Source organism: Nicotiana tabacum, chromosome 18 (genome assembly GCF_000715075.1).
Source record: "Nicotiana tabacum cultivar K326 chromosome 18, ASM71507v2, whole genome shotgun sequence".
Lineage (NCBI taxonomy): Eukaryota > Viridiplantae > Streptophyta > Magnoliopsida > Solanales > Solanaceae > Nicotiana > Nicotiana tabacum.
In genome coordinates, this window is record NC_134097.1 from 158,603,363 (window position 1) to 158,675,451 (window position 72,089).

General features: G+C 37.4%; 2 protein-coding genes and 1 long non-coding RNA gene across 5 annotated transcripts; 1 reads left to right on the forward strand and 2 right to left on the reverse strand.

Moving 5' to 3' along the window:
- The first annotated feature begins 10,849 nt into the window (after positions 1 to 10,849).
- On the forward strand, positions 10,850 to 21,653 carry LOC107809973 (uncharacterized). Of its 3 annotated transcripts, XR_001653532.2 has the most exons (9): positions 10,850 to 11,003; positions 12,139 to 12,318; positions 12,945 to 13,050; positions 14,971 to 15,150; positions 17,982 to 18,470; positions 18,618 to 18,686; positions 18,767 to 18,841; positions 21,199 to 21,251; positions 21,347 to 21,653. XR_001653532.2 is itself a non-coding variant. In XM_016634680.2 (8 exons), exons 2-7 carry the CDS (start codon positions 12,271 to 12,273, stop codon positions 18,829 to 18,831), a joined length of 957 nt encoding a protein of 318 aa, XP_016490166.2. In that variant the 5' UTR covers positions 10,850 to 11,003; positions 12,139 to 12,270; the 3' UTR covers positions 18,832 to 18,841; positions 21,347 to 21,653. The 3 variants fall into 3 exon arrangements, 2 of the variants coding, with proteins under 2 accessions (XP_016490166.2, XP_016490168.2); XM_016634680.2 differs by lacking the exon at positions 21,199 to 21,251; XM_016634682.2 differs by lacking the exon at positions 21,199 to 21,251 and having other exon boundaries at positions 10,887 to 10,999.
- Positions 21,654 to 27,661: 6,008 nt separating this feature from the next.
- LOC107809972 (uncharacterized) lies at positions 27,662 to 28,560 on the reverse strand. Its single transcript, XR_001653531.2, has 2 exons — positions 27,921 to 28,560; positions 27,662 to 27,840 (listed from the first exon to the last, which is right to left on the reverse strand). It is a non-coding gene; the product is annotated as an uncharacterized LOC107809972 (long non-coding RNA).
- A 12,866-nt stretch (positions 28,561 to 41,426) lies between these two features.
- On the reverse strand, positions 41,427 to 65,258 carry LOC107826958 (uncharacterized). The gene is made up of 15 exons (XM_075236476.1): positions 64,731 to 65,258; positions 64,448 to 64,651; positions 63,579 to 63,683; positions 63,408 to 63,473; positions 63,155 to 63,319; positions 62,732 to 62,788; positions 62,579 to 62,650; positions 62,368 to 62,498; positions 61,313 to 61,451; positions 61,146 to 61,215; positions 60,918 to 61,018; positions 60,751 to 60,807; positions 41,801 to 41,986; positions 41,598 to 41,690; positions 41,427 to 41,516 (listed from the first exon to the last, which is right to left on the reverse strand). The coding sequence occupies exons 1-15, from the start codon at positions 65,256 to 65,258 to the stop codon at positions 41,427 to 41,429; spliced, it is 2,064 nt and encodes a 687-aa protein (XP_075092577.1).
- Between the last annotated feature and the right edge of the window lie 6,831 nt (positions 65,259 to 72,089).

Consider the following 72,089-nt stretch of genomic DNA (forward strand, 5'->3'; position numbering starts at 1 on the left):
AGGAGAAAAGTGGCGAAGTCGACCCCATTGGTCTCTACAATGCCCATAGTCCGTAGAACCTCATGACAGTTGAATATGAAATCCTGAGCATCCTCTGAGGGGGTGCCACTATATGTGGTTGTGAAGAGCTTGGTGAAACGATCAAGCCTCCACAAAGCATCCGCGGACATAGCCGCACCATCACTGGACTGAGCCGCAATACCTGGCTGGGCTGTCACAACTGGCTGAACTGCCACGGCTGGCTGAACTGCTGGAACCTGAGCCTGAGGAGCTACCGGCTCTGGAGTACGAGTATCGGGAGTCTGAATTCCTCCCCCAGCCTTAGATGTGGCTGGAGCTACCGAAAGAAAACCCGCTCTAGAAATGCCCTCCATAAAGCCTACCAGTCGGACCAAAGCGTCCTGAAGCACTGGAGTGGCTATAAAACCCTCTGGGACCTGAGCTGGGCCCACTGGAACAGCTGGGGCCGGAACCTCCTCCTCAAAATCGACCTGAGGCTCTGTCGCTGGAAATGCTGCTCGGGGCTGAGCTCTGCCCCGGCCTCGGCCTCGCCCTCTGCCCCTAATAGGGGCTGCTGCTGGGGGCTCAGGCTGTTGCGCGGTAGAAGAGGAAGCACGTATCCTCGCCATTTGTGAAAGAACAGAGTGGAAAGACAATCAGTACTTGAGAAACAGAATCGCACGACAAGAATGAACAAGGTGAAGTTTTCCTAACTCAGTAGCCTCGGCGGGATAAATACAGACGTCTCCGTACCGATCCCTCAGACTCTACTGAGCTTGTCCGTAAGTTGTGAGACCTAAGTAACCTAGTGCTCTGATACCAATTTGTCACAACCCGGATTTCCCACCATCGGGTGTCGTGATGGCGCCTACTATCGGAGCTAGGCAAGCCAAATATTTAAAACACCTTTCCTGCTTTCTTTCAAACAATATAATAAATGAGACAAAATTTAAGCGGAATACTTTAAATCTAAAGCAACTGAAAACCAAAAGTGCGGAAGTTTAATACACATCACTACCCAAGGTCTGGTGTCACTAGTTCACGGACTACTACAGAATACTACAAACAATCTCTGAAAGGAAATACATCATGTTTGTCTGATACAAGATGAACAAACGAAAAACATGGAAAGGGACTTCGGCCTGCGAACGCCAGCTAGGCTACCTCAAGATTCCCTGGACTGAAGATAGCTCCCAGAAATCCTACTGCTGTGGTTCGTAAGCTGCTCCCTGATCTGTGCACAAAAATGCACAGAGTGTAGCATCAGCACAACCGACCCCATGTGCTGGTAAGTGTCTGGCCTAACCCTGGTGAAATAGTGACGAGGCTAAACAGGACCTACCATAATTAACCTGTACAGATATATATACAAGTGCAAGGAAAAAAAACAATAACAAGATAATACAAAGTAAAGCTAGGAGGGGACATGCTATCGGGGAGTAACAGGTAAAAATGAAATATCGGAAATAAGCAGGAGACTCCGGTTCCTATATATATATAGTGGACGACGTGCCACACGATCCCATAATATCATATATAAGTGGACGGCGTGCCACACGATCCCATAATATCATATATAAGTGGACGGCGTGCCACACGATCCCATAATATTATATATAAGTGGACGGCGTGCCACACGATCCCATAATATCATATATAAGTGGACGGCGTGCCACACGATCCCATAATATAGTTCATAATATCTGACTTCATATAGTAGACCCCTTTAGGGGAGAATAACAACTCAATACCTTTAACCCGGCAAGGGTACAACTGACAGCCCAAAATATCCCGACAAGGGAGAATATATATATCAGTCTATATATCCCGGGAAGGAGTATTCACAACACATTCTCCTTTTTAAATCCATTCTTCCTCAACTAACATATTCATGTTCGAGCTAACGCTCCAAAAGTACATCAATCACAATTTTACCTCAACCGTTCACATTATATGAAACTCATCAAATAAACAAGGAGTTTGTGTCACATTATTCGAATTAAAAACAATCAAGACTCACGGTCATGCTAGACTCCGGTGCATAGATAACCGTCACCATGCCTATACACCGTACTCCACATTAGCAAGTAGCAAATATCATCCTAATCCTATTCCCTTAAGCCAAAGTTAGAACAAACACTTACCTCGAATGCTCCAAACTCAACTCACGCTTCTAGTATAGCTTTACCGCTTGATTCCACCACCAATCCGCTCGAATCTAGTCATAAGTTACTTAATCACATTAATAATTACTAAATGAATCATCCCCAATGCATGAAAATAGATTTTTCAAGGTTTTTCCCAAAAAGGTCAAAAATGCCCCTGGACCCACGTGGTCAAAACTCGAGGTTCGGACCAAAACCCGGTTACTCATTCCCCCATGAATCCAAATATATGATTTGTTTTTAAATCGGACCCCAAATTGAGGTCCAACTTCTCAATTTGTAGAAAACCTAGGTTCTACCCAAAACACCCAATTTTCCCCATGAAAATCTTTGATTTGAAATTGAAATTATGTTAAAAGATGTTAAGGAATAAAGAAATTAAGTTAGAAATCACTTACCAATTGTTTTGGGGAAGAAAAGTTGTTGGAAAAATCGCCTCTTAGGTTTTGGGTTTTTGAAAAGTGAAAAATGACTGAGATTTTCCGAACTTGTATACCTTTCTGAGGACCTGGCGCGAACCGCATAAAAATGTGTTGCGGCCGTGCCGAGTGGGAGAAAAAATTGGGGCTTCTCTGAACCCTTCTAGCGCGGACCGCACTGTTTTGGTGCGCGGCCGCGCTGGTTAACCTGAAACCCTAGCCCTCAGACTCAGCCACGCGGACCGCACAAAAATGCATCGCGGCTCCAGCGCGGACCGCGCGGAAATGACCGCGGCCGCGCTGGTGTCTGCAACACCTGAACCTGCATTTTCTTAAGTCCAAGACCTCCCGGGCCCCATTCAAAACTCACCCGAGCCCTCGGGGCTCCAAACTAAACATGCACACAACCTTAAAAACATCTTACGGACTTACTCGTGCGATCAAATCGCCAAAATAACATCATATACATAGGATCAAGCCTCAAACACATGATTTTCTTTCTTCAACTTTCATAACTCAAATTCTCCATTTTAAGTCCGAAACACGTCATATGACGTCCGTTTTTAGCCAAACTTTACAGATAGTGCTTAACACATATTTAAGACTTGTACCGGGCGTCGGAACCAAAATACGAGCCCGATACCTATATTTTCTAACTCCTTTTCATTTCAAATTTTCATATCAAATTTCAGAAAATAATTTCTTTCAAAAATTTATTTCTCGGGCTTGGGACCTCGGAATTTGATTCCGGGCACACGCCCAAGTCTCATATTTTCCTGGGTCCGTTTACCTAAAATGTTGACCGAAGTCAACATTATGCATATTAATACCAAAATTCATCAACTTTTTCACAAAATCCACATATTCTAACATAAAAACTTTCCGGCTACGCGTCCGAACTGCGCATGCAAATCGAGGCGACTAAAAGCGAGGTTTTCAAGGTCTCGGGAGCACAGAACAAGGAAGAATTACGGTGATGACCCCTTGGGTCGTCACAACGGTGCCCAAATAACCCTAAATTAACACCATCGATTCTCCTTCATCTCCCCGTTCCGAATCCTTAACCTGTTACCTTCGAATCATCTCAGAACTTGTCGAATATCTGATAAAAATTCAGACCCTTGAACCCTAACCTACACAATCGACCCCAAATTAACACCACACAACCGCCTTGACCCCTTCATACCTAATCTATCACTAGTTTCCCTCGAATACCCTTGAAACCCCTCGAATCTGGATTTGAAAAAAAAAACGAACCCAAAAATCCAAATCGTTAGATGTTTGAAGGTTTGATGTCGAAATCGACCTTAGTTGTGTGTTCTCAGTCGAGAACACTCGATTAAGGTCTATTCCGGCCACAAATTCGAAGAAAATTAAAGGCCTAATTAGAGACAGTATTCAAATATTTGGAGGTAGATTTCCTGATTTTAATTTTTTCTATTTCCTTATATTATTATCTTCTTCTACTCCTTTCTGTTATTAGAATATTTATTTGGTCCTTTTTGTTCTATGTTTTAGTTAATAGATTGTTTGTTGATTTTGTTTGGTTTTTGTTTTGTTTCTCGGTAGTTTAAACTCACAGTAGTTCTTGAATTGATTCATGCTAATTTTATTGAAAAATTGAAATTGTTTCATTTTAAGAGCTATTAGGCAATCTGTTGGGAGAGTTTATTTGTATAAAGATTGAATAGCCTAAAATGATATGAATTGGGTTCAGCCTGGTCCATGAATTTCAAGTTTAAAAATAGAAACTTTAAGATAATAGTGGGAATTATTTAAGTGTTCACCTAATTAAGAAGCTTCTCAATAGTGGTAGGGTTAGAATTACACTAATTAGGTTAAGTGGACAATTAAGAAATGAAAAGATAAATTGGTAATAGAGAAAGCACTAAGCTGAATGCTTATTTAAAAGGGCTGAACAGACTGAAAAGAGGGGACAATCGAAGATATATAGAGCTTAAGAGTTAGAAAGGGGTACTAAAAAAACAAAAAGAAAAAAAAACATTCAGAAAAATACGGGGAAAATACAAAATATTACTGTTCCATTAAAATTTCTGAAATTCTTGAGGCTTTTCATTTCTGAAATAATTCGTGAATAATCAGAGGTTAAGAATGATTTGAACTTGTTGGTTTTCAAGTGTTTAGTTCAAGTGTTGGTTGCATTTTGATTACCGAGCATCATTTGATCCTTCTACTGGTTTGAATTTGGCTCAAAAATAGGTTTTCCTTGGTGTATTTCTACTGCTGAGTTTTGTTGTTGCTACTGCTGAATCTTACCCCTTTTTACTCTCATTTCCAGGCACATTTTTATTCTGCCCGCTGTAAAACCTTTTGTGATATGGAAATCAGGAAGATTTGAAGCATGTTGGCCATTTATTCTCATTAGAAGAGTTTAATTCTGTCTTTATTTCGAGTTTTAGTTTGAATATGTTTACGTTTGAATGTTGGTCAGTGATAGTGTTTTTAGGGGTTGAGTTTGGTTTAAAATGGATATGGGATTCGATTTTGGTCGAATATTCTGTAATCTAAAACCAGCACTGTGTAAATGGACCTGGTCATAATGTTTAAATCTGCTTAAAAGTTAGGACAACATGTTTGTTTAGTTAGGTCAGTAATGGAGTTCTGCATATAATTTTGAGTAGTCATTTGCTTAATTAGATATTGAATGATCAAATATCACTAGATATGGTAACTTCTGTGAAGGAGCAGTATGATTAGTTGCGTTGTTATAAAATTGAAATTGTTAAATTCCATTGCCTTTTGTTAATCGTTGAAATTGGAATTTAATATTGCTTTCATAATCAAACCATTATTAGGTTTGATTTGTTTGGCTTTTAAGTTTGAATGGAAATTTGAAGTATGTTGAATTACGATCCTTCATTTCTACTGCAATGAACTTGTCGTAATTTCGAAATCTGATTGGTTATGTGTTAACATTCAAGAAATCTCTTAATCATCTTCCATAAAATACATAGGTCCTTGGTTGAGTCTGTTAATTGGTCGAATCTGGATTAAATTGGGGTGGACTATAATTGAACTCGTTTATTATGGATTTTGAACTTGGATTCCTCTTAGATTTGGACTTTGTTATAATTTAAGGTGAATGAGCTCAGTTTCTTCCAGTTGAATGAAAAATAAATCTTGGAATTTGGTCATTAACTGTAGAGTGTTGGTATATGTTTGTTTAAGTTATTTCGATGGCTATTCTCTTTTAAGGGCTTTAGATATAAACTAGTAATCATTTAAAGCCAATAATAATCGGCGGACTTGTATTGTTCTCTTGGTGTGGAATTGAATAAATATAATTTGCCTCCTCTGTATTTATTTGGTCATTTGATAGTATTCATGATTTTGCTGTAAGATTCTGTAGCTTCTATTTTCGGTTGGAAAATAAGCTGTTTGAGAAAAATGTGAATTTCGTTAAATTGAATTCCACTTGCCTTATTAGTCGATAGGCTGCTTGGTTAGCATTTACATTGGTTGGGCCGTTTGTTAGTCTTAGGAAGATACAAAATTGGATTGGGATTAAAACAAATATGATATGTTGGTTCGAGCCATTTCATATATGAATTGGTAAAGCAATTAAGTCATGAAGCTAGCATATTTTTCATTTAGCAAAATAATCACTTATGAACATCCTTAGTTTGTTTTGGCTGAGTAAAGTAATTCGAGGTGCGCCATGTTGAATAAAATCCCAAAACCCATGGCCCTCATTTAATTAATTTTAACTCTTTAGAAATTGAGATTTGCCATTTTTATTAAATAAGTCATGCCCCGCAGATAATTAATACTAACTCTTTTATAATCGGGGTTTGCCATCAATTGAATTTTTCATGACCTCCGCAAATTTCTTTTGTTATTTTGAACGATCGTAGTTTGCTTTAGACCCAATTTAGATTAGTATTGTGATTATGTATACGCTCGCGTAACATAATTGTAAATTTAACTCTTTAAAAAAAGGGACTCGAGGAATGCGTTCGCGCAGCTTCAAACTAAAAGTTTCTTAAATAAAATACGTTATCAATTATGGATACGTACGCGTGACATAATTTTTGACGCTCTAAAACAAAAGAGTATACGTACGCGTAACTCAATTCTTTAATTACGAATAATCAAGTTTTTTTTAAAAAAAAAAAAAGCGGTAAAAGTAAAATGCATGTAGGATATTAAATAATTTAAGCCAAGTATAAACTGTTAAGCGACCGTGCTAAAACCATGGAATTCGGGAATGTCTAACACCTTCTCCCGGGTTAAGAGAATTCCTTACCCGGTCTTCTGGTTTCGTAGACTTAAAACTGAGTCAACCTTCCTCGATTTGGGATTTAAAACAAACCTGTGACTTGGGACACCATAAATTATCCCCAGTGGTGACTCTGAATAAAATAAATAATCCCGTTTCGATTGTCACTTAAACTGGAAAAAACTCTCTTATACCCCATCTCAGGTAAAAACGGATGTGTGACAGAGCCCCTAGTAGTTTACCGGATAAATTGATAAGTCGGGCATTCCCAGCCCACCGAGCGAAACCCCTTTAACTATTCATGTCAACTAAATGGGGGGATTGAAGGGAATTTTGTGAAGAGAAAATGGATTATGGGAGTGTGTGACTTGAACTATTAATTGGTCTGTGTAGATATATGCCTGCCACATGGGAATTCACAACCAAATGTGTCTTTGTTCCAATCGTCGTGTAAGCCCTATACAGAGGATAGGCTGGTTCGCTTAAAGAGAATCTTTTCTATGATCCAAATTGGAATCCGTAGACAATCAAGTGAAATCTAATCCACGAAATAATTTGATCTATGGACAACATTATTGTGGTAAAGGTCGTAATGCCAGAGGAATCATTACCGCAAGGCATAAAGGGGGAGGTCATAAACGTCTATACCGTAAAATCGATTTTCGACGGAATGAAAAAGACATATATGGTAGAATCGTAACCATAGAATACAACCCTAATCGAAATGCATACATTTATCTCATACACTATGGGGATGGTGAGAAGAGATAAGGATAATTTTGAATTTATATATATAAAGTTTTTAAATTTGAATTAAAATTAAAATTAAAAAAAATTATCTTTTGTTACCATGTTATCATACTTAATTCGGTTAGTGATCATATATAATTATATTAGGAACTTTTGTTAGCTTAATTCAAATTATGTAAATACTACTTCGCCTCTGGCCAAAAAAAAAAAACTCCATATAACTATAAACTCTTTTACATTTAAAATCCTATAATTATAGTCTATAGCTCGATTTGAATCTATATATATATTAAAGCCATAAAGTTACCATATATAATTGACTTTGTAGTTAAGCCAAATGACAAACTAATAAATGTCAATAGTATATGGTAATTTTATTCTATATTTGACTATGTTATATATATATATATATATATATATATATATATATATATATATATATATATATATATATATATATATATGTATGTATATATAGAAGAGATAAGGATAATTTTGAATTTATATATATAAAGTTTTTAAATTTGAATTAAAATTAAAATTAAAAAAAAATATCTTTTGTTACCATGTTATCATACTTAATTCGGTTAGTGATCACATGCAATTATATTAGGAACTTTTGTTATCTTAATTCAAATTATGTAAATACTACTTCGCCTCTGGCCAAAAACAAATACTCCATATAACTATAAACTCTTTTACATTTAAAATCCTATAATTATAGTCTATAGCTCGATTTGAATAAAGTGAATTTCTTTTAAAATAAATATAATATATAGGGTACACATCTATGTTTATCCAGATAACAAAAAAAAGTCTAAAAGTTGATAAAAAGTTACTTACATATATAATAAAGTAAACCTACATGTTGGGGAAAGAAACATTACAAAAATCAGTCAATATTCAACACCAGTTGTTTTTTTTTCTTTTTGAAAAAATGTTTGTTTGAAAAATCAATCTATATAAATGGACATCAAACATATAACAAAACTTTGGCTATATAATTTATTAATTTCTATTTAACACCTTCTAGGAATTGAAAGGTATAAGCCGAAACCTCTTCATTTAGCTGCAGTCAAACCAACATTACAAGGGTGTAGTATTTTTTTATTGAAAAATATTAGTTTTGAATCATTAGATTATGTGAAAGATTTTTTTCTTGATTTCAAAAGGAGGGATATTGGTTTCTAATTGATAGTTTCTATAGCGATTTTCAAGTATAACAAAAAAAATATTTTAAAAAAAATTGGTATGGCATGAAATAGTTATTTTTAAAATGTAAACAAATTATTTCGAAATGGGATTATTTTTTAAATTATAATGTAATTTTTAAAATAAAAGACAAGATATTTTTAAATTTTAGTAGAGAGTTTTTAAAATAATCATAATAGAAGTCATACCATGGATAAAATCAAGAAACCGAAATCTTGTGGATTATTACATAAATATCCGGACAGATTTATTGTTTACTTTTTATAGCTAATATACATAGATGATATACCTATTACAAACGATTATACACATGTTACATATGAATTATATATAAATTATACATCCTCAATTTATTAATTTAAGTGGTTGGGTGACCTCCTGTTTATGTTGATAAGATAAAGCCAAAAGAATAATATGACAGAATTTCAACCAAAGACTAAACATATAAATAAAGTTCTTATGTAGACAATTTCTATTAAATTAAAACTCATCCTTTTTTACGAAATAACTTAATTTTATGTAAGAAAAGAAAGAAAGAAAAAAGGATAAAAGAAAATAAATATAGAAAAAAATGTATGAAAAATCTAAAAACCAGAAATAAGAGACGACAACGAATTTTTTCTTCTGTTTCATCTTTGTTGAGTGTAAAAAATTTGGAAGACGATCTCATCGATTTCAAATATTTTTTTCAACTCAAATACATAGATTATAAGATAAGGATATCTTAGAATATTTTTTTTATTTAAATTGTGTGTCATTTTTAAAAAAATTTACTATTACTAACAAACTGATATGGTATTCGAATTTGAATTTTATTGTAACTTAGTAGTTTGCATTGAGGTTAAGCCAAGTATGGTGTCGAGAAAAAATTGCTTGGCAATTTTAAGACAATATATGCAATGCTATATAATAACAATCAATTAATCTAACATTTAATGATTCAAAGAATAAAAAATCTGTATATGTATAGGGTATTCAAAATTTAAAATCTGTGGCTAGAGATATCGATAAACTCAAGATGGAGTCATACTAGAATAAAATTTACGGCCAAAGAATCATTTAAATTTTTAGATAGCCGATTAAAGCGAATTTTAAATTAAAGATAATATCTTCACTTGCATCATTATAAAAATAATCATTATTGAAATATATATAATGTTGTAGAAATTGAAATTTCAAAATAGAAATATATTTTTTAAACATAATAGCATACCAAATAAGAATTCAAGTCGTAGTAAAAGAGTCACGTCGTAACCAAAGAATCGTTCATATTGTGCCAACCTTTGTGCTTTGCCAGAGCTCATAAATACGAGTTATTATTTTGCTTTGTGACTATTTTTAGGTTTCAATGACACCAATAAGAATGGTGCAAAAATAAAATTATCGCTATGTGATTTGAGAAAATGTTAGCCTTTTTTCATGTAGTGTTCCATAAACAATATCTAACAATTATCTATAGTTACCTAGAAGGTTTAAATTTTAAGGTTATTTACATATAATTCAAATAACTCACATATTTCACATGGTTAATATCAAATATCAAAATGGAGTCATGCTAGAAAGAAAATCACTCGCTAAAGAATTTTTTAAATTTTAGATAGCCGATTAAAATGAGTTTTGAATTAAGGATAATATTTTTACTTATATTGTTATAAAAATAATTATTATTTAAAAATAAAGTTTTAGAAACTGAAAATTTAAAATAGAAATAATTTTAGAATATATCAACACACCAAATAAGAGTTCAAGTAACAGTAAAAGAGTCAAGTCGTATCCAAAGAGTCCTTCATAGTCTCAACCTTTGATTGGTTTGCCATAAACCAAATAACATGGTTAGTATCCGCGCATCTGCGCGGGTGCTAATACTAGTTAAAACTAATATGAAAAGAAGTACTCCTATGTATTTTCCATTTTTAGCCCATCAAGAAATAAAAGCAGTCAAAAATTTCCAAAAAGCTCCAATAATAATAATAATTAAAGAAAAGGATAAAAAAATGAGAGTGGAATTACACGAGGGAAAAGCAGAAAGGAGGTCATGCAATGGCGAAATAGCCACGTCATCAGTCTCTTACCTTTCCCTTTCTTCAATAAAAAGACTCCTCTTTTGAATCAAATAACACTTAGCTCTTATTATATTATTATACTTACAACTCTTCATTCAGACTCCTTTGCTCAAACACTTTCTCTCAATTTCTGAATATTTACGCTCTCAAGTAGGTAAGTTCTATTTTTTTTTTTGTATTTATTTATATTGATGCATTTTCAAGTTGGTTCTTGAATCTTGATACTATTATGTATTCAATTGATCTCTGTTTCTTTTTGTCTTTAAGATTTCTGGGTTTTGTGTATTTTTGTGGAGTTATTGTGTTTTTAATTGTGATGATCGTGATATGGAGTTGGCGTATGACCATGGAGTGGTTTTATATTTAGTGTGTGCATATACAGAAAGACGACTAATTTATTCTTTTTGTGTTTTGATTTTTCAACCCCTCTGCGCTAAATTGTCCACTTGTGAAGTTATAGGAAGTTGGATATGACCATAATGTGGTTTTATACTACGTGTGTATGTTGTTGGTTGTATTATGTATGCAGAGATGTAGTTCTTTATGGTTAATTTTACTATCTGGGTCATTTCGCTTTGTAGCTCAAGAATTGTAAGGTTTCTTGGAAGTAGAAGAATAGTGGACTAAGTGGAATTTCAGGAGGAAAGAAGTTCGAGATAAAGTTCTTGATGCATTTTTGCAATGACCTTATTTTCGTGTAACTGTATGTTAGCTTTTGTTATATCGCGGAGACTATTTGGCTACAAATTGCATCACCGAAAACCTTAAGGTAGGATTGTGTCTGGAGGTTTACTTTGTTACTAGGGATGGGATGGATTGTATTCGTTTGCAGTTATATATATTCATCCTTTCCCAATAGGTCAATTTTCTACTGACTCGTAAGATATTAGTTATTGGAAATAGCCTCTCTATCTCCACGAGTAGGGGTAAGGGCTGCGTACACACTACCCTCCCCAAACTCCACTATGTGATATTACACTGTTTTTTTCTTGTTGTTGTTGTTGTTGTTGTAAGATATTAGTTGAGCTTCATCCTTGCTGGCAATAAGGACACCGAAGATCCTCTCATATCACTCCACATTCTTTTTGTTTGTTTTTTATTGTACTTGTCATCATTTAAGTCATCACGACTTATACATAGCCCTCTCTTCCCTTTTCCAATGACCTGTTGCTGCAGGGACATTAACTTGAATGCCTTGGTGAATCTTGTCGACCCCTGCATCCTCATATAAATTTCTCTTATTGAGCCTTGATATGTGATTTGCTAATAGTAAATATTTTTTAATGAAGCTGGACAGTAGGTGTAAGTGACCACCTTTTACAATATACTCATTGATGGTGCGCATAAGCTGGGTGTACACTTCTACTGAAATATTGGCATAGAACTTTATTGCAATAGTTCCAAGTGTTGGAGCCTCAAAAATGTCGAGCGGAGATGGAAGAAAAGTCTCTTGTGAAGATATACAAATGGTATGCTTTCAATCTTTCTGTAGATGAGTTGTGATCTCCTACTGTTACTTTGTCTCTTTGCTTAGTCTTATTCTCGGTTGTAATCATTCTTTAAGAAACACAATTGTCGAAAAGGTAAGAAACAATTGTGATGATTCTAATTACTTTATTATTACTTCTCTAAAACACAAGAACTTGTTCGTGGTTCCTCTTCCCCATTAACATGGAAGAATGTTTTGCTGGCTCGTTGATGATGTATATGAAGATAATTACAACTAATAAAATCCTTGAGCCTGTCTCCTTATCAATATTTAACAACTAATAGCATCTTTTTGGGGACAAAGAGCGATTTAGTTCATTGGTTGAAGGAGAAATAGTTTTATTTTTAATTATTATTTCAGTTGTCCCTTTATGGAATGTTATCATTAATGACGTATACTTCAACCAACACTGCATAATCTAGTGTTGCATTTTAATATTATTCTCTGAAGCTTAACCCCCTCACTCTCCAAATAAAACCAAACCAAAAAGAAAGCTTGGGTATCCTAGTTAGTTGAGTTTTCACAATCACCAGCTGTTCTAAATTGAATAATCATGCGATGTGCGCAATGACACGTGAAAAAGCTGATGGTTGTTTTGAGTTTCAGGTGCAAAATCGGATAGAGCAGTGTCTACGGCAATACATGAGTCGAAAAGAAGTTGTGAACACTCTCTTCATCCAGGACAACATAGAGCCTAGATTTACTGAACTCGGTATGTTATATATTTTTCAAGGCATAACTCACTTCCTCCATGTGTTGTCAAATGAGGATGAACCTAAGAATTCATACAACACAGATAGTCCGAAAGAGATTTGAATAAGGATCAGAAAGCTCCCTATGGTTAATAGTGGCTGCTAGTATTCCTCATACTTCTTGAAAATACTAGATACATTATCAAAAAATACAATATACATGGAAAGTGTCAATCATAACTTATAGAAAAAGAGTTTCTTCTGCCCATGTCTTTTTAGCTCTTTCACACATGCTGATGTTCTATGCATTTTTAACCAAAAATCACCTTTTCGTGCTGTGACAGTCGAGTTTATTACTGCTTGTTATAAGCTTTATATTTTACTAGTTGAATGACCACCTCTGTTTGAGTGCCTTTTTTTTAGCTGTCCTGTGTTGTTGTCTATTTTTTATCTCTAATTTTACAGCGGAATGCTTCCTTTGTGTTTAACAAGTGTCTGAGGAAAACAAGTGTATGAATGCATGAGTATGTAAATATCCTTGAGCAGGGCCAGCTAACCTCCAACACTAGTGTCATTGCTTCTTTTCCCCCTTAATTATGGATTCATTCTTTAAATTCTTAGAACTCAAATAAGTAATGACTTTTTGCTAAACACGGCTACAGAGGTAGTTGTTCTAAGGATTTAAAGGTAGAAGCAATCTGAGTCATACCTTAAACTCTCTCTGTATTAATTTTATTTTTTGGTGCTTGATTGGGCACATTTTAAGATATTAGTTTGACTTGTGTATTGAGAGTGGAAGAAAAATATTAAAGTATTGGTTGAGAAATTAGTTTGATAGATAAAATGTCACATCAAAGTTTAAAAGTTGAATAGTTTAATATGATTGAATTCTTGAAAGTTGTGAAAGCTGCATAAAAATGAAATGGTGTCAAATATTTTGGAACATCCAAAATTAAAAGAGTCAGAAAAGTGGAATAGAGTCAGGATTTAAATATCTTCATTAAACCTTGTGTTAACAATTGTTTAAGCGAGTGACTGGAATTGAGAGCTTCCTAGATCAAACTTCCTTGGCCTATAAGAAAGAGATAGCTTCCTAGATCAAACTTCTGCGGCTCATAAGGAATTGGTTCTTACCAATTGGCATCCATTTTGGGAAAAGATCAAGCAAAAGATTAGTATCTTGTGCAACTTAACAATAGATTGTTGCATTTTTATCCGTGGACGAATTTCTATGTTATCCAACCATATGTTATAGTTTCTCATTTCTATTTTTTCATTTGCGTTTGGTTAATAGGCAAGAGGAACTGCATAACAGCCAGTAGTGAAGTAACATAAGATTAACTATTTTTTCACAATTATATCTTCTAGAAAGCAATACAGGGGGGCATGGATGGATGTGTCACAGAGCTGAATTTCTTGTTTGGGGTAACCCTGAGTATTGACCTTTTGGTAACTGGAAAAGATTGGGAACCCTGCACAGTAGGGGTTAGCTTATCTGCATCATATTCGATAGCATATTGTGGAATTTTTACAGAATTCTCTGACACTTCTGTCAACTAGGCTACTTTTAATCATTTGAACTCATCAGTGGGTGTAAAGCTGCTACATGTACTATATACCTGTGTCATTCGAGAAGCAATCAGAGAGATTTTTGTGCTGTCCTCTATTTATGAATGTACTCATGAACACTTGCAGCTCTAGCAGGCATATTATCAAGAAGATGGTATGTGAAAAGATGATATTAATACTAATGTGAAGCTACTAATGCCTCTAATGAGCTGTTTTTTATAGCATACAAATATACTTACTAACTATTCTCTGTGCTGTTTATTTTTGTGTCTTTGTTTCAGTATTGCTTTTATGCATGTAGCAATTCAAATCTTTTATGTGATTCTAGTCTCTTAACTCTTTAGCATGATGATGTTCTCCCTGTTTTCCAGTTTGGCAGAAACTAGAAGAAGAAAATCAGGAGTTTTTTCAAGCATATTACCTGAAGCTGATGGTGAAAGAGCAAATAATTGAGTTCAATAGGTTGCTTGCAGAACAGGTGAAGATGACGCAGCAAGTTCCAAGTGCAATTGCTTCTCTACCTATGTCCAATGGGTGTAATATTTCCCCATGTAAGATAGATATTTAGTGAAGCTTTCTGCATTTTAGTTGTCATGCATCAATCAGTATCTTGTCACTGAGTAGCTCTAGAAGCAGTCTTCTAACTGGCTCAATTCATGCTCAGTTTGTGCATATACCAAAGTGGTGTATAACTTTTTAACCATATGACTTTACCTCAAAGCACATCATACACTATAGCTGCACTTAAATGTAATTGGTTGGCAGACTCTTCCATTAGGTCTGCAATCGAAGCCTGTGTTCGCTCATTATGATTGGATGCTGCTGATGAAGTTGCCCTCATTTACGCTCAATTTCTGCCAATGCCTGAACACATCTATAAGCCTCTAGTTTTATCCTTCTTTATAGGTATTTTGATAAATCCTTCTTTATATAGATATATACTTCATTTGTCTTACTACGAGGAGTTATACCGTAACCTTCTGCTCCTTTCTTTCTGATAGCCTCTTGCATTTGCCTCCTCCGAATTTAAAATTTCTTTCCAGCGTCTGATGCATCACCCGCTACATTAAGTGTTATTTGCAGATTTTTAAACTATGCACCGCCATTGTAGAACATTGGCTTTCAACATACGTGATTCATTATTGATATGTTGATGAGAGTATTTGATGCATCTCTTTCCTGACATTACTCCTATTATTTTTGCTTAAACATGTCTAATATCCTATATATCTGGCTTTATGATCTGCGATGTTACAAACAACACCCCCCCCCCCCTCACCCCCCCTAAAAAAAAGTATTTGCACTTCCTTAATTCCCAGTAAGACACTCTTAGAAGCTTCTGTCTGACCGACGCCTAAATTTTTTTTTCTTGGTTGATTATTTTCTAATCCCTGTTGTGGTTAATGTGTCCTCCGGGAGGGTTGTATTGGGGAAGGGGCAAGTATATTGATATTGGTAAAGCCAGCAAGAACCATTTTATCTTATGCTGTAAGAACTCATAAAAGTTAGCACTCTTTTTGTTTTAGACGGAGGATCCAAATATGAAATTGTCATTCTTTGTTTTTATTTTCGTTGTTGAAAAAGCTATGCATATAGTGGTTTCGTCTCTAATCTGTTCCCACATGTACAAGTGTTCATAAGTATGCCATATGTCAAGTGTAAGCATTAGAATAGCGTTGAAGAGAGAGATTATTAATTAGATATTGTCCCACATGGTACAAATATCAAGCAAGTCTTGTATTTGACACCAATTAATAGGTGTCTTATATTCCATTATCATTAAGTCTTCAATATCTATTTTTATTCTTTATTTTTTCACATGGTATCAAAGCCTCTATGATCTTGTAGAGATTCGAGTAGCTCGTCTAAGACTTCCCACCCAGAAATACTTTTCTTTCTTTTTGCAGCAATCGTCTCCAGCACCACTCTTCACTCCAGCAATCGCACAACTCATCTCTCCAGTGACCAGCATCCTTCTCTCCTTAACATCACTCCTCTCTGCTTCAACCGTTTCTTCCTGCAACGGCTCTGGCGGCATCTTGCCTATTTAGGCAGCAATGTGTTCCTTTCTGGCAACCATTTGAATCACTGCACCTTTTTCCAAGTGAATGTTCTGGCGATGCGGCACCTCTATATGGTGACTGTTCCGGTAGGCCATGTCATTTCAGCATAACCATTGCAAGGGCGCCGTGTTTCTATCTGCTGGACATTTCTTGCTTTTGCACCTTTCTAGCCATTGTTTCAGCAACAACTTTTGCAGCGAGATTACAGCGACCAGAGCTGTTTCATCCAGCTTTTTTAGTCGTTTCTGGCGTTATTTAGTTTGCATGTTTGCAAATAGACAAACTCAAGATGTTTTCCCCATTTTGAGTTTAGGGGGCATGTTAGAATGATAAGTATTAGTATTAGAATAGTGTTAGCAGAGTTATGCTATTAGTTGGATATTATGCCACGTGGAACAAATATCACGAGTCTTGGGTTTGGCACCTTAAGTAGGTGTATTTTGTATTCTATTATAATTAAGTCTTCAACATAGTTCTTTCCTCTTCTTTTTTCTTTAACAAGGTTAGGGTGAACTCAGGAATGTAGAGTTTCCTTTCTAAGGATAGATCTGAATGTTCCTAATCCCATTTAAAAAAAAAACAAGACAAGATTGCTCTGATTTTCTTGTCCTGCATTAGGTTTTTGATTTTCAGATGCTCTGAGCTCTTCTCAGCTTCCCAATCAAGAGATTCATTTGTGGCACTCTTTGTCAATGAGCTTTACAGTGTCTTAATCTTTAAGTATTGACTTCTTTAAGTGTTGTGAGCAGGTTTCCCCAAGATGTGAAGTAGATAGTATAGGGGTGAATGTTGCTGATTATGTCGAGGTTAAAGAATATGTAGTGTGCGTATATTGAGTTCATTTGTTGGAGGAGAAACTTATAATTTATACTTCCCAAACTTGGGAGAAATTGTTCCCAATCCTACTTCTTTATCTTTAAGCTTGTGTCTAGAGACGAGCTTTTTCCTGGTAAATAGTAGCCCTAATTCACCAAGCACGGATATTTGGCTTGGAAAAAATCGTTTAGCATGTAGCATCTGAATTTTTTTAGCTTATTAATTTCTTATTTTAATCCATTGAATCAACTAGTTTTCTATATTTTGAAATTAACGTGTAAAATTTGATGAGCCATTTGCTTTTAGTTTGTGTGATCTTATCTGCAACAAGCATGAAGAGTACTGTGTTCGGTTTGGAGTCAGCCACTAAATATCTTGTCCAGACTTATCTTAAGTCAATGCCCTCTATTTGCTTTATTTTATCTGTGTTCTTGCTAAAACCTGCATTTAGGAAGCTGTGTTGTTGTCTCTACTTAATGTTATGTTTGCTTGCCTTACTGCAGTGCATCAAAACTCAACTTGCCATCCTGCAGAAAATGTTGGAACTGCTGCAAAGCCTAATGGCATGCATGAGCCTATACATGCAGATAGACACAATGCATTCAGTAATTGCAGCTCGTCTGTTCTCTCTTGCATGCAAACAGCAACTGATATTCCTGCCCATAGCAGGAAAATTGATGTTCCTCCTGATGTGTTTTTGGGCCAGCACTCTAATATGGGGATGAGACAAACAATGGATGGGAGGATTATCAAGACAGAACCTGTTTATGGTGGCAATTCTCCGTTTGCCTTTGGTCCTCATAGCAGTTACTTGGAGTCACGTGCTGCAATGGGCGATGCATCTGTTTCGTCATTTAGTAGTGTGGAGTCGAACACGCAGCCCCTTACTGAACCTCTTCTGGATGCTGACACCACTTCATTTGGATTTTTAGGGGAAATACCTCAAAATTTTGGTTTCTCAGACTTGACTGCTGATTTCACTAATAGTTCTGGTATATGTCTTCCTCTAGCCGTTCTCTCTGTAATTTCACCGATCATCTCTGGATTCTTTGCTTTTCCATTTTCAAAGTCTTAGGCATTCAGATGAGCTGGTATGATGCTAATCATGCATGCTTTACATCCGTTTTGACCATGTTCAGATATACTGGAGAGCTATGCTAGGACTCCCTTTCTAGCAACAGATACAGACAACTTGCTTGATTCAAATGGTAGGGTACAGAACCAAGGCAAGACTTTTGTGCTTTTTGTTATTCTCATTCGATAACCAACTTTGTGTCTTGACTTTCAGGAGGCATTGAGAGATTAACCAATGCATCAGAAAACTTGAGATACAATGGTTTCACTGGAGATTGATTGTGTATAGGTACTTTCTCCATATTATAAAATCCATTAAATTTGCAGTATTTACTCTTATTGCAATGCATCAGAATACTTGAGATACAATGGTTTCGCTAGAGATTGGTTGTTTAGGTACTTCTCCCGTCTCATAAAAATTCATTAGACATGAAAGGCTCTGGTGATCATATTATTGTTACTCTGATTCCATTTTATATGATGATTTTGAGTGGACATGAAGTCTAAGATATTAATTTTGATTTATGGTGCACGTATCACATATAGAAGATTAAGCTAGAGATCGTCATTTGAGATAGTTAGCCATGTCCTGTGTGGATCTTCATGTGTCGGTTAATAGGCGTGACATTATGATTATGGAAGGCGCTAACTATGTATCAAATAAGTCAAATATCACATGGGAGTGAAGTTATCTCAAAAGTCTTAGAATTTCTTGGAATCTATATAGAACTAATTAAGAATAATACACAATTGCATATAATTCTTTTTGGTTTGGTAGGATCTTGTATGTCAGTCTAGAAATACGTGTGAGTATTAGAGAACTGAACGTCTGGTTTTACAAAAAATTTCTTATTTGTCTTAACAAACAAATTATTTAATCTTGAGTTTGATGTGCCGAAAAATAGCATAATGGTTATAGAGACCCAAACTAGTTTGGAGTTGAGGCATATTTAATTGATTGAATGAGAAGGAGGGGGATGAATTTTTGAAATTTGATTAGGTAGTAAGTTGATAGGATTCTTGTTCGAACGTGCTGAGAAATGCTTTTCTTGAGCCAAGGGTCTATACGAAACAACCTCTCTACCTCCACAAGGTAGGGATAAGGTCTGTGTACACATTCCTCCCTAGACCTCACACTCTGGGAATGCACCAGGTATGTTGTTGTTGTTGTTGTAGTAAGTTGATAGGGAGAAAAACTAGGTAAGTGAATTGAAATCTTGAAGTTGTTGTATTACAGTAATTATGTTAAATATTTAGAACATCCCAAAGTGAAGAGAGTATCATATACATTCAGCTAGAACATCCCATACGGGAAGACTTTGTTCTCAGCTTGGAAAAAATACTACGAAAATTATATTGTTCTTTCTTCATCTTTCTCTGTTCTCCTTCGAGGAGGACTTTGTTTTGGTAACTTAGTATTGCTCGAAGTAGGTCTGGTTTTTATGCCATGGGGCCAATTGATGTTTCTTTGAAAAATAATTTTCCAGCTTCCACAAGTCAAAATCAGGTGTAACGGTTTGCCTTTCACCAAGTATTCAAACAAATAACTCAAAAAGTCAAGAATCCTAGGAGGTTGGTTGAGTTAGCAAGCATCTTTTCATCAACTAGAAGGTCCTAAAACTAATCCCAGTTGGATGATGTGTGCTTGCTATGGAAGTCTTGTTATTATTTGTTTAGTGTAAGTTTATATGATTCTTTTTTCCTTTTTCGAGGATTCACAGACTAAAATAATAGAAATAATGGACCTATCTACATAGATTTTTGAAAAAATTGGACGAGTAAAAAGGAAGAAAAAAGAATCATGAGAGTATAAATAATTGTGTTTCATATCTGTAATAAGTAGATTAGCATAACAACAACAACAAAAAATTCAGTATAATCCCACAAGTGGGTTTGGGGAGGGTAGTGTGTACGCAGACCTTACCCATACCTTGAAGGTAGAGAGGTTGTTTCCAATAGACCCCCGACTCGAGGAAAGATGAAAAGAAAGCAGGAGCACAAGCATTAACAACAAGATAATAAAAAAATGAAGCAAAAGGAACAACACGCAGTAATAGAAATCTCACAATTATAGAACACCAGACTAACACTAATACTACTGGTATGGGAAGAAATACTCTTGACTACGTACTAGCCTTTTACCTTAATTCTCGACCTTCATACCTCCCTATCAAGGGTGATGTCCTCGGTAAGATGAAGCAACACCATACCCTGCCTAATGACCTCTCCCCTATAATTATTTGGCCTACCTCTACCTCTCCTCAAACCACCAAGGTCAACCTCTCGCACCTCCTTACCGGGACATCTGCGCTCCTCCAAACCATCTAATCGTTCGCTTCTTGCATCTTGTACTCCACCAAAGCCACTCCCACCCTGGCCTGAATATCTTCATTCCTAGTCCTATCAATCTTGGTATGCTCGCACATCCATCTCAACATCCTCATTTTTGCTACGTTTATCTTCTGAGTACTTGACTAACCAACACTCTGCCCTATACAACATAGTTGGTCTAGTAACCACTTTGTAGATTAGCATATGTTAATTAATTATCAGATAATGTTTTTGAATTTATTCAATTGAATGAATAAAAAGATCGTCAAAGTAATTTAGAGGTGTGTTTAAATTGACTTTGCTGAAATTGTACAGTACAATTGGAACTACAATTGGAACACATCTTGGTAGTTGTGCGTTGGAGGATGGTGATTTCTATTTGCTCTATTGTCTAAATTCTTTCCCCTTCTTTTGGTTATGATGGTTCAATGTAATTGACTCATTGTTGATGTTCTCACTGCAGATTCGATCAAACAAATACACAACAGTAGGTTTTGTATATGCCGCTCAAATTGTTTAGGATATTAGGATTATCTGGTATTGTTGGTTGAGGTTTTCTTGGAGAATAATTCAAACATGATAGATTTCAGTAGAGATCTTGTACAAAGAGTTGATTGTGACTTAGAATATTGTTACTTTAGCCACGCACAGCATACTGTCTGATTTGTAGTACAACTATGGAACAGTGATGAAGTTTAGTGTATATTGGACCAGGAAATTGCAGCTTCTCCTTTTGTTGTTGGATAATCTTTAATTTTTGATGTGTAGTCTCTCTCTCTCTCTTTCTCTCTCGTACGAGGTGTATTACTTCTACTCGTGGTTAACGGAAAAAATTCTCCATTGTTGTTTGAAAGCAAGACGTATTCACCACGCTTAAATCCCAAGTTCTGAGTCATCTCTGCATTATTAAGGTCTCTATATAGTATCGGATGGTTCATTTTTATGTTAGTTATTAGCCTACTGCAATCAACTCGCTTTGTCCTTTCCTGTCTTGGGTTGTTTCAATGTTGAGGCTAGACAAGTGAGGCTTTCCTCAGTTGGTAAAAGCACCTCCTTTCGTTGCTCAGTTGGTAAAAGCACCTCCTTTCGAGTCACGCTGGAGGGAAAGTGTGAAAACACTATAGATCCTCCTAATTTGTGAGGCGTTTTAAAAATAAAATAATAATAAAAAAAGTTGAGACCAGAAGGTTGTGCCTATAACTGCAAAACCAATTAATATCCAGCAAAGAAAAACCTTTTTAGAAGACTTTGATAGGTCAACGAGCGGCCTATAAAGATGCTTTGTGACGTAAATTGACAATAAATCATATGTAATACTAAAGTGTTATGAATAGTTTGTACATTGGATGCTACATTGGATGCCCATGTTGTAAATAGCTTAAAGATTAAATCTCCTACTTTATGTCCATCATCTTTTTTCTTTATGCCTATAAAAGGCTATGTAATTGCAATGGAAAGATACACACAATTGAAGAAGAAAATCTCTTCCTTCTCTCTATCTATATTTCTTGTTCATGTTTTACTAAATTGCTTTTATTTTATAACACGTTATCAGCACGAAGCTCTAATTTTTATTTCAGCCATCATCTTTAAGTATGAAGATAACCAAGTTCATCGTTGAACTACAAAATATTGAATACCTAAAATCAGAAAATAAGCGGGTTGAATCAAGAAGAAACATATGTAAGTTTATGGTTTACTAATTTTCATTTATTGAACTTGAAAATTTTCCAAAGCTTTCAAGGATGTGATTCTTCTCTGTAAAATATGTGAGATATGTTTCCTTCACTTAATCTTCTTAGCCTAACAAGTATATGTGGTCCGCTTTGGAACTCTTATATCATCATTTATTAATAATATTCTTAGTTACATTGATTTTTAATAATAGCTAAGCTTTTCATATGTAAGCTTTCAAAACAGAACTTGCTTACTATGGTTTGAATATTCAGTTTTTTTTAAGTACTTTAATTTTTGTTTGAATTTTTCATCAATTTGGATTTCTTTTGAACCTCTCTGATCACTTTAAACTATTTTAGTCTTTGTGTAATTGAAATAGCTTGATCAAGTGTGTTGACTTATTCAATAAATACTGAACATGCATACATTTTTAATTTGGCTACTAATATATCATGTAAACACTTAGTGTTTTTTTAATGTGTTCTATAATATTTATCAAACACTATCATGATTTATTACAAGTTATTGGATGTAAATTTGCAGCCTATAAATATATTGATAATTTTGAAGATGTCTCTCTCTCTCTTTTAGAAAAGAGGATTTTAAGATTCATTTATTTGGAAAGTGGTAACTGACAGATGTCAATGCTTAATTATGAGATTTAATTGTCAATGGATCATAATAATTTCTTAATCGATTTCTATATGGTTGTTACTACTTTGCTGATGGTTTATCACTACCTAAACTTTATTATATAATAGTTATTTAAAATTGAAAATCTTGCATTAGTAAATAACAATTGAATTATAGCAAAGTTTCATGATATACATGACTTGTAGAAGTGATTATATACTTATAACTAATTCCGCTTCTACTGATGACCACAAGATTGATAATTGATATTTTTCATAAAGGCTCAAGGGTGAGTCATACTGCACTTTGGCATATTATGACAATGATTTTATGATCCATTTAAACTCTAATAAAATTTAGAAGAAATGTTCTGACTACAAACAATTGTATTTCATACAGATGCTACAAATAATTAATAAAGCTTTACGCTGATTTGAGATTTGTCCACTTATCTAAGAAAGCAAATGTGATTTGCTAAGTTGCAAATTAGTTGTTTACAACTTTCTTGGCATGTTATTAAAATTAAGGCTTGAGAGTGACTCTAAATATTGTTTAGCCTATTATACCATTGATTGAGGGTAAGACATTGGGATCAAGTCCTGATGCTCCATAATAATAAGAGTTAATTTTGGATCCCAATTTATTAAGGCCTAACATGCCTTTATAGAGGTAAGACATTGAGTTTTGTGTCCCATTGTACCATACTGATGATATAATGATGAATAAAGAGAATAAGTATTATTGTGTGGTTACATGAATATGTCATTGGTCGCGTACATGTGATACGCCAAATATTATTTTGTCATGCCTTATAAAAGTTATTAAAGGCAAAATTAAAGCAAGAAATGATTTTGCTTATGATGATTTTGACCATGACAATTTATTATGATATAAGTTTCTCCGTGAAGGATACATTTACCATATGAATGGTAGATAAAATATCTTGTAGTACAAAAGTTATTAAGAGCTCCGGAAAAACTAATTTGTTACTACCCAGATGAATAAAATTATTCATGATATTGATATTGTAAAGTCTCAAAAGAAACTTTTTTGAGTTTCAAATGTATAAGTCAAAGTGGTTGGCATATTGAGACTATAAATGAAAGGAAGATTGAATATCTTCATATTTCTATAATCATACAAGGTAAATATGAAAGGTTACCCGATTTTCTTTCTATTTGTACTACACAAATAAAAGCATGATGATGGAATAATATGCCACAAGTAAACTAGAGGTTTACTAAAATAAATATTAGTTGGCATAACCGGTTGACCATCCTGGTTCAATTATGATGCGAAAAATTAATTGAGAATTACATTGGCATATATTGAAGAATAGAAAGATTCTTCAAGAAATATCTTGTGCTGCTTATTCTCATAATATACCAGTTAAGGTTGGGATTGAATCCCTTGATTTCTAGAACAATTAAAAGGTGATAAATATATGGCCCAGTCACCTGCCATGTGGACCGTTTACTATTATATGATTTTAATAGATGCATCTATTATCTGGTCACATGTGCATTTGTTATCAACTTGCAGTTTGGCTTTTGCAAGATTGCTTGCTCAAGCTATTAGAGCACAGTTCCAGAATATAAATTATAACGATTTATCTTAATAATACTGGTTTAAATCCAAGTTGGTTTAGCAGAAATTGTATGCCTCCAATTATAGCTAAATCATTGGTTATGAGAACAAAACTCCCAAAAACGAAATTTGGTATGAGATGTATTATTTAATATACAACAGCACTTGTACACATCTAGCCAAGTTAATAAAAAAAATTCTCCCTATTACAATCGGTTCAGGGTCAGGAAACAAATAATTTCTATATAGAAATATAGATGTACTATATGATTTAATTATGCCACAAAATGCACAAAGATGAGTTCCCAAAGAAGGTTGGGAAATGTGTTGGTGATCCCAACATTAGGGGAGAAAATGGGCAGCTAAGAAAGTGATACGTGAAATGAATTATTATGAATACATATAGATCCTCGCACAAGAAAATATGAACTTGAAGTTCAAGTGATAATTCATTTACAAATTATTGCCAGACGCATTTGCTGACCCAAAGCTAAATGTTATATTTCAGCTGTTAATGCTCCAAATAGAATAAAGTCCATAAGGGACAGAGTCTATGGTACGCATGAAGCATAACAGACCAATCAGTTCCAAAGATAAAACTCCTTGAAGAAGGAGAAGGGCAAATATTCAAAATGGTCATAATAAGGAGGCAAGTGCTTTAGAAGAATACCACGACATAACACTTCGTAAAATCTCATGTGAGAGGCTCAGGTACCTAAAAAATAATGAGATAAATAGATCTCAATAAGTTATGTATTTATTGTATAATAATTGAACCGATATAAAATGATCGTCGACGATATTGTTAACATAATGTAGCGCTCAATATTATTAATATTGACGAGGATCTTGAGCTCAAATCTGTCATGAAATTTGGACAGATAAATGATTGGTCAAATGAAAAATACTCAATAAAAATTGACTTCACTTGAAAAATATAAAGTTGGACGGAGTCCCAACACCTGAAAGTATAAATCCAGTGGAGGTAAATGTGTTCTTGTGCGAAAAAGATCAAGTCGATAGACATAAAGACGACTTGTGTCACAAGAATATTTGTAAATATCCTGGCATTGATTATATAGAGATATGTTCTCGTGTGGTGGATGTAGTCATTTAAGATTTTAATCTGGCAATACATGAAAAACTTGATATGCGTATAATGGAAATTATTGAAGGATTTAAATTGTTCAGAAGCATATAAAAGTTTTCGAGAAACTTGTTCAATAAAGCTTCAGATATCTTATACGGATTGAAACAATCAGGTCGTATGTGGTACAATCGCCTGAGTGAATACCTGTTGAAAGAAGGGTACAAGAATGATCCACTTTGTCCCTGTGTCTTTATAAAAAGGTCTGGATCTGAATTTGTTATAATCGCCGTGTATGTTGATGATTTAAATATCATTGGAACTCCTGGGGAGCTTCCAAAAACAATAGACTGTTTGAAGAAAGAATTTGAAATGAAAGATCTTGGAAAGACAAAATTTTGTCTTGGTCTACAAATTGAGTATATGAAAGATGGAATATTTGTCCATCAATCAACATATACCGAAAAGTTTTTAAAGCGATTCTATATGGATAAAACATATCCATTGAGTACCCCGATGGTTGTGAGATCACTTGATATAAAGAAAGATCCATTCCGACCTCATGAAAATGATAAAGAGCTTCTTGGTGCCGAAGTACCATATCTTGGTGCAATTGGGGCATTAATGTATCTTGCTAATAATTCCCTACCAGATATAGCTTTCTCAGTAAGCTTATTGGCAAGATTTAGTTCTTCGCCAACACAAAGACACTGGAATGGTATTAAACATATATTCAGATACCTCCAAGGGACCATTGATATGGGTTTATTTTATTCAAATGAATCCAAGTCATCATTGATTGGTTATGCAGATGCAGGATATTTGTCTGATCCACACAAAGGTCGATCTCAGACAAGCTATTTATTTACAAGTGGAGGTACAGCCATATCACGACGTTCAACAAAACAAACTATGGTTGCTACTTCTTCAAATCATGCAGAGATAATAGCCATTCACGAAGGAAGTTGAGAATGCGTTTGGTTAAGATTGATAACTCAACACATTCAACAAACATGTGGTCTTTCTTCGAAAGAGAATATTCCAACAATATTGTATGAAGACAATACTGCATGCATAGCTCAATTGAAAGGATGATATATCAAAGGAGATAGAACAAAACACATTTCACCGAATTATTTTTCCCACTCATGATCTTCAGAAGAATGGTGAAATAGATGTACAACAAGTTCGTTCAAGTGATAATTTGACTGATCTGTTCACTAAGGCATTACCAACCTCAATATTTGAAAAGCTGATATATAAGATTGAAATGCGTCGTCTTCGAGACATTAAGTGATTTTTCATCAGGGGGAGTAACTACACGCTGCACTCTTTTCCTTAACCAAGGTTTTGTCCCACTGGGTTTTCCTGGTAAGGTTTTTAATGAGGCAGCAAGCAATGCATATTATAAATAACTATGTACATCCCAATATTTTTTTTAAGTTCTTAATGAAACATATTATCTTACATGGACATCCAAGGGGGAGTGTTATGAATAGTTTGTACATTGAATGCTACATTGGATGTCCATGTTGTGAATAGCTTAAAGATTAAATCTACTACTTTATGTCCATCATCTTTTCTCTTTATGCCTATAAAAGGCTATGTAATTGCAATAGAAAGATACACACAATTGAAGAAGAAAATCTCTTCTTTCTCTCTATCTATATTTCTTGTTCATGTTTTACTAAATTGCTTTTATTTTATAACATAAAGGAATATTTAGAAGAGTTTTCTCAAGATTGCACTGCCTAAATCAAATTAAAACAATCCATGGAATAAAAAGATAAGAAACAAAGCAATAAAAAAGACAACCATTTAATCTGTAATGCGTGCATGACAATCAACTATGTAAACAACAAAAGTATTAGATCAAAACTTCTGCAAGAGTCAGTAACCAGAATATACCCTGAAACCTTATACATTTGTCTAATAGGTTGTCTGGTGTACCACAATTGTCCATGCTCCTATTTCTGTATTGAAGCACAGGTCAACTTCAACAGTCTTAAGATTCACATTATAGATAACAAAAAATGCAAAGAAAAGGTTTCACCTTTAGCTCGAGGCTTTCATACTTTGTGACACACCTATATTTTTAGGAGAAAATTGAGCTACATAATATTTGAACGACATGGAGTCGCAAAAATCATAGTTTCATTGCAATGATGACAAGTTAGCATCTCCCTTAGGTGATAGAATGGACTTCATTTCCATCTCCTGCTGAGGCAATAGCAATGACCAAGCTGACGCCCAAGTGACTGCTGGTAGTGTTCTCTGAAGATTCCTCAACAGATTAATCATTCGTTTTGTTGTTTCTTTTGTAGCAAGATCCTTTCCAGCACATAGAACCTAAAAATGCAAAATCAATAGATGGCTACATGAGTGAGCTAAAGGTTAATTTGATAAAAAGGCCACAGCATAACTATCAGGTAGTCATCTTGATGGATTAAATATGAGATAAAGAATTTCTTCTTTTAGTAAACTATAAGATTTTTGTTGCTTCTTTACTGGATTAAATATAAGGATCGGAGTTGAGAATATTTATATCAGGAACAAATGAAGAACTCAATCTGGCATCTATAGGTTCTTGTGGGGTCCAGCCCTTGAATTATGGAAGAATTCTCTTCCTTTGTTAACTTTTGTCAAATATGGCTGCTAAGCAGCCCACGTTCGATTTCTTTGTCAAATTAAGCAGTCTGCAGAACCTGTAATATCAAATGAGGTAGGTTGTATTCTGCCTATAAAATGAGAGCTTCGGTTCTCATTTTTATCATCATCAATCTCAGAGGAAAATATATCTGAGAGCTAGAAAGAAAGAGTGAGGTTTCACAAACAAGATATAAGAAAATAGTCTGTGAAGAAAATAGAGAGTGTGAGCGATATTGTAGTGGGGTGAAATATCAAAAGAGGGTTATTTCTTTTGAGTATTATAGTGGTCTTTGTAGTATTTTACTCGGGCCTACAAAGTGTAAATTCCTTACTATAGTGATATCAGTTGCTCCTCTCGGGATCGTGGTTTTTCCCTTATTCAGAAGGGTTTTCCACGTAAAAATCTTGGTGTCATTGTTACTCTTTTATTCTTGTTAATTACCGTATCTCGGTGCTACATTATTATTCCGCTTTTATTACCGTGAATATTATTTTAGTAGGGGGTTTATTCCCAACAACTGGTATCAGAGCACAGGTTCTGCTCGTTCACTGAAATACTATTCACTGTCGGTAGTACTATACTTGGTGAAAAATAAAAATGTCTGGAGTAAAGTACGAGGTAGCAAAATTCAACGGAGATAACGGTTTCTCAACATGGCAAAGAAGGATGAGAGATCTGCTCATCCAACAAGGATTACACAAGGTTCTAGATGCTGATTCCAAAAAGCCTGATACCATGAAAGCTGAGGATTGGGCTGACTTGGATGAAAGAGCTGCTAGTGCAATCAGGTTGCACTTATCAGATGATGTGGTAAATAACATCATTGATGAAGACACTGCACGTGGAATTTGGACAAGGTTGGAAAGCCTATACATGTCCAAAACGCTGACAAATAAATTGTACCTGAAGAAGCAGTTATACGCCCTACACATGAGTGAAGGTACAAATTTTTTGTCACATTTAAATGTGTTTAATGGACTAATCACATAGCTTGCCAATCTCGGAGTGAAAATCGAGGAAGAAGATAAAGCCATCTTGCTATTGAACTCATTGCCATCTTCGTACGATAATTTGGCAACAACCATCCTGCACGGTACTCAATGAGAAGATGAAAAAGAAGCCTGAAAATCAAGGACATGCTCTCATCACAGAAGGTAGAGGCAGGAGTTATCAAAGGAGTTCGAGCAACTATGGTAGATCCGGAGCTCATGGGAAGTCTAAGAACCAATCTAAATCAAGAGCCAGAAATTGCTACAACTGTGATCAACCAGGTCACTTCAAAAGAAATTGCCCAAATCCAAGGAAGGGCAAAGGTGAAACCAGTGGCCAGAAGAATGACGACAACACAGCCGCCATGGTGCAAAATAATGATAATGTTGTCCTATTTATAAATGAAGAAGAGGAATGCATGCACCTGTCAGGTCCAGAGTCGGAATGGGTGGTTGGCACAAGGACATCTTACCATGCCACACCGGTAAGAGATCTTTTTTGCAGATATGTAGCAGGTGATTTCGGCACAGTGAGAATGGGTAACACAAGTTACTCAAAGATTGCGGGGATTGGTGACATTTGTATCAAGACAAATGTCGGATGCACATTGGTTCTAAAGAATGTGCGGCATGTACCTGATTTGCGGATGAACTTGATCTCGAGAATTACTTTAGACCGAGATGGATACGAGAACTATTTTGCAAATCAAAAGTGGAGACTCACTAAGGGATCATTGGTGATTGCAAAGGGAGTTGCTCGCGGCACGTTGTACAGGACAAATGCAGAAATATGCCAAGGTGAATTGAACGCGGCACAAGATGAGATTTCTGCAGATTTGTAGCACAAAAGAATGGGTCATATGAGCCAAAAGGGAATGCAAATTCTTGCCAAGAAATCACTCATTTCTTATGCCAAAGGTACAATGGTAAAACCTTGTGACTACTGTTTATTTGGTAAGCAACATAGAGTCTCATTTCAGACATCGTCTGAAAGAAAATTGAATATACTTGATTTAGTATATTCTGATGTTTGCGGCCCAATGGAAATTGAATCAATGGGCGGTAACAAATATTTTGTTACTTTTATTGATGATGCTTTACGAAAATTATGGGTTTATATTTTGAAAATCAAAGATCAGGTGTTTCAAGTTTTCCAGAAGTTTCATGCTCTAGTAGAAAGGGAGACGGGTCGAAAGCTAAAGCGTCTCCGAAGTGACAATGGAGGTGAGTACACTTCAAGGGAATTTGAAGAGTATTGTTCAAGTCATGGGATCAGACATGAAAAGACAATTCCTGGAACCCCACAACACAATGACGTAGCCGAGAGGATGAACCACACCATTGTGGAGAAGGTGAGAAGCATGCTCAGAATGGCTAAACTGCCTAAGTCATTCTGGGGTGAAGCAGTTCAGACAACCTATTACCTGATCAATAGGAGCCCATCAGTTCCGTTGGCGTTTGACATCCCAGAGAGAGTTTGGACCAATAAGGAGGTGTCCTACTCGCATCTGAAGGTGTTCGGTTGCAGAGCTTTTGCACATGTACCAAAAGAGCAGAGAACAAAGCTGGATGATAAATCTGTTCCCTGCATATTTATCGGATATGGAGATGAAGAGTTCGGGTACAGACTGTGGGATCTTGTAAAGAAGAAGGTCATCAAAAGTAGAGATGTAGTCTTCCGAGAAAGTGAAGTTGGAACTGCTGCTGATATGTCAGAAAAGACGAAGAATGGTATAATTCCTAACCTTGTTACTATTCCTTCTACTTCTAACAATCCCACAAGCGCAGAAAGTATGACCGACGAGGTTGCCAAGCAGGGGGAGCAACCTGGTGAGGTTATTGAGCAGGGGGAGCAACTTGATGAAGGTGTCGAGGAAGTGGAGCACCCCACTCAGGGAGAAGAACAACCTCAACCTCTGAGGAGATCAGAGAGGCCAAGGGTAGAGTCATGCAGGTACCCTTCCACAGAGTATGTCCTCATCAGTGATGAGGGGGAGCCAGAAAGTCTTAAGGAGGTGCTGTCCCATCCAGAAAAGAACCAGTGGATGAAAGCTATGCAAGAAGAGATAGAATCTCTACAGAAAAATGGCACATACAAGCTGGTTGAACTTCCAAAGGGTAAAGAACCACTCAAATGCAAATGGGTCTTTAAACTCAAGAAAGATGGAAATGGCAAGCTGGTCAGATACAAAGCTCGATTGGTGGTTAAATGCTTCGAACAAAAGAAAGGTATTGATTTTGACTAAATTTTCTCACCTGTTGTCAAAATGACTTCTATTCGAACAATTTTGAGCTTAGCAGCTAGCCTAGATCTTGAAGTGGAGTAGTTGGATGTGAAAACTGCATTTCTTCATGGAGATTTGGAAGAGGAGATTTATATGGAGCAGCCAGAAGGATTTGAAGTAGCTGGAAAGAAACAAATGGTGTGCAAATTGAATAAGAGTCTTTATGGATTGAAGCAGACACCAAGACAGTGGTACATGAAGTTTGACTCATTCATGAAAAGTCAAACATACCTAAAGACCTATTCTGATCCATGTGTATACTTCAAAAGATTTTCTGAGAATAACTTTATTATATTGTTGTTTTATGTGGATGATCTAAAGTTGAGTAAGAAGATGTGTCCTACAACAGTGGAGGAGAAAGGGAACATGGATAAAGTTCCTTATTCTTCAGCAGTCGGAAGCTTAATGTATGCAATGGTATGCACTAGACCTGATATTGCTCACGCAGTTGGTGTTGTCAGCAGGTTTCTTGAAAATCCTGGAAAGGAACATTGGGAAGCAGTCAAGTGGATACTCAGGTACCTGAGAGGTACCACGAGAGATTGTTTGTGCTTTGGAGGATCTGATCCAATCTTGAAGGGCTATACAGATGCTGATATGGCAGGTGACATTGATAATAGAAAATCCACTACTGGATATTTGTTTACATTTTCAGGGGGAGCTATATCATGGCAGTCGAGGTTGCAGAAGTGTGTTGCACTCTCTACAACTGAAGCGGAGTATATTGCCGCTACTGAAGTTGGCAAGGAGATGATATGGCTCAAACGGTTCCTTCAAGAGCTTGGATTGCATTAGGAGGAGTATGTCGTCTATTGTGACAGTCAAAGTGCAATAGACCTTAGCAAGAACTCTATGTACCATACAAGGACCAAACACATAGATGTGAGATATCATTGGATTCGTGAGCAGGTGGCGAACGAATCTTTACAGGTCAAAAAGATTTACACAAGCGAAAATCCTGCGGATATGCTAACCAAGGTAGTACCAAGAGACAAGTTCGAGATTTGCAAAAAACTTGTCGGCATACACTCAAACTAGTACCTCTGATGTTACCTCCTTCGGGTGAATGAGACTGGAGGGGGAGATTTGTGGGGTCCAGCCCTTGAATTATGGAAGAATTCTCTTCCTTTGTTAACTTTTGTCAAATATGGCTGCTAAGCAGCCCACGTTCGATTTCTTTGTCAAATTAAGCAGTCTGCAGAACCTGTAATATCAAATGAGGTAGGCTGTATTCTGCCTATAAAATGAGAGCTTCGGTTCTCATTTTTATCATCATCAATCTCAGAGGAAAATATATCTGAGAACTAGAAAGAAAGAGTGAGGTTTCACAGACAGGATATAAGAAAATAGTCTGTGAAGAAAATAGAGAGTGTGAGCGATATTGTAGTGAGGTAAAATATCAAAAGAGGATTATTTCTTTTGAGTATTGTAGTGGTCTTTGTAGTATTTTACTCGGGCCTACAAAGTGTAAATTCCTTACTATAGTGATATCAGTTGCTCCTCTCGGGATCGTGGTTTTTCCCTTATTCAGAAGGGTTTTCCACGTAAAAATCTTGGTGTCATTGTTACTCTTTTATTCTTGTTAATTACCGTATCTCGATGCTACATTATTATTTTGCTTTTATTACCGTGAATATTATTTTGGTAGGAGGTTTATTCCCAACAGTTCTGATATTGAATAACCTCTGTAAAAACTGAGATAATTTTTGGAAAGTGCTCATAATTAGGACCCAAAAGCTCTCTGTCTGCTAAGGTCCCAATGGCAATTGGGACATTAGCTATGTGCTACGACAACATTGAAGTCTTCAGAGGAGTGGTAAAAATGAGACGTGGTCTGACTGCTAAGGTCATTGACCAGACCAGGACTATTGCAGATGTATATGATGCTTTTTTTGACTTTTCTTGTATGCTGAAATCCAAGGTTAATAATAATGATCCAAATGCAACAAAAACTCTGAAGAGGCTCGAAGCGATCCTGAAAACTTGCAGAGATTCGGGAACCTTGAACAAAAGGAAATCCTACATAATCAGGAGCGAGCCTAATTACAGTCCAGTTCTGATTGTTGTCATTTTCATCATACTGGCTATTATTCTTGCACAGCTATCTGGAAACCGATCTTAGACGATATTTTGGGTTACAAAAAAGAAGTCAGGTCAAGGAAGACAGCACAAGCTCTTGGCCAATTATGTGATTAGTGCAGATTTTGATGTTTGTAATTCTATGTTCATTAAGTGATAGTTGCACCTTTTAACCTGACATGATAATTACGAAAACCTATTTTTGGTGGTTTGCTGGGTATGTACTTGTTTGCAAGCTACGAAAGCAAATTCCAAGTGTTGTAGAGTCACCATGATGTAATAAACATGTCTTTTATAATAGTTTGTTCATTTTTGTGGTAAACTGACGTATTTAAATAACAGCCATTGTATTAAAATTCCATATTTCAGAAAGTGAAATACTAAACAAGAAATTAATATAAGAGATTACATATTAGAGTTTGCAAATTTCAGCTAGTGTTTAATTTGCTGAATGGGAAAATAGACAAATCCTAGTAACAACCACCAATAAGATGATCAAGTCAAACCGCCAAATGCTACAAAGATCATAGTTTAATAATTCATCTATGTAAAAAACATGGTGATGTTTTAGCACAAATGCTTGCTGTCAAGAGTCAAGGTTGCACTAACTAACAAAATTATGTTAAACCAAATAAAATAATTGCGGAAATCTAGTGGACCAACTAATTAATGGGTTGAAGAAAACCAACAACAACAACAACAATAACATACCCAGTATAATCCCAGGGGTGGGGTCTGGGGAGGGTAGTGAGTACGCAGATCTTACCCCTACCTGGAGAGGTAGAGAGACTGTTTCCGATAGACCTTCGACTCAAGAAAAGGTGGAAAGGAAGAATAGGGGAGAAGAAGAGGAGGAAAGAGGGGGGAGAAAGACGATAAACAAAGAGGAGAAAAATGTAGCATCAAATAGTAACCATCAAGGAGCTAACGGGTTGAAGAAAGCCAATACAATTATATCATTGAAATTAGTATTGATAGGTTGTCATTTATAACCTTGTAACCTGCCTTGGCTATCAGTGCCAAGGTAACAAAAAGGAAACTTAAAAGGTAAAGTAGAGACCAGATGATGATAAAAGTACTAGAGCAGACTAGTTCAGTACCTTTCAACCATTGAACAAAGTTGGTCATGAACAAATTTGGCTCCATCCAAGTCACCTTTTATAGGCAGAGAATTCAACCAAGCTGGAATAATCTACCAGAAAATATGGAATGAGAACTTTGCGGAACTTTAAGTAGATTTTGAGGTACAAAGGAGGAGCATCATTTCATCTTGGAAGATCAAAAGCCACATGTTTTACCAAAATATTGATATGGTGAGTATATGCACAATGGGACAATACCCTTCCCAAAAAAAGTGAACAACAGGAATATTCAGTTGTACCAAATACTAATCAATATATGTTCATAGTCCATTTTCCTTGAAACAAGGAAAAGTACTGATAATGTATGTTACACATCAAGTGTCTTCAGTTTGCTTTTAATACATAAAAGTATCTAAACTCAGCTTTTCTTAAGCTGACTAAACACCCTCAGCTACAGGTTAATTAAAATTAAGCCAGTTGTAAAGGAATCAACCACTATAATCTATCTATATATGCAGGTATTATTTAAAAGGAACACAGGGAATCACAGTGTATATGCGTTTAAACTTTTCCCCCTTCATTTTCTGGAGAGGTAGGAAAAGCAAAAAACAACTGCATATATATATATGAAATTTATCAAATAGATAGGAGAACTATATTTAAAGAAAAAGAAAGTAAAGGCTGAATAATGGAACCTCCATGCATTTGGAACTAACATTCAAAGAGCTTAGTTATTACAGCCATATATATTCAAATTTCCTAATATTAAAATTCCTTGTTGAGTTAACCAAAGACACCTTTCAACTAAAGGCTTAAATAAGAATTACAGGGTACTCTTGTGAATCACTATATGAGTAGCACTGTGTCTCTACATTCCTAGTTTATTGCAATCGCTAATCGAGCTGGTATAATGGCTTCAGATTTTAAAATCTATAAGACAAAGGTGATCAAAAGACTATAGCAAGTCCAGAACTGTTGATGCATGAAATGAAGTTAGTAATGAAGTAACTTAAATCTAAACCTGATATTTTAGAATAACTCGAGAATATATGAGTTGAAGGTATATATAATGCATGAACAAGAAAACTTTAGTGATTATCAGAAGTACATACCTGTGCTGAGTCAATAGTCTCCCGATGAAACTGCAATATCTTATCAAGTGCAGAAATAGCATTATCATATGCAAGTTCATTCTCAACTTCACGAGCCCGAAAATGCATTATCACCACATTGATCCTTGGAAGAGCTTCTGAATCATGTCATGAGATTTAGTAAATACCAAAATAGATCACTCTTTTTCCACTTCCCCACGATGAGAGGAATCTCAATATTATGTTTAACAGTATTATACCTCCAACAAAAGGTCTGAAAACAGAACCAGCGTATTCCGCACAAAGCCCAAGTCCAAAAAGCGCATTCTGAACATGACACTTGTTAGAAATAGCTATGTAATTGTCCCACATTAGAATAGGAGTAGTATCCCCTTTGTATAGAGTAGCTATAAATAGCACCTCTTGTATTGCATCACACACAATATCAATATATCATATTTTTCTCCCGTGCCTTCTCACATGGTATCAGAGCTATCGTGAGAGATTTATCGCTGTGCATAAATTCCAGCGATTCCGGGAAGTAAAATCAGTCACCGAAACCCTTTTTTTCCGGCGACTTTCAAAGTTGTTTTGCGTCTGCTTTGTCTCGGTTAGTGTTGTGCACAAAATCCAATACTACCACAAGAGTAGTCACTGTCCGGCGACCAAATCCCAGTGAAAATCTCCGGCGGTACTGTAGCTGTCCAAAGAAAATTTTCCGGCGAAGTTCCAACGTTGCGTGGGCCACCTTCCGGCCATTTTTTGGCGACGACTCTTCAGGACAGATTGTTTTCCTTGCAATTCCGAGCCTACCCATCCAGGTTACACCAAATTCCGACCACTTTTTTATTTTTCCGGCGTGAATAGTGATTTAAAAAAGTTGACTTCCGGCCATTTTTTGAAAAAGTTCCTTCAGAACAGTTGGGTCTTCTGGTAATTCCGATCCTACCCCTACCGTTTTTATTTCATTCCGGCCACTTTGAATATTTTCCGGCTGCAACAGTAACTTTCCAACTGCTACAGTAGTTTACTATTCTGGTTCAGTGTTCCTTACTCTATTTTCAGTGGATTACAGTTGATTATTTCTCTTATTTGGTAATAATTTACAAGATGTCTTTGGGAATTGATGTTTTTGGGTCTAAAAGCATGAGTTATGGAAACTCTAATGTTATGATTACCTCGGAACCTTTAATGGGAGGTTCAAACTACTTAGCTTGGGCTTCATCTGTCGAGTTGTGGTGTAAAGGTCAAGGTGTGCAAGATCATCTGATTAAACAGTCTAGCGAAGGAGATGAAAAGGCGATAGCGCTTTGGGCAAAAATTGATGCTCAATTATGTAGCATCTTGTGGCGTTCTATTGATTCTAAGTTGATGCCTTTGTTTCGGCCATTCCAGACATGTTATTTGGTTTGGGCAAAGGCTCGTACGTTATACACTAATGATATATCTCGCTTCTATGATGTGATATCACGGATGACAAACTTAAAGAAGCAAGAATTAGATATGTCTACTTACTTGGGTCAGGTACAAGCAGTCATGGAGGAATTTGAGACATTGATGCCAGTTTCTGCTAGTGTGTCAAAACAACAAGAGCAGCGACAGAAAATGTTTCTAGTTCTTACACTCGCTGGACTTCCTCATGATCTTGATTCAGTACGAGACCAGATTTTGGCGAGTCCGACTGTCCCTACAGTTGATGAATTATTCTCTCGATTACTTCGCCTTGCTGCAGCACCAAGTCACCCAGTGATTTCATCACAGATACTTGATTCCTCTGTTTTTGCATCCCAGACAGTGGATGTTCGGGCATCTCAAGCTATGGAGAATAGACGAGGAGGCGGTCGTTTTGGGAGATCTAGACCCAAGTGTTCTTATTGTCACAAACTTGGACACACTCGCGAAATGTGTTATTCCTTAAATGGCCGTCCACCCAAAAATGCCTACGTTGCTCAGAGCGAGACTACAGGTAACCAGGGCTTTTCTGTATCTAAAGAAGAATATAATGAGCTCCTTCAGTATCGAGCAAGTAAGCAAACATCTCCACAAGTAGCCTCAGTTGCCCAGACTGACACTCCTATTGCTGGTAATTCTTTTGCTTGTGTTTCCCAGTCTAGTACTCTTGGACCATGGGTCATGGACTCAGGCGCTTCTGATCATATCTCTGGTAATAAATCACTTTTGTCGAATATTGTATATTCACAGTCTCTTCCTACTGTTACTTTAGCCAATGGATGTCAAACTAAGGCACAAGGAGTTGGACAAGCCAACCCATTGTCTTCTATCACTCTAGATTCCGTTCTTTATGTTCCTGGTTGTCCTTTTAGTCTTGCATCTGTTAATCGTTTGACTCGTGCCCTCAATTGTGGTATATATTTTATTGATGATTCTTTTATTATGCAGGACCGCAGTACGGGACGGACAATTGGTACAGGTCGTGAATCAGAAGGTCTTTACTACCTTAACTCGCTCAGTCCTTCCACAACATGTCTAGTTACAGATCCTCCAGATCTAATCCACAGACGTTTAGGACATCCGAGTTTATCCAAACTTCAAAAGATAGTGCCTAGTTTATCCAGTTTGTCTAGATTAGATTGTGAGTCGTGTCAGCTTGGGAAACATACCCGAGCTTCCTTTACGCGTAGTGTTGAGAGTCATGCAAAGTCTGTTTTCTCCTTGGCTTTTCTTAATGAAAGATCGTTATGAGTTATTCTCTATATTCCAGAGTTTTTGTGCTGAAATCAAAAATTGAGTCTCGTGTTCCGCTGCGTTTTTGGGGCGATACAGTTCTCACAGCTTGTTATTTGATTAATAGGATGCCTTCATCTCCCATCAAGGGTCAGATTCCACATTCAATATTGTTTCCCCAGTCAGCCTTATACCCTCTTCCACCTCGGGTTTTTGGGAGCACATGTTTTGTTCATAACTTAGCCCCGGGGAAAGATAAGTTAGCTCTTCGTGCTCTCAAGTGTGTCTTCCTTGGTTATTCTCGTGTTCAGAAGGGATATCGTTGTTATTCACCTGATCTTCATAGGTACCTTATGTCAGCTGACGTCACATTTTTCGAGTCTAAACCTTTCTTCACAACTGATGTCACTTCTGCTGACCACCATGACATATCTGAGGTCTTACTTATACCGACTTTTGAGGAGTTTAGTAATCCTCCTCCACCTTCAACCACAGAGGTTTCACCCATACCAACTTTTGAGGAGTCCAGTATTATCCCTCCTAGTTCCCCAGCCACAGGAACACCAATCTTGACTTATCATCGTTGTTCGCGCCCTACATCAGGCCCATCTGGTTCTCGTCCTGCACCTGATACGGCTCCTACTGCGGATCCTGCTCCTAGTACACCGATTGCACTTCGAAAAGGTATACGGACCATACTAAACCCTAATCCTCATTATGTTGGTTTGAGTTATCATCGTCTGTCATCTCCCCATTATGCTTTTATATCTTCATTGTCCTCGGTTTCCATCCCTAAGTCTACAGGTGAAGCATTGTCTCTTCCAGGATGGCGACAGGCTATGAGTGATGAGATGTCTGCTTTACATACAAGTGGTACATGGGAGCTTGTTCCTCTTCCTTAAGGTAAATCTACCATTGGTTGTCGTTGGGTTTATGCAGTCAAAGTTGGTCCCGATGGCCAGATTGATCGACTTAAGGCACGTCTTGTTGCCAAAGGATACACTCAAATATTTGGGCTAGATTACAGTGATACCTTCTCTCCAGTGGCTAAAGTGGCATCAGTTCGTCTTTTTCTATCCATGGCTGCAGTTCGTCATTGGCCCCTCTATCAGTTGGACATTAAGAATGCCTTTCTTCATGGTGATCTTGAGGATGAGGTTTATATAGAGCAACCACCTGGTTTTATTGCTCAGGGGGAGTCTCGTGGCCTTGTATATCGCTTGCGTCGGTCACTTTATGGTCTAAAGCAGTCTCCTCGAGCCTGGTTTGGTAAGTTCAGCACGGTTATCCATGAATTTGGCATGACTCGTAGTGAAGCTGATCACTCTGTGTTTTATTGCCACTCTGCTTCAAGTCTATGTATTTATCTGGTAGTCTATGTTGATGATATTGTTATTACGGGCAATGATCAGGATGGTATTACTAATCTGAAGCAGCATCTCTTCCAGCACTTTCAAACTAAGGATCTAGGCAGATTGAAGTACTTTCTAGGTATTGAGGTTGCTCAATCTAGCTCAGGTATTGTTATTTCTCAAAGGAAATATGTGTTAGACATTCTTGAGGAAACATGGATGACAGGTTGCAGACCTGTTGACACGCCGATGGATCCGAATTCTAAACTTCTGTCTGGACAGGGGGAACCGCTTAGCGATCCTGCAAGCTATAGGCGGCTGGTTGGTAAATTAAATTATCTCACAGTGACTAGGCCCGACATTTCTTATCCTGTGAGTGTTGTAAGTCAGTTTATGAATTCTCCCTGTGATAGTCATTGGGATGCAGTTGTCCGCATTATCCGGTATATAAAATCGGCTCCAGGTAAAGGATTACTGTTTGAGGATCGAGGTCATGAGCAGATCGTTGGGTACTCGGATGCTGATTGGGCAGGATCACCTTCTGATAGACGTTCTACGTCTGGATATTGTATTTTAGTAGGAGGAAATTTGGTGTCCTGGAAAAGTAAGAAACAGAATGTAGTTGCTCGGTCTAGTGCAGAAGCTAAATACTGAGCAATGGCTATGGCAACATGTGAACTAGTCTGGACCAAACAATTGCTCAATGAGTTGAAATTTGGTGAAATCAGTCGGATGGAACTTGTGTGCGATAATCAAGCTGCACTTCATATTGCATCAAATCCGGTGTTTCATGAGAGAACTAAACACATTGAGATTGATTGTCACTTCGTTAGAGAAAAGATACTCTCAGGAGATATTACTACGAAGTTTGTGAGATCGAATGATCAACTTGCAGATATTTTCACCAAGTCCCTCACTAGTCCTCGCATTGATTATATATGTAACAAACTCGGTACATATGATTTATATGCTCCGGCTTGAGGGGGAGTGTTAGAGATAGCTATGTAAATGTTAGAGATAGCTATGTAATTGTCCCACATTGGAATAGGAGTAACATCCCCTTTGTATAGAGTAGCTATAAATAACACCTCTTGTATTGCATCACACACAATATCAATATATCATATTTTTCTCCCGTGCCTTCTCACAACACTAATTAATGGTGTGTGGATGAATCAAATAGCAAATGTAATTTGACCGAAATGTATGAACCTGTCTAACAAGTGGGATTTCGTCGTTGCTTGCCTCCAAAAGAAAAGGAAGATATATATTAAAGTACCTAGTTTGGACATAAAGTAACTATCAGATTTATGACCTTATTTAAGAAGAAACTCATAAAGATAGACCTACTTTAGAGCTTCTTCGCCGCAATACTCCACAAGTTTATCAAAGATGAAAAAACATGTAATTCTCTCTGCAGCTGTTTTATCCTTGCTCTTCAAGCAGAGAAAAAAGGACATAAGAAAAACAACCTATAGGGTTAAAATGACATTGGTTATCATGAGCTGAAACTTTACCTCACTAGGCATTAGATATGATGAAAGCTCATCAAAAAAAGGCAAGAAAGCAGCCTTGAATGTTTCGATCAATGTAACCAATATGTGACCAACCTGAAAAAAGATGTTTATGTAACTCGAGAATAAGTTAAAGAGAAAGTCCTGTATAAAGATAACATGGAGTCATGAGTTAAATCTGAACTTGGTTCTCCGATCAAACATACATTTTCAAAAACTTCATCTTCTTGCTCTCTTTCCTCCCTCAACAGTTCAGCAGCCTTAACATCAAAGTCTTTTGATTTTGCTCTCTCTGTAAGTTCTCCTTTTCTGCGTGAACTTTCCGTGATGACGTGCTTTATATCACCAATGATGCTACAGACCTGTTCTTCATTGAGAAGTGGTCCGCAGATCTAAAAGAAGACACGAAAAGGACCATAGTAAGCCAAAATTGTTTCTAACTCACTTAGTTACCAGAACTAGTTATGTCTCTTGCTTTGAGAGTAATTGTTAGTTTGATAGTTAAATAGTAGTAAATAACCCTAATCCATATGTATTGGGAGTATGACATGTATTATATATATAGGGCTCATTGTATCATTGTTAACAATTAATCAAGAATATTTTCTCCCGTGCTTTCTCACATGGTATCAGAGCTTTGGTGAGAATAAGTCGCTGTACGTCATTCCAGCGACATCTGGGAAGAAAGAACTCTGTCACCGTGAGATTTTCCGGTGACCTAAGTGACTATTTGCGTCAAAGTCACTAATTATCAGCGTTGTGCAAAATCCAACACCACCAAAAGGTCCCCAAGAGAGATCCGACCAAAACCCAAAAAAGTTCACCTGAAAACACTTGTCACACCTCCTTTTTCCGCACCCGAGGGGGCGCGAGGGAGTTTTTTCCAATTAAAGGACAATTGAAACGGGATTCGTTTATTTATTTCAGAGTCGCCACTTGGGAGATTTAGGGTGTCCCAAGTCACCAATTTTAATCCCGAATCGAGGAAAATAATGACTCTATATTACAGTCTGCGTACCAAAAATCCGGATAAGGAATTCTGTTAACCCGGGAGAAGGTGTTAGGCATTCCCGAGTTCCGTGGTTCTAGCACGGTCGCTCAACTGTTATATTTGGCTTGATTATCTGATTTTATACAAGTATGAACTTATGTGCAAATTCTAACTTTTAACCGCTTTATTATTATTGTTTTTACAAGAATGTGAACATCGCTTAAAATATATCTTTGGACTGTGTCACATGAAATGCACCCACAATCCGAAACATATTTTATTTGATGTTTTAGGATTTGGATTTGGGTCGCATGAAATGCACACCCGAGTTTAAGAAAATTAAATTATTAAAGACGCGCCTAAAGCAACTAGCGCATTATTATTTTGCGGAGGCCGTGAAATTCGCTAAACGACCCTCCTGAATTCTAAGTAATTTTAAACAAGTATTTATTGAGGGCCCCACGATTTGTGTTGTTATTCGGCGAGGCTCATCTCATGCTTATTTTTTAAAAGGAATTTGCAACGTCATGGAAATGCATCTCATACCACGTCACAGTCAATGTACCCGTGATTAGAGGCACATTTCGATTTCGTTGAGATTTGGATTTGGGTCACATAAATGTGCACCCGAGTTTAGGGAGATAACGTTATTAAAGGCGCGCCTAAAGCAACTAGCGCATTATTATTTTTTGGGGAGGGCCGTGAAATTTGCTAAACGACCCGTCCCGGAATCTAAGTATTTAATATATACACTTAGAGGGCCCCGCAATTTGTCCCTTTTATTTGGCGAGGCTCGTCTCATTTTATTCTTTATTATTATTATTATTATTATTTTTTTTTTGATGCCATTTTTATGTCTTTAACAATACTAAACTTACGGCCTCTTTACAACTAAGATCCCATGACTTGTTAGAAGTTTAATAAAAGGAGTTTAGTAAATGAGTGTTTCGGTAGTAGTAACAACATGCACTAATACTATTTTTTCGAATGACCTAACCGAAGGAAAGGACAAACAGATTAACGTCAAACTTGTGTCATAGAACGACTAGTCCAACTTAATTAAACGACATCAAATAAACAAGAATAACATAACATGAAAATGAACCAAAATGCAGACAATAAAACATAGGCAAAAATTTCCATACCAATTTTTATATTGCATCTCAAACATTCAACGTAAAGTTTATTTATCTAATACATCGAGGTTTACTAACCTTTGCACCTCGACAAACTCAGAACGACAAACACGATTCCGACGGAACTCAAGCCGGACCTCTCTGACCGAAGAACAACGACAGAACCTCGGACAACACCTCGACGTACCGGACCTCGACGAACCAAAGTCGACCTCTACGAAAAACAGAAAACTCGGCCAAGCAGGATCGAAGCAACCCACCGTTGCTCGGAAACGCAGCTACGACTGCTTGGAGGTTGACGACGTTGGACTGAAAATGGCGGACTGATTCTGGAGGTTGACGACGGGGGGAAACTGTTGGTCGTGGTGTTGGGTGGTGACGGGAGGCAGTGGTCGACGGAGGGAGCTCGCAACGGCAACAATGGCGGATTCAAGGAGGAGGAAGGCGATGGTCGTCACTGTCGCGACTGGTTTTAGTTACGACGGGGTGAGGGACTGACTTGTCGTGTTTTCCGGCGTTCGTTTGGACAGTGGTGGTTATGGGCGATGGAGGAGTTGGTCCGTGAGGGTGTCGGAAGGGATGGAGGGAACTCGTTTGGTCCCGTTTTTTGTTGGTTTTACAGTAGGGTTTGTTAGGCGTTGAGGAGGATGACGGGGTGGTGTTTGGTGATGGTTTTGTGGGGTAGTGATCGATGGTTGACGGGTTGTTGGTTTTGGACTGGTGGTCGTAACGATGAGGAAGAAGGTGGCGAACAGTGGTGACGAGGGGAGGGGAACTGGTGGTGATGGGAGCTGATGGGGTTGTGACGGGGTGGTTTTTGGACTGGTCATTGTCGGAGAGGGAGCTGGATGGTTTCACTGGTTTTTTTCGTAGGGTTTTCTTACTTTCTTCTTTGAAGAAGAAAGAGGAACAGTAGTCCTTTTTCAAATTCCTCCAAGTCCTTCTGTTTCTTTTTTTTTTCCCCCATTTTCTCCTTTGTCTTCTTCTTTTTAAGAAGAAGATATACAATACCCCCTTTTCCAAAATTTCAAAATCTCCCCCTCAAAATGTGTTTGTCCGTGTTTTTGTAATACAATGCCCATGAAAATGAGCCCCACGCGTGGTGGGGTTCGAGGCATATGTCCCCCACGCGTGGTGGGGTTCCCCACGTGTCCTGGACACGGTTTATTATGGGCTAGGTCCGAAAATTAGGCCTAAAACCGGGTAGTTTAAACCCGAATATTATTCTTTTGCCCGGACCCGAGAAATAGGAACACGTTGCTTAACTAGTCCTATGTAAGCAAAATAACTACCAAAAATAAGACTAGTATTTAAACAAAACTATATCTTTTTTGAATATTTTTCAAGATTTAAAATAGCTACAAAATATTAATAAAACTATATTTTTTGTAATTTTCGTTTTTAAATATTAAGATAAAATATGAGATAATATTTTTGTATTTTTCAAAGTTAAAAATGACTATAGAATATTAATAAAACTATTTTTTTTGTAATTTTCGAAATTATATAAAGTACAAAAATAAAGTGCAATTTTTGTATTTTTCAAGTTTATGAGAGATACATAAACTAAAATTTATATATATATTTTTTGAAATTTTTCTTTTTGCAACGAAATAAAGTAAAAATAGCTAAAATAGCTATACTAGACCCAATTTCACATATTCACGCAAAAAATGTGAAAATTCTCGGGGAGGGTCAAAAATCACGTGCTTACAGCTGCCCCTCTTTGACTGGAAACACGAAGAGTTTTCCGACAAAGAACGACTAGACGTGTTTTTGACCCGACCATTACCTGGACGGACTACACTTAAGGAAAGGGAGGGAATGTGACCGAGCCCTGGTATCTGAGCTGCTTACATATCCTTGGTTATACAGGAATCAGGCCACGTGTAGTTCGGAATGAGAGAGATAGTGAAGTTGTACCGAGGTGGAGAGCCGATCGAGGTGCCGTTCCGTTGAGGTTCCGGTTCGTGGTCCTGTCATTACAACAAAAATGAAAACTGAAAAAGACTAACTAAGCCTATCAGCTACTAGTTACAAGGATTCCTATCTCTTAAGTCTTCTGAAACTTGGTCTTGAGTCTTGAATGATGCTTCATACTGACTTTGGATCTGAACCTTGATATTTGCTAGTTGTAGGTGCTAGTTCTTGAGCATACCACATTTGTTCTCCACTTCCGTAATTTGGGTTTTTTTTTTCTTTTTTTCTCTTTTTTTCTTGTTTTTTTTTTGTTTTTTTTTGTGACCAGCTTCTGTTGATCATCCCAGACTATTGATTCGCGTTCTTGAGGCGAGCTTCTAACTTGGATTGAATGCTGGGGATTTCTGTTGTAATCCTTCTGCTTTCCAGTGGGTCACTGCTTGATTTTGAAAAATGTTTCTCCGTTCTACAGGCGGACTCCTGACTTCTTCTATCTTCGACACGCAACAAACTCCGTTCTACAGGCGGGTCCCTGAAAATCAAAACAAACAAAATTTCCTAACCCAGTTTGTACTGGGAAGGTTTGTGAGTCGTTAGCAAAATCGTAACTTACTTACACTACTGATTCAATGATGAGAGTAAACTAAAGACTAGGCTAGGATGTGCATCTCCTATGAGTAAAACCAAAACTCTTGCTAGCAAATGTGTCTGCTAAAATAAAAACCTCAACGACTCAACTAGAAAGTGTGTCTTCTATGGTTGAATCGGAATGAGCTAAACTAGGAAGTGCGTCTCCTAAGGGTGAAAACTTCAGTGAATAGAAACTAGGAAGTGCGTCTCCTATGAATAAAATCTCGATTAGGAAGTGCGTCTCCTACGGGTAAAACTAAACTTTGAGGAAGTGCGTCTCCTGTGGGTACAATAAACTTAGGAAGTGCGTCTCCTATGGGTACAATAAACTTAGGAAGTGCGTCTCCTATTGGGGATAACTGTTCTTAGGAAGTGCGTCTCCTACTGGGTGAAACTATTCTTAGGAAGTGTGTCTCCTATTGGTGAAGCTGAACTTAGGAAGTGCGTCTCCTATTGGCGAAATAAACTTAGGAAGTGCGTCTCCTATTGGTAGAACTGAACTTAGGAAGTGCGTCTCCTATGGTAAAACTGAATTTTAGGAAGGGCGTCTCCTATGATAAACTGAACTTAGGAAGTGCGTCTCCTATGGCAAAACTGAATTTTAGGAAGTGCGTCTCCTATTAGTGAACTATTCTTAGGAAGTGCGTCTCCTACTGGTGAAATATTTTTAGGAAGTGCGTCTCCTATTGGTGAAACTGAACTTAGGAAGTGCGTCTCCTATGGTAAAACTGAACTTAGGAAGTGCGTCTCCTACTGGTGAAACTTATCTTAGGAAGTGCGTCTCCTACTGATAAAACTTGCTTAGGAAGTGCGTCTCCTACTGGTGAAACTTGCTTAGGAAGTGCGTCTCCTACTGGTGAAATATTTTTAGGAAGTGCGTCTCCTATTGGTGAAACTGAACTTAGGAAGTGCGTCTCCTACTGGTGAAACTTATCTTAGGAAGTGCGTCTCCTACTGATAAAACTTGCTTAGGAAGTGCGTCTCCTACTGGTGAAACTTATCTTAGGAAGTGCGTCTCCTACTGATAAAACTTGCTTAGGAAGTGCGTCTCCTACTGGTGAAACTTGCTTAGGAAGTGCGTCTCCTACTGGTGAAACTTGCTTAGGAAGTGCGTCTCCTACTGGTGAAATATTTTTAGGAAGTGCGTCTCCTACTTGTGAAACATTTTAGGAAGTGCGTCTCCTACTTGTGAAACTTTTTAGGAAGTGCGTCTCCTATTGGTACAATGGACTTAGGAAGTGCGTCTCCTATTGGTGAACCTATTCTTAGGAAGTGCGTCTCCTAATGGTAAAACTGAACTTAACTTAGGAGGAAATGCATCTCCTATGGGTAAAGACGTGGAATGTATGCCTCTGTTATCTGGGCGGGCTCCCAATTTCAACACTTGAAAAGTAAAGACTGAATTTATGCCTCTGTTATCTGGGCGGGCTCCCAACTTCAACATTGAAAAGTAAAGACTGAATTTATGCCTCTGTTATCTGGGCGGGCTCCCAACTTCAACACTTAAAATAAAAAGACTGGATGTATGCCTCTGTTATCTGGGCGGGCTCCCAACTTCAACATTGAAAAGTAAAAGACTGAATTTATGCCTCTGTTATCTGGGCGGGCTCCCAACTTCAACACTTAAAATAAAAAGACTGGATGTATGCCTCTGTTATCTGGGCGGGCTCCCAACTTCAACACTTAAAATAAAAAGACTGGATGTATGCCTCTGTTATCTGGGCGGGCTCCCAACTTCAACACTTAAAATAAAAGACTGAATGTATGCCTCTATTATCTGGGCGGGCTCCCAACTTCAACACTTAAAAGTAAAGACTGAATGTATGCCTCTATTATCTGGGCGGGCTCCCAACTTCAACACTTAAAAGTAAAGACTGAATGTATGCCTCTATTATCTGGGCGGGCTCCCAATTTCAAACTTGAAAGTAAAGACTGAATGTATTCCTCTCATTATACAGGTGGGCGCCTGGCTGTAAAGATATGAAAAATGATATGCCCGCATTATACTGGTGGGTGACCTAGAATATGAAATGAACAGACACAAGTGTATTCCCGCATTATACTGGTGGGTGACCTAGAACAGAAATGAAAAGACAGAAATGTATTCCTCTCGTTATTCAGGTGGGCGCCTGTCTTCAAAACTTGAAATAAAAAGACTGAAACCAACATATCCTATTTGAGGGCGGATGAACCCAACATATCCTATTTGAGGGCGGATGAACCCAACATATCCTATTTGAGGGCGGATGAACCCGACATATCCTATTTGAGGGCGGATGAACCCGACATATCCTATTTGAGGGCGGATGAACCCAACATATCCTATTTGAGGGCGGATGAACCCGACATATCCTATTTGAGGGCGGATGAACCCGACATATCCTATTTGAGGGCGGATGAACCCAACATATCCTATTTGAGGGCGGATGAACCCGACATATCCTATTTGAGGGCGGATGAACCCGACATATCCTATTTGAGGGCGGATGAACCCAACATATCCTATTTGAGGGCGGATGAACCCGACATATCCTATTTGAGGGCGGATGAACCCGACATATCCTATTTGAGGGCGGATGAACCCAACATATCCTATTTGAGGGCGGATGAACCCGACATATCCTATTTGAGGGCGGATGAACCCGACATATCCTATTTGAGGGCGGATGAACCCGACATATCCTATTTGAGGGCGGATGAACCCAACATATCCTATTTGAGGGCGGATGAACCCGACAGATCCTGTTTGAGGGCGGATGAACCCAAAATATCCTTAAGGCTTGAAAATGTCTTACCTCGAATACTTGTTGGGGATTGGGATGAATTTTCCCTCTTTTTTCATTATTATCTTTTTATTCTTTTTTTTTATATTATTCATAGCTTCTTCCTTCGAAGACTACCTCCCTTGAGAGTCACTTTGCCTTTCCCCGAAAGGAACCGCTGAGGATACCGACTTTCCAACCTTGTGTTAGACTCCTCGCAACTGCTAGGGATAATACTGTTGGGGAATTATTTACTTACCTGTTGGGGGTAAAATGTTATCAGCTGAGGGTACCTGGCTTCCAGAAAATTTTCTAAATGGAAGGAAAATTTTCTGCCCCAGTTTGATAATATCCCTTGTGGCATGCAGTTCTGGCATCAATGCCATTTCCTTTACCTGTTTCAAATCAAACAAAATTATTAGTTTAAAACATGGTGGTTGGTTGTGATACTCCTATTGGGATGGCTTTCCCTTTCTCCTTCCTTGCTCTGCGTTCAACAACTTGTTGGGGATGATATTATGTGCTGGGGATAATCCCTTCCTGCTGGGGATATCCCTCTTCTTTTGTGGCATAGCTCGGAAACTGGCATTTTCCCGACCTTTTAGTCTAGTATGGATTTCGCCAAATCATGCTCACTGCTCTCCTTGCTCTGTTCATGGGCCTTGGCCTTTGAGGCTTATAACTTTTGATAAAGGCAATGGTATCCCTCTTGACACTTGTCAATCCTTCTGTCGATTCCCTTTGCTGGGGATATCTTTTTTGACACTGGCCTCGCGCTTGTTCCTCGACGACTATACCATTTGGGTGCACCAGTCAGATATCATCTGGCATAATTAGAAAGCTGATGGCATATTTTGAAGTCAATTCACACTTGTTTTGACCAGACATACTCTATTGGGGATTTTCTATGAAAGGAGAAAGATAAAAGAAACAAAACAAAAGACAAAGGAAACGATGACTCTTTTACAAAAGAAACTATAAACAAAAACCTATCAAACGCAGATACCGACTCTAATGGCCATGACATGCATATGTGGCCTATCCTCCGCCGTTAATCGTCTTTCCAGATCTTCAATTGGCAATTCCCCATCTGATTCCCAATCTTATTCAACTTGTAGTGCCCGCAGGGTTTTCACTAGCAAGTCTCTCTCATTTTTGGTTCTTCTCTCAGCTCTCATCGCCTTATGGTGCCTGTGAAGGTTTTCACCGATAAGACTCTCTCATTTGTATCACTTTCCAGCTGGGGATTTGGAGTGTCGCCGGTATGACTCTTTCTGCTGGAGATTAAAGTCCTTTCTGCTGTGGAACAGAATGTTGCTTTCGCCGGTAAGACTCTTCATTTGTCTGACTTGACATCTTTTGAAGACTGATCGGAAGGTCTTTCTTTGGACCGTAATGTGGGTTTTGGACAGGCTAGAAAGAAAGGGTATAAAAGGCTTAAAAATACATTAATTTTTTGGGTTATTAGTTACAACCTTCGGAATTAGATTTATTTACAACGACCGCAACCTCTGCCCCAGTTTCTTGCTTGGGGATATCTTAATTGTTTTTTTTTTCAAAACTATGACCGAGCCGTGAAGCGCCTACGTATCCTCTTTGAGGAATCAGGTCAAACGTAGTTCCCAATTCCTCTTTTCCATTTGACTTTCTTTTTTTTTTTTTTTGTTATCACTTTTCTTTTCTTTTCTCTTTTCCTTTCTCATTTCTCCTTTCTTTTTGTCGTTTTTTTTTCTCTCTTTTTCTTTTATTTCTTCTTTTTCCATTTTGTTGTTTTCTTTTCTTTCTTTTCTCTTACCCGCCATGCTTGCGTATTTTATTCGTTGCTACTAATTCCGAACGAGGGGTATGAAAGAAAATAAATAAGGCTCAAAGGGCTAACGAAGGATAAAGTGTTTAGGTAGCAGAACAAAATGCCTTCGTCATTCCAGTCTTCAAAACATGCCAAGTGCAAACAACACAATTAAAATTTGTAGCCTCTTCTGACGGTGCTGGGCTTGACAATTATGTTAAACATTTGCTTTTCCCTTTGTCACTTCTAAAGCACCGTTGGGCGACACTCTCATTCTCATGACCGACCCTCATGCCAATTTAGGCGAATCTTGCTTTTAACGGTTTTCTTTGCGTTTAACTTGCCCCCGTTCCATATGACTCGAGCTCTGAATAATCTCAAACCGTCCTTATTTTCTTTAAATGGTCTGATCGCCTTTCCAGGGTTTTATGATTAACTTTAAAGACTAGGCCCAAAGTGTGTGCGCATGACATGTCCCTAGAATCGGCATTGAACGAAATGATAAAAGGACTAAACAAAAGACGACTGGAACTAACAAAAGACCGACTTTGTATTAGACTACCGGCGAAATGGTTTGAATAATAAAACAAACAAACAACCAGAATAAAATCCTAACACAAATTGGACAAAATTTAAACAAACTGTTATGACAAAATGGAAAGATAAGAAGGTTTGACACAGGACAAAATCCCAATTACAACCTTAATAATCCGAACAACAGAAATGACAACAAAATAAGCCACCAACTGCTTCTTTCTTGTTAACCAAGGAACGGAGCTTCCTCCCATTTTATCAAACTTGGCATCGTAGCCACTGAGCTTTGCATTAGTATTGCAATGACCATTGCCAACTTCAATATCATTGCCCTTAGTCAACAAGTTCCCAATAGGACTCGAATGCTTCCGTCATCAGGCCTGATTCCCGCAGAGTGTGCATCAGGAGGTGCCAGTAAAGGATTCTGGGTGTCATTGTCCGGCTTACCACAAACCAACCACCTTAACTTATTTGCAAAACAAACGGGTTAGAATGGACTCAGTCGGTCCTCATTATTGACAACATCTTTTTTTTTTTTCTTTTCATTTTTTTTCATTTTTTTTTCATTTCGTTTTTTTCATTCTTTTTTTTTCATTCTTTTTTTTTGTTGTGCTGTGGTCGAATCTTATGGAGATTGCCTACGTATCATGACCCCGCATGAATCAGACCTTGCGTAGTTCGGACCAATAAAAGATAAACAATAATGAACATTTTTTTTCCAATTTTCATATTGAAACAAACTGGGTTTCAAGGATTTAAAGATGACCCGCAAACTTGAAAATCAAACAACCCGCATGTTCTAATCAAAAGATTGGTAGACTCAAAAACAAAATTCCAGCTCCCTTTCTCTGTTCGACAAATGCAACCAAATGGTTATTTTTGCAAATGTGGCTCCTTCCAAATTTCACATGAATTTTGAGGCCGAGGAGGATTATTTCGACACTTTACAAACTTGTCCATTCTTTTACGAAAATAATCTTTCGACAACTGAAAGATACTCTAAGGCTATTTCGGCAAGAACGGTTTAAGATGCGGCCGAAGCTGGCTCGGCTTATTATGACAAAACACGGTATTCACATGACCGCTGACTCTTTGATTTTTTTTTATTTTCGAATTACAATAAAAGACTTGGCGTTGTAAACACGACCCTTCATCGTCTCGGGGACGAAGCCTTTTTTAAGGTTGTGTGGGTCCATATCTCAAAATGACCCAAAGGTGGCTGTTTACGCAAAGTCAGCCTTCCGGCGTCCCTTTCGGGAACATTCGGCTGTTTATGACAAACAGTCTCCTGACTTAGTTATGACTCTTTTATTGTTTTTCAAAAATAGGAAACTCAATATTGCAAACACGGCCTGTCAACGTCTCGGGGACGAAGATTTTTAAGGCTGTGGGGGTCAACTGGACCAAGTCTTTAAAATGACCCAAAGGTGGCTGTTTATGCAAAGTCAGCCTTCCGGCGTCCCTTTCGGGAACATTTGGCTATGTCTTGATAAAACAGCGTCACCTGACTTCTTTATGACAAAATTAAAATTTGACATATATTTTTGTTATTATTATTATTATTTGTTTTTTTTGGCTTTTTAGCAAAAGGTGGGGTTGGACCCGATGAGGGTTGCCTACGTATCTCACATCCGGTGAGAATCAAACCCGCGTAGTTCGGGCAAATAAACTATCATTGAGAAGACCCTTTTCCATTTTCTATATATATTTTTTTTATTATTATTTTCACAACAAACAAATAGACTATTATTCTATTATTTTTTCATTTATAACAAACAAACGAATTAACGAAAAACATAAAACATTCCTTCTTATTGAGAAGGTGGGGGTTGGACCCGATGAGGGTTGCCTACGTATCTCACATCCGGTGAGAATCAAACCCGCGTAGTTCGGTCAAATAAGAATAAGTATGCAAATAATAATAAAAAGATGAACTAACTTTTTTTTTTGAATTTTCGTTTAAAAGAACTACTTTAAAAGAAGCAAGGAAATATTATTTTTTGATTGATTTTCTTTTTAAAAGAAAGACTAATATTTTGAATTTTCGTTTTTTTTTATTCTAAAGAAAAGAAAAAAATATTTTTCGGAATTTTACCTTTACCTTATATTATATATTTTTTTTATTATTATTATTTTTTTAAAGAAACAACTAGAAAGACTTTCTAAAGAAGTCAATAATGGAAAATATTTTTGGATTATTTGTTTTGAAAATTGGGATTCTAAAAACTTTTGGTAAGACAAATGTTCTTGCAACAGATAAAGATATATATATACATATTTTGGAAATAAAGAAAAACTTTTTGGATTTTATATATATATATATATATATTTTTGCAACAAATAGTAAAACTACTTTCAACGCCCAACTCTTTTTATTTTATTATTTTTATTTTTATTTTGACATTTTCATAAACAGATAAATAAATAAAAACCTATTTTAAAACAAAACCTTTTTTTTTATTTTCATTTTTATGGCAAAACAAACTATTTTATTTTCTATATTTTTTTTAAAAACAAGACAGAACAATGATGATTTTTTCTCTATTTTTCCTTTGCTTTTAATATAACAAACTAATAAGACATTCGTTTTTATTTTCTCAAAATTTCGGCAGAGTTTCGATACTACTCGGACATTGATTTTTCTTTAAAAATAAGTAGTTATATCTCTACACTGTCATTTTTCTCCTCTTTTTCACGATTTTTTTTAATCTGTGGAAAATAATGAAAACATACAAAATCTTTTTGAATTTTCATGCTTTGTTTTATTTGTAATTTTATTTTTTTATTTATATTTATTATTTCTTTCAAAAATGTGGCATGGGAGACATAATGATTTCCAAGACTTCTTGGATTCCGCGAATGCTCCCCATGCGCTTTTCCCAACATATGAAGCGTGGGGGACATATGGGAATTCCAAGACTTCTTGGATTCCACAAATGTTCCCCATGTGCTTTCCCAAAAAGCAAGCGTGGGGGACATATGGAATTCCAAGGCTTCTTGGATTCCACAAATGTTCCCCATGCTTTGATTAAAATAACATCATGCTGGAAATGACCAAATGACCCATACGCCCTTGACTAAATACAACATGTAGCACATAGGATGCCGAAGACGGTCTATTATTTTCAGGTTGCTTGTCCTAGACGGACCCAACCCCTGTGTTGAGTCCCCTAAGTCAAATGCACATGATGCAAATAAACGTTCCTACTAGGGATCCGGCATGAGGCTTTGTTATACTAAGTTTTAAAACCTAGGTATTTGTTCTAGACCTGGCTTACCCGAGCGGACAACTCGAGCCAAGGATGGGAGCTGTGTACCGGTAACCAAAAGGCCATCCGATTTTGCAACTCCTCTGAATCCTCGTTCTATTTTGGCATATGACACTAACAGAAAGAAGCCACGACCAGCGTGCGCTCCTCAAGAGAGAAGAGAAGGGTTTCGGCACAGTTTATATGTACAGTTCCAACAATATCAAAGCAGTAAAAGCAGCATTTAGCACATTAGGCTCAAAACATGTAATAAAATCAGATAATAAATAAAGCCAAATAATAACAATTACACTAAGCTCGAATTCTTAACCCTGAACCAGTGGTTCTGGTTTAAAATCCCCAGCAAAGTCGCCAGAGCTGTCACACCTCCTTTTTTCGCACCCGAGGGGGCGCGAGGGAGTTTTTTCCAATTAAAGGACAATCGAAACGGGATTCGTTTATTTATTTTAGAGTCGCCACTTGGGAGATTTAGGGTGTCCCAAGTCACCAATTTTAATCCCGAATCGAGGAAAATAATGACTCTATATTACAGTCTGCGTACCAAAAATCCGGATAAGGAATTCTGTTAACCCGGGAGAAGGTGTTAGGCATTCCCGAGTTCCGTGGTTCTAGCACGGTCGCTCAACTGTTATATTTGGCTTGATTATCTGATTTTATACAAGTATGAACTTATGTGCAAATTCTAACTTTTAACCGCTTTATTATTATTGTTTTTACAAGAATGTGAACATCGCTTAAAATATATCTTTGGACTGTGTCACATGAAATGCACCCACAATCCGAAACATATTTTATTTGATGTTTTAGGATTTGGATTTGGGTCGCATGAAATGCACACCCGAGTTTAAGAAAATTAAATTATTAAAGACGCGCCTAAAGCAACTAGCGCATTATTATTTTGTGGAGGCCGTGAAATTCGCTAAAACGACCCTCCTGAATTCTAAGTAATTTTAAACAAGTATTTATTGAGGGCCCCACGATTTGTGTTGTTATTCGGCGAGGCTCATCTCATGCTTATTTTTTAAAAGGAATTTGCAACGTCATGGAAATGCATCTCATACCACGTCACAGTCAATGTACCCGTGATTAGAGGCACATTTCGATTTCGTTGAGATTTGGATTTGGGTCACATAAATGTGCACCCGAGTTTAGGGAGATAACGTTATTAAAGGCGCACCTAAAGCAACTAGCGCATTATTATTTTTTGGGGAGGGCCGTGAAATTTGCTAAACGACCCGTCCCGGAATCTAAGTATTTAATATATACACTTAGAGGGCCCCGCAATTTGTCCCTTTTATTTGGCGAGGCTCGTCTCATTTTATTCTTTATTATTATTATTATTATTATTTTTTTTTTGGATGCCATTTTTATGTCTTTAGCAATACTAAACTTACGGCCTCTTTACAACTAAGATCCCATGACTTGTTAGAAGTTTAATAAAAGGAGTTTAGTAAATGAGTGTTTCGGTAGTAGTAACAGCATGCACTAATACTATTTTTTCGAATGACCTAACCGAAGGAAAGGACGAACAGATTAACGTCAAACTTGTGTCATAGAACGACTAGTCCAACTTAATTAAACGACATCAAATAAACAAGAATAACATAACATGAAAATGAACCAAAATGCAGACAATAAAACATAGGCAAAAATTTCCATACCAATTTTTATATTGCATCTCAAACATTCAACGTAAAGTTTATTTATCTAATACATCGAGGTTTACTAACCTTTGCACCTTGACAAACTCAGAACGACAAACACGATTCCGACGGAACTCAAGCCGGACCTCTCTGACCGAAGAACAACGACGGAACCTCGGACAGCACCTCGACGTACCGGACCTCGACGAACCAAAGTCGACCTCTACGGAAAACAGAAAACTCGGCCAAGCAGGATCGAAGCAACCCACCGTTGCTCGGAAACGCAGCTACGACTGCTTGGAGGTTGACGACGTTGGACTGAAAATGGCGGACTGATTCTGGAGGTTGACGACGGGGGGAAACTGTTGGTCGTGGTGTTGGGTGGTGACGGGAGGCAGTGGTCGACGGAGGGAGCTCGCAACGGCAACAATGGTGGATTCAAGGAGGAGGAAGGCGATGGTCGTCACTGTCGCGACTGGTTTTAGTTACGACGGGGTGAGGGACTGACTTGTCGTGTTTTCCGGCGTTCGTTTGGACAGTGGTGGTTATGGGCGATGGAGGAATTGGTCCGTGAGGGTGTCGGAAGGGATGGAGGGAACTCGTTTGGTCCCGTTTTTTGTTGGTTTTACAGTAGGGTTTGTTAGGCGTTGAGGAGGATGACGGGGTGGTGTTTGGTGATGGTTTTGTGGTGTAGTGATCGATGGTTGACGGGTTGTTGGTTTTGGACTGGTGGTCGTAACGATGAGGAAGAAGGTGGCGAACAGTGGTGACGAGGGGAGGGGAACTGGTGGTGATGGGAGCTGATGGGGTTGTGACGGGGTGGTTTTTGGACTGGTCGTTGACGGAGAGGGAGCTGGATGGTTTCACTGGTTTTTTTCGTAGGGTTTTCTTACTTTCTTCTTTGAAGAAGAAAGAGGAACAGTAGTCCTTTTTCAAATTCCTCTAAGTCCTTCTGGTTCTTTTTTTTCCCCCCGTTTTCTCCTTTGTCTTCTTCTTTTTAAGAAGAAGATATACAGTACCCCCTTTTCCAAAATTTCAAAATCTCCCCCTCAAAATGTGTTTGTCCGTGTTTTTGTAATACAATGCCCATGAAAATGAGCCCCACGCGTGGTGGGGTTCCCCACGTGTCCCGGACACGGTTTATTATGGGCTAGGTCCGAAAATTAGGCCTAAAACCGGGTAGTTTAAACCCGAATATTATTCTTTTGCCCGGACCCGAGAAATAGGAACACGTTGCTTAACTAGTCCTATGTAAGCAAAATAACTACCAAAAATAAGACTAGTATTTAAACAAAACTATATCTTTTTTGAATATTTTTCAAGATTTAAAATAGCTACAAAATATTAATAAAACTATATTTTTTGTAATTTTTGTTTTTAAATATTAAGATAAAATATGAGATAATATTTTTGTATTTTTCAAAGTTAAAAATGACTATAGAATATTAATAAAACTATTTTTTTTGTAATTTTCGAAATTATATAAAGTACAAAAATAAAGTGCAATTTTTGTATTTTTCAAGTTTATGAGAGATACATAAACTAAAATTTATATATATATTTTTTGAAATTTTTCTTTTTGCAACGAAATAAAGTAAAAATAGCTAAAATAGCTATACTAGACCCAATTTCACATATTCACGCAAAAATGTGAAAATTCTCGGGGAGGGTCAAAAATCACGTGCTTACAACACTCATCCACGCCCTTGCCGGATTTCTGCCGCCGCCGGCGCGTCTGTCCCACGCGCCGGCGTGTGAGGGCTGTTTCGGCCAGAATTTCAAAAACTTTCTTTTGGACAGTGTAATCGCCTTGTTTTTCCGAGCCTACCCATCAAGTTTACATCAGATTTCGACGATTTTTTTATTTTCCGGCGAGCTACAGTGTTTCCGGTGAACAGTAATAGTGAAAACAGTGATTTCCAAACAATTTTCTGGCCTTTTCCGGTGTGAACATTATAATGTCATCCTTAGAAGCCTTAGACTCACAATTCGTTGGATCGAATGCATTAAATCCAATCCAGATGGCTTCTTTATCGGATTATATTGAGTTCCTTCCGTACAAAGCACGTAAATAGACATCTTCAGGATTAGCCTCCGTTGTTCCAACAAATAGTAGCATGACTGGTGTCTCCCAATCTTCACCTTCTGAGTCTTGGGTCATTGATTCAGGTGCATCTGATCATATTTCTGGTAACAAATCTCTTTTCACTAGTATCTCATATTCTCAATCTCTTCCAACAGTCACAATGGCCAATGAGTCTTAAGCCATGACAACTGCAATAGGTCAAGCAAGTCCACTTCCTTCCTTACCTTTAGACTCAGTTCTTTATGTTCCTGGTAGTCCTTTTAATCTCATAGCCGTTAGTCGCTTAGCCAAATCACTTAAATCTGTTGTTTTATTTCTTGATGACCTTGTTTTTATACAGGAACACAGTACAGGGCAGATCATTGGTACCGGATGTGAATCAGATGGACTTTATTACCTTATCCTTGCAAAATCACATGGACTCGCATCTTATCTTCCTCCAATAACTTCTCCCGTTACTGATTCACCAGATTTATTACATAAACGGTTATGACATCCGAGTTTGTCAAAACTTCAGAAAATGATACCTGGTTTATCTCACTTGTCCACTCTAGAGTGTGAGTCGTGTCAGCTCGGTAAGCATACCCGCTCCCATTTCCCACGGCGTCTTGATAATCGAGTAGAGTCACCTTTTACTTTAGTCCATTCAGATGTTTGGGGTCCTAGTCGGGTTAGTTCTATCTTAGGATTCCGCTACTTTGTCAGTTTTATTGATGATTATTCCAGGTGCACTTGGATATTTTTGATGAAAAATCGATCTGAATTGTTTTCTATTTTCCAGACCTTCCACGCTGAAATTCAAAATCAATTTGGGGTTTCTATCCGCACATTTCGTAGTGATAATACCCTAGAGTATTTGTCTTCCCAGGCAAAGGCTTATTGTTTGAGGATCGAGGCCATGAGCAGATCGTTGGATACTCAAATGCTGATTGGGCAGGATCACCTTCTAATAGACGTTCTACGTCTGGATATTTTGTCTTAGTAGGAGGAAATTTGGTGTCTTGGAAGAGCAAGAAACAAAATGTGGTTGCTCGGTCTAGTGCAGAAGCAGAATATCGAGCAATGGCTATGACCACATGTGAGCTAATTTGGATCAAACATTTGCTCAATGAGTTGAAATTTGGTGAGATTAGTCAGATGAGACTTGTGTGTGATAATCAAGCTGCTCTTCATATTGCGTCAAATCGAGTGTTCCATGAGAGAACTAAACACATCAAGATTGACTGTCACTTTGTTAGAGAAAAGATACTCTCGGGAGATATTGCTACAAAATTTGTGAAGTCGAATGATCAACTTGCTGATATTTTCACCAAGTCCCTCACTGGACCTCGTATTGGTTATATATGTAACAAGCTCGGTACATATGATTTATATGCACTGGCTTGAGGGGGAGTGTTAGTTTGATAGTTAAATAGTACTCCCTCTGTTCCAGTTTATGTGAACCTATTTCTTTTTTGGTCCGTTCAAAAAGAATGACCCCTTTCTAAATTTGGTAACAATTTAGTTTAAACTTACAATTCTACCCTTAATGAGAAGCTTTTATAACCATGTAAATACTCTGGGCCCTTTTTTTGACTTGTTTAGGACCACAAATTCCAAAAGTCTTCATTTTTTCTTAAACTCCATGCCCAGTCAAACATGTTCACATAAATTGAAACGGAGGGAGTAGTAAATAACCCTAATCCCTTATGTATTAGGAGTAGGACATGTATCATATATATAGGGCTCATTGTATCATTGTTAACAATTAATCAAGAATATTTTCTCGTGTGAGAACTTTCTCACAGTAATCATGAACATTTCATAAGTTGACCTAACAATAATCTTTTTTTTTAATTATGATGGTGTCTAAGCCAGCTTAAGCGCACCTGAACTATTCCATCGGATACCTGCTACCTCCACCAACACAGGTTTTAGTAACTCTGCCATCAAGGCTTAGGCTTGACTTAACAGTGATTTACTGAAATGAAGTTCCGACATGGAGTCCATCTACTACATCATTAATTATATGTTTTTCAGTCTTACCTATTCATGTCAAGGGAGCTTTTATAGTTATCAGACTTTGGTCCACATTTCAATTTTCAGGCATTTTATTATGGTCCAAGTATGCCTTTTCGTAGGAAGAACAATAAATTCTGCATGTGCTCATACACAGACTAAGTATCAAGTCAGACAAAGCGTCTAATCTACTTGATCACTGAACTATGCAAGTCACTTTTCGTGTCCCCAGGTCTCGCTCTATATATGGTTGTAAAGCGTTGATTGGACCATGCTGTACTATCTTACTTATCATAGTGAACATAAAAATCTCAAAGGCAGCACACCACCATCATAAATGAACAATACAAAGTTACAAACTTGGATCAAAGTAAAAAGAGCATCTTAACATGACGTACCTGTAGGCAGTTACCCAATGAACGCAATATATATGCACATAATTTTGTCTCAGGCTCCTGCAGGAGATAGCAATCAGAAGTCACTTTCTTATTATTTAGATAAATGGAGCTCAAACCTTTTCCCCATAGACAAAAGAAAAACATAATAGTGATGTGTTGAAGGCAACCGAATATAAAGCGTCTCCCAGAGCCAATATTATATTGCCAGACAACTGCTTGAAGTATGACTCTCCACCTTGAGCAGCCCCATTCTCTACCGCCAGTGTAGCTGAACGCAACAGGACGTATAATCCTTAACCACAAATAAAAACATCTCATACGAAATAATATTGGAGAAGGTAAAGGAAAATAAAGCATACCACATTGAAATCATGAGTTTCTTTATCCTTTTTTACCACGAGCAGCATTATTCCTGATGTTATTGTGCATATAGAATTTCAGAAGGGGAGCAAAAATTGAAGCAGCCTGTTTCATGATATAACCGATAAATATCACCCGTTAATTTTGAGTACACTTAACATTACATGGAAAAAAGTAAATGGCAAGTGATATTCATGCTAACCTGGGGTATCCATGGGTAGAAGTCTTCTTTCATGCTCAGAGCATACAAAGCAAGGTTACTACAGGCCACAAATTTCGCATATAGGAGGTCACTTCCTTTGATGCATATTAATTCATCCCAAAGCTTGACTTTCTGTGTACTACAAAATGGTGAAACTTAAGCGATAACCACCTCTCCATAGCAGTCTTAGTATTGATCAGTAAAGCAAAAGAAATACTCCTAACAAGAAATCATACATATTCAGGAGAAAATATGTTTAACAGGTGAGAAAGGCAGCAACTATAGGTGCTCCTAAAGATGTGGCCGGTGACTACACATATGGATACGAGTTTGACAACAGGATGTGGAAAATTAATTGAACCATGTCCGGTATGGTAAAAACTTACCTGCACTCGATGTTTACACCGAACCATATGATTACTATGCTTAAGTGATTCAATGAGGTGAGATTATATATTACCTAGCCATGATTAAGTGAGAAGTGTTTGTGCTAACACATGGCATACCTTCTGGCGGATATCAAAGCAATATAGGTCGATCATTTTCTTGCCAAAGTTAGAGAACATGTTATGCCACTTTGAGCTATAAATTTAAACGCAGATACGAGGTATTAGATGGAGACTTACAAGTTAATGATTTTCGGGAATTTTTGCGAGTAAACGTTGGAGATAAAAAGGAGGAGGAAAGGAAGGTATTTGGATAAATTGAGAGAAAACTGATTAGCTGGAAGAATCAACAAAACAGGCTCAAGATTAATCTGATAAAGAAAAGAATACCATCGTAAGTGGATCCTAGGGTCAGGAGCTAGCATCATACGACCACTATGAATGGAATGCTTTTACAAATTATATGTTTCTTCTTTTTGTGTTTCTATTACTTGATTGTGTACAATTAGGGAATGGAAAGATATGAGAATGGAATGTACTTTCAGCTGGACTTGAGAAAATGTGTTCAGACTAGTAGGCGTGTGCTATAACGCAAGCATTTTCTAGGAAAATGTGTTTCATGAGAAGTTACCACAAAAATGTTCCCCAAGTCTAATAAGAAAAGCTTACCTGCTATATGGTCCATTAGTGAATACGGTCTTATCGGGCTCAAGTTGAGCACATTCAACCAAAAATGGCATGACCGTACTCATGTAAGGAAGAAAATCCTTCCCCACGCACTGGCAAATTCTGGACCATGCCTGCGATGAAATCAAGAAAATATGAGAGGCCAATCTAAAAAGAAGTTCTAAGCCTGTAAAATCAAAGGATTAACACATACCTGTAGAATGTAAACAATAGTATCAAGCTCTTTCACCCGTGATTCTTGTAATGACTTGAGCACTTCCATAGCCTATAGTGTCACCAAAAAAAATATAAAAAGAAAATGTTGGCGTTGAGATATGAATAAAGGGATAAGATCACACCGGCATACCACAAAGAGATGAAACAAAGTGCTGGAAGAGATGTAGAATGTAGGATCAAAAAGGAACTTGTAGGAGAAAGTATATCAAGTCATTAGACATTGCTCCCAAGTCCAAACTGTTGAAGAAAATGGTAATTCAAATTGGTGCAATCAATGCTATGGTTTGTCTCAAGAAAGCCATCTGACAAAGCATAGCAAACGCAAATGCAAACAGGAACGAAGACATTCCATCAATGGTTATACATGAAATGTGTCTTCTTACATAAACTTTGTCACTTAATCATCATTAATTAAAAAGTATTTACACCGCAAATTATCACTTAACAATGGTAAATTCACAGTATATAGATACGTTTTCACATGGCACACTAATGTATGTGTTCCGCATCACACACATATGAAAAGAAATATTGGGCATATTTGGGAGAAGACCTGATGCAAGTCATCTCTGAATTTCTCTTTGCCAACAGCAATCCCAACAAAGCTTATGCATTCCATGGCTTTGCTTCGAATAATGTGATTAGACTTATCATTTGCATTTACCAGCAGAGCTTTCAAATGCGGCGTTACAAAATCATAGTACTTTTGGAAGTGCTCCTGTTGAAGTATGATATATTAACCATCATTATTCACAACATAAGTAGAAGTAGAATTGAGTCAAAAAATAAATGCAAGTAGGTACTACTTTAGAAAAATCAGCTATATAACCCAATGCATCTAATGCTGCTTCCTGAACCATTTGATTGTCAGTCTGCATTTCAAACAACAGCAATCACTAGGAAAATACAGCATGAATCTCTTAGACTTGTTAGCAGTAATCAAACTTTATAACATGGCGGCCTCTACTTTCGCGTACCTGCAGAAGTACAAGCAGTTTGTTGAGTATCCCATCTAAGTAGGGTACCAAAGTTTCAGGCTTTTTAGATATACAGAATTTCATGACAGCTACTGATGCATGTGCCTATGAAAATTCCAAAAAGAGTAAAAGGAGTCACTTAGTTGTTATCATGAATTGAATGAAGCAGTAATAACACATTTATACCAAATCTTTATGCAATAAATTCGTCAAACTCTATTAAGGGCCACTTCAGATACTTCGCCTGACATATCTCTCTGTAGTAACTACTTCTTCTGTAGTCTTGTACATTAGCGGTCATTTTAGGCAAGAGCTTTATGTAGTCATAAGCTTAAATATGAAGCCAGTGCGCTATTAAGGCTCCAGAAGGAAGATTCACAAACATACTTAATTTGCCTTGTATTGCAAAATAGCAAACGTGGATGTTGAGGGCCAATTGGTAACAGATGTTAATGATAGTCAAGAGACTTCTCAAAAGATTACATCCAGACCAAAAGGACTCAAGCAGAATGCAATAGAACGACGAGTCTGGTATAGAATTGTATGCACCAACAATGTAGGTTATTTTGGTCCTGTTCTAAGCCCTGATTCTTATCAACAAACATACTAGAATATGTAAAATTAATTAATTATTCTCTCTACTTACAATAACAACAAACTTTTAAGGATTAAACAGATTAAGACTATACAAAGTTATAAATCATCAACTTTATGGAATATGTAAATCCATGGTAAAGGCGCGCAACAAGATAGATACTTTTGCTGGATGTTTCCTGTATCAATAATAATCAATTCTTTCATAGCTCAACTGTAATTTGGGAAGTCTGCAACAGCCATATATTAAAGATTTTTACCACCATAGGCCAGACCTGAACTCGAGGATTTTGAAAATCATCCATAGCTGAAGCTAATGCAGGCAATACATGATTATGATATTTTTCTTGCAAATCTGGAAAGAATTCAATTGACCACCAGGCAATTGATCTAATAGCAGCCCATCTGACTCGAGGATGAGGATCTTGGAAAGGTTGCAGAACCATATTCACTAGTTGCTCCAAGTAGTTGATCATCACCTATAAACATAGAAACCGTAGATTCTCTGTTTGACAACATAATCATGATAAATACACTAATGAGACATCAGCCTTGTACCTTTGAGCTTCCTTCAACAATATAAAAAAGTGCAATGAGAGCTGCGTGGCGTTTCTCCCACTCAGGAGCAACCAAGTAAGCACTCAGCTGCTCTATGGCAACAGGAGCAATAGTTTTGTCACCTAATGCTTTAGACAACTGTTCCAAACCACTGCAACCAAAATAGTATCCTTTCGTTACCCCTGCATTCTCATTGTTGGTCTCCGCAGTATGCCAATGAGGTTCATCCTTAATATCCAGTAACAAATTAAATAGAATTTCAAGGAAAGTGTTAGTAAACCATGGCAATTTTTGTAGCATGCCAAGGGCCTTCTCCTTCCCTTCGAGCAATTTTAACACAAAGCTAACTGCCATGTGCCTTGTCGGTTCTTTCAAACTCTTAGCCTCTGCTATCTCAAACATAGTATTCACCACATCTGCTAATTGTGTCCTTAAGAACCTAGGCTCATTCTTCGCCAATTTAGTAAAAAATGACAGCACGTCCTGGGCTAAAACATTTTCACTGTTGCTCATTGCATCAGTCAGCATCCTTAGCGTAGCTGGCAATAGATTCTGAAACCGCTGCCTTTCATTTAAACTCGGTAGGCACCGAATGAATCTGAACGCTGTGGTCAGGACTGCATTTCAGAAGGGTCTTTTCAGAAGGGTCTTTTGGAGGTCTTTTCAGAATGGTTTAGGCATACAAGTGAATCTCAGCATTGCATTTCATCCGCAGACTGACGGACAGGCTGAACGTACCATTCATACACCGGAAGATATGCTACAAGCATGTGTTCTAGATTTTAAGGGGAATTGGAATGACCATCTTCCACTCATAGAATTCGCCTATAATAATAGCTACCATTCCAGTATTAAAATGGCCCCATATGAGGCATTATACGGGAGGAGATGTAGATCACCAGTTGGATGGTTCGAAGTCGGTGAAGCAGAATTATATGGGCCAGATTTGATTCACCAAGCTATTGAGAAGGTGAAAGTGATACATGAGCGATTGAGGACGACACAAAGCAGGAAAAAATCTTATTCCGACGTCCGACGTCGTGATCTGGAGTTTGAGGTTGGTGATTGGGTTTTCCTGAGGATCTCACCAATGAAGGGTGTTATGCGTTTTGGGAAGAAAGGTAAGCCGAGTCCAAGGTATATCAGGCCGTATAAAATTCTTCGACGAATTGGACAGGTTGCTTATGAGTTAGAATTACCATCCGAATTGGAATTTGTCCACACGGTATTCTATGTATCTATGTTGAGGAAATTTATTGGAGACCCTTCTCGAGTTGTCCCTATCAAAGATGTACAAGTTACGGAGGACCTATCATATGAAGAAGTGCTAGTGGCTATATTAGATCGACAAGTCCGCAAGCTGAGAACAAAAGATGTAGCTTCTGTCAAAGTATTGTGGAGGAAAAAGAATATGGAAGAAATGACATGGGAAGCAGAAGAGGAGATGAAGTCTAAATACCCTTACTTATTCCAGAATGAAGATAACAAGGATGCTGGTGGAACACAGGATACATTGGAAGGTAAAACGGCTCTATGAGGTAAGCAATAACTTGAGAATACTCTTCCTTAATACAAAATGGTGATATGCAGATAATGTAAATATCCATAATGCTTTGTGTAGCCTTGTGAGGCCATATGTTGGGCTTAACTGCTTGCAAGTTTTTCTAGTGACCATTTTATAGGAGAAAAGTGATCGGAAATTTTCGTTGGAATCCACGATGATTTGGACTCCCCATAAACCCTTACATTCGAGGACAAATGTTCCTGGGGGGGAGGGTCTTAAAACCCATATTCACATATGTTAGCTCATGCCATAAGGTATTCGACGTAAATCCATGAAGAGATTATCTTTAAGATGATAAGAAGTTAATCCTATTGGTCTTAAATGATACAAAGGTGTATAAGGGCAGTTAACAAGTATTAGAAGTTAAACGAATCAAGGATGTTGTCAGCCGTATTTTCGGGTAAACCTAGAGGTGCTTAATACTCTCAAGAGGTAATGTTTTAAGGTATTTGAATCATATAATATCCGTATTATTAGTCTTGAAGTCAAGCGAGTTATGAAACAAAAGTCGATAAAAGTTGTCGCAACTTAGGTTTATAATTTTACTTAAATATTAGGTCAAATGTTACTAAGCTTTTATCCCAATTTACTTAGAATTATGGGGTAATCTACCCACCAAATTGAAGATCTATGAGTTTAATTTCTAACACATTAAACCGTTCATCGATACGATCTCATAATAGAGATATATTCGCGTTTTGGCGAGACTGCACCAAACACCTTTCTATGGGGCCCACTTAAGCAGTTTAAGACATTTGGATATCCATATGATGCCTCCAACCCATTTTAAATCAATTTTTTTACTATATTTAGACCTTATAACCCTAAAAATACCATCTCAAGGTTCTCTCAAGATTCAAGACCCAAACAAAGGGCAAACAACACAAATCAAGTGTCGGGAATCCCGTGGCGCTAGTAAGTTTCTTGTTCTTCTTGTTGTTGCTCATTTTTGTGTTGTTCCAGCTCGTGTGAGAGGTTGTTTTAAGGAGTTTATGTTCTGTAAATATTACCTCAAGTTCTTAATATCAACCCTATGTGATTTCAAGCCTTCTAAAGTGATTCTAGTGCCGAAAAACACTAATTGATTGCTAGTTTCGCTTCCTTGTTGTTATGGCAGCATTGGAAGGATATTTCATGGACAATTAAGGTCAAATTGGAGTTGTTCTTTCTATCTAAAGGTAAGGAACCTCTTACTCTACATGTATTTAAGATTATCCAAGTTGTGGCTAAGTCATTGAAGCTAGAACTTGTGAAATATATATCGAAAGGCTTGATAGTAATGTTATCGGTTGGTGGACTATTTTGGGAGGTTCAATATGATTAACATTGATGTTGTTTAGGCTGTTTGGTGATTGTTTTCACTTGTGGGAAGTCATATAAATAAGGGAGGTGCTGTCCATTTCATCGTAAAATAGGTTGTGGTCGGTACATAATAGTTACGACGCTTAAATGTTAACGATATTGTCATTTCTCCTATTGTAGACTAAGGAGTCGTGAAATTTGCATAGCTTGAGGTTCGGCAGTATACATAAGGTATGTGAGCCTATCCCTTTCCTTCTTTTGCACGACTCCGATTGTACATAATGTAATGAACGAGCTTCCAAATATACTCTACTCTTAGAAGCTAGCAGTACATACATTGTTTCCCCTCTTATGGGACGATTGATGTTAATGTTACTTCTCTTATTCTTATGTTATCAATGTTGTTGGTACTTCCTGATTCTTATAAGGTTCATAGTGAAGAGTTAGTCCTAACAAGTGTACAGAGGATACCGACCTTACGTCACTCCGAAAGGTTTAGAACGTGATTCTATGAGTCGAGCATGCATTATATATATGTATCTATTTTACTCTACCGAGCCGCGCTATAGTCGGCCGGGTACAGCACCTATTGTGCAACCACTGATCAGTTGGGTTTTATCGAGCTCGACATGGCTGGGTACGATTCTACCGAGCCTTATGATGGTTGAGTACGTTTTTACCGAGCCTATTACGGTCGGGTATGATATGATGATGATGATGCCCATAGAGGGGTATATTTTACAAGTTTATGTATATATACATATGTATCATGCATTTCATGTCAGTAGCCCTCAGAGGTACTTAGATGTTACAAGTTCTATATTCTCTATCCCTGCTTATATTACTGTTCGTACTTATGGTTCCATGCCTTACATACTTAGTACTTTATTCGTAATGATGTCCTTTTATTTATGGACGCTACATGTCGTGCTGTAGGTCCTGATAGACAGGCAGGTGCAACTCCCCCACCACAGTAGGCTGTCCAGTTCAGCGGTGATTGGCGAGATCCCTTCTTCGGACTTGTCGTAGTCTTGGTATGCATTTTTGTTATAGACATTATGGGTATGTCGGGGCCATGTTCCAGCAATGTTGCAGCACTTATGTTCCTTTAGAGGCTCATAGACAGGTGTCGACTCATGTATAGTTTGGTATGCCTTGTCGGCCAGTTTTCGTTGTATAGTCTTTCATGGTAGCGTGGTAGCTCGTACCTTATATATAGTTTCTTGTTTGTATGGTCATCCCATGTTATGTATGTTCATGCCATCATCTTTTATTGTTGGTTGTCCATGATCCATGTCTACCATTTATATTGATCTCGTCGGCCCCAAAAGATAATAAAGAAGGTTAGATAAAAGGTATGTTAGTGCTCGGAAAGTATGGCCGGGTGCTAGTCATGGCCCTCCAGTTTGGGTCGTGACAACAAAGACTTTAGTATCCCTCACTAACTTGTAACACACCTATTACAAGCCACTTTATAATACCTCTATTATAAAGACTTCCAACTCAACTAACTCTAGCTAAGACACAAACACAATGGTTTATGATTTACAAAGGTTTCCTACACCATGCTTCTAACTAAGATAAGTAGGAATTACAAGTGAAGAACAAAATAACAAAGACTCAACAAACCTAAGGACTTAAAATATCTTCAATCTTTAGATCTGGTCCTTGAGGTTGCAGTAACTTTGTTCTTGAGAGATGTGGTGGCTAGCACTTGAGAGAATATTTTCTTTTGATTTGCAAGTGTTAAGAAGATGAAATCCCTTGCCTCATGTTAATAATATGTGTGTGTGATATCATCAAGGGTGATGTGATAAAGTGCCTTTTAGTTTGGCCTTAGCAAGCTACAGTTGGTGCTACTGCACTGCTGCCAGACCATACAATGCAACAACTTTTACAGCTGTAGAGTTGACTGTACAACGACCAGGGAGTTGAACCAGACATCTGACTAGTTACTCTGAATGCAAGGGAACTAATTGTATCAGATTCCTTATCTTGTTCTATCATGAAGCTTGTCAAATCATCAAAACAAAAGACGCATAACTTATTAATTTCCCCCTTTTTGGTAATGACAAACTTAGAATTGATATTCCCCTTGAGAACCAGATCTCCACATTGTCCCCCCTATGAATCAGCCATATTCCCCATGAGAACCAGACCAAAGGAACTGATCACAGATGGTTCTTCAAGATTGTTTCGCAAATCATCAAAGCACAAAATAACATAACTTATCAATTTCACCATTTTTGATAATAACAAACCCAAAATTAATGTTCTCCTTGAGAACCATATTCCTCACATGTTTCCCTGCGGATCAGACCTATAATCAACATGTTATCAACAACGTTCCCCATGTGAAGCAGTGCTATCTTTCATGCACAACACAACATATCAATTCAATTATGTTCCTCCCCTGGTTGACACTTATGTAACTTCCCCCATTTGGCATAATTGAAAAGAATAGCATAAGAAGCAAAAAAGAAGTTCAGCAGCATTAACTCATGCCACTTGGGCAACACAACATAAATAATAACAAGAACAACAAGTGAATGTCATTGCACAAAAATAGAGTGATTTCCCATAGTAAAGTAATTATAACAAAAGCATAGTAGTTTTAACAATATAGAATATGACAATTTAAACAACTAAGTACCAATGTCATCAAATATAGGGATCAAAAGAAGATAGGAATTTGAGGGAATTTGGAAGGAGTGAAAGATATGGATCACTAGGCAGGAAGAAAAGTAAGGGGCTAAGGCCTTGATGAGCTTGTACATTCGTTCATTCACTCTCCTTTGATCAATGATCATCTGCTCTTTCAGTTCCTCCACCTGTTTCCTCAATATTTTATTCTTACCCTTCAACTTAGCATTCTATTCTGCCAAGGGTCCACGGGGACCTGGTTCTCTACCTATCTGAGCAGGCTGAACCATTAATCAGATCACCAAGAATCTTGCCAAGCTTCTCCTCATCAAGAACAAGCTCAATCCCATACATACATAGCATCAGAGTATCACATACAACATAGAAGTATTTTTTACTTCTTATTCATAAACCTTGGGACTTGGAGGAACAAAGAGGTGATTCTATTTTTGGAACTCAATAGAAGTTCCTCCATTTTTCAGTAATATCAGAGTCAACACTCTTCCTAACAACACTTTTTGAGACTTCAGAGTCTTCTACCTCTCCAAACCCGATAACTCAACATTTTGCTTCTGAAGGAACCATATTCCTCACTCACACTACCCTTTCTTTCCCTGAGCGACCTTGCTCCCTCTTATTTTTCTCAATCTGTTCACCCTTATCATCTGCTGGATTTTTCTTATCCAACTTTCTTTTCTTCATTTTTTTGAATTCCTTCTCACAAGTGAAGATTTTTCCACTTCATACTCTCTTCCACAATCACCACATCAGCAGGTCATACCACTTCATCATCAATCAACCTACTTTTCATCAATCATTTTTACTGAATTGGAGGCTCATTTAAGCATATAACCCAAGAGAGGAAGATCATCATCAGAATTAACATCCTAAGAAGGATTTGAAGGACCAGGTCTGTCATTCAGTTCCCCCTTTTCCAGCACATTCACTGATTCCTCCATCCTTCAAGGCTTTTACAAACCCAGCAACAATTTCAGCGTCACTCTCTAGAATATTAGATCTACCCCGTTCTTTTTCAGTTAAAGTCCCATCAAAATCTACCAAAGACTTCCTAGGTTTCGATTCAGATGGAGTTAGGATTTTGGAAGGTGATAGAGTTGGGTTCACTTCTGGCATATTTAGAGAGAAAGTTTTTTTTAGATAAGATTTGGGTGTGAGAGAAGGAAATGGTTTTTCGGGGCAACAAGTCAGTTGAGAAAAGGTTTAACATTTTGACTTCAAAAATTTAGAGAGATATGGGAATAAATTAATGACATTACACTTCAGTAGCTTAAAAACGAAGAGACTTCTAACCTGAGTCACAAGAACTAGGTTCCTTAATGATTTTTGAAAATTTGAGCAAAAACTCTTAGAAGGGCAGTGTTACTCTTACTTGTTTTGTCCTGAAACTGCCATGTATGTAAACCAGTAACAATATAGATTTTGAATTAGATGTCGCCGAAAAATACTTTTTTAGCATTGTACCTTTCCTTCTTAACATAACCAATCATCGAGGGGCCAGGTCCTTAGTTAAGCTTGATCAACCCCAACTCCAGATGATTTCTTTCAAAGTGTTCACATCTCAGCACCTTGGTGAAAATGTCTTCTATCTGGTCCTATGTCTTCCAGAACTTCATACAAATCAGAACCTTTTCAACATTATCCCTCAAAAAGTGATGTTACACATAAATGTGCTTTGTCCTCTTGTGTTGTACCGGGTTCAAGCTGTAAATACACCGAAGTCTTCAAGATATTGCTTGATTTGTAGTAGTTGAGCACAACAAGAAGAAGCAACCATATATTCAGCTTCAACAGTAGAAAGAGCCACACTGTTTGTTTCTTTGTACCCAATG

Excerpts from the sequence above, each read along its gene's own strand:
- LOC107809973 (XM_016634680.2), top strand. The coding sequence starts at position 12,271 with ATGTCGAGCGGAGATGGAAGAAAAGTCTCTTGTGAAGATATACAAATG. Across the intron at positions 13,051-14,970 it reads GCCTAGATTTACTGAACTCG|TTTGGCAGAAACTAGAAGAA; the intron begins GTATGTTATATA and ends CCTGTTTTCCAG. Across the intron at positions 18,687-18,766 it reads CAACTTGCTTGATTCAAATG|GAGGCATTGAGAGATTAACC; the intron begins GTAGGGTACAGA and ends CTTGACTTTCAG.
- LOC107826958 (XM_075236476.1), bottom strand. The coding sequence starts at position 65,258 with ATGCTGACTGATGCAATGAGCAACAGTGAAAATGTTTTAGCCCAGGAC. Across the intron at positions 64,652-64,730 it reads TTGTTGAAGGAAGCTCAAAG|GTGATGATCAACTACTTGGA; the intron begins GTACAAGGCTGA and ends CTATGTTTATAG. Across the intron at positions 61,452-62,367 it reads ACTAATGGACCATATAGCAG|TACACAGAAAGTCAAGCTTT; the intron begins GTAAGCTTTTCT and ends ACCATTTTGTAG.